This window comes from Stenella coeruleoalba (assembly GCF_951394435.1).
Source record: "Stenella coeruleoalba genome assembly, chromosome: 4".
Classification (NCBI taxonomy): Eukaryota; Metazoa; Chordata; class Mammalia; order Artiodactyla; family Delphinidae; genus Stenella; species Stenella coeruleoalba.
This window is the reverse complement of record NC_137149.1, coordinates 11,620,199-11,692,287: the sequence shown is the minus strand read 5'-3', so window position 1 is coordinate 11,692,287 and position 72,089 is coordinate 11,620,199.

Here is a 72,089-nt window from a genome sequence, read left to right as displayed (position 1 = left end):
AGACACTTTAAAACACTTAGAGGAAAACATAGAAAGAACACTCTTTGACATAAATCACAGCAAGATCTTTTTTGATCCACCTCCTAGACTATTGGAAGTAAGAACAAAAATAAACAAATGGGACCTAATGAAACTTCAAAGCTTTGCACAGCAAAGAAAACCATAAAGAAGACGAAAAGACAACCCTCAGAATGGGAGAAAATATTTGAAAATGAAGCAACGGACAAAGGATTAATCTCCAAACTATATAAACAGCTTATGCAGCTCAACATTAAAAAAACAAACAACCCAATCCAAAAATGGGCTGAAGACCTAAATAGACATTTTTCCAAAGAAGACATGCAGATGGCCAAGAAGCACATGCTAAGCTGCTCAACATCACTAATTATTAAACAAATGCAAATCAAAACTACAATGAGGTACCACCTCACACCAATTAGAATTGGCGTCATCAGAAAATCTACAAACAACAAATGCTGGAGAGGGTGTGGAGAAAAGGGAACCCTCTTGCACTGTTGGTGGGAATGTAAGTTGATACAGCCACTATGGGGAACAGTATGCAGGTTCCTTAAAAAACTAAAAGTAAAATTACCATATGATCCAGCAATCCCACTACTGGGCATATACCCAGAGAAAACCATAATCCAAAAAGACACATGCACCCCAATGTTCATTGCAGCACTGTTTACAATAGCCAGGTCATGGAAGCAACCTAAATGCCCATCGACAGACGAATAGATAAAGAAGTTGTGGTACAATAGAATACAATAGAATATTACTCAGCCATAAAAAGAAACAAAATTGTGTCATTTGTTGAGACGTGCATGGATCTAGAGACTGTCATACAGAATGAAGTAAGTCAGAAAGAGAAAAACAAATATCGTATATTAACACATATATGTGGAACCTAGAAAAATGGTACAGATGAACCGGTTTGCAGGGCAGAAATTGAGACACAGATGTAGAGAACAAACGTATGGACATCAAGGGGGGAAAGCGTCAGGGGGTGGTGGTGGTGTGATGAATTGGGCAATTGGGATTGACATGTATACAATGATGTGTATAAAATTGATGACTAATAAGAACCTGCTGTATAAAAAAATAAAAGAAAATTCAAAAGAAAATTTAAAAAAGTAAAAACGAAATTCAACTGATCCTCTTTTTTCTTATTTATGTGTATATTTAACAAATATGTTTTTACCCATAGACAATGGGCATGACACACCTGTAGAAGTTGAATTGATAAAAATATAATAATTTAAAATCACTTTTACACAAATTTGTTTATCAAAATTTATTTTCTTGTGTTAAGTACATAAAATTTTTAAACCTTGTACACAAATATGTGTACATTATCGATTGTTCACTGAAAATGCCCTTATCAGATAGAGCAAGGGTCAATTTTGGATTACCTAAATTCACATATTATAAATTTCATATAGTTTGTCTCAATTTGTTAATATATTCAATGATTATATCATATTAAGAAAGTACCTATTTATATTTATTCATCATAACCCTTGTAGAGTTACTAATAAGGATTATTGCATTTTACTCAGTGTCTGATTGGGAATGAGCATATCCAATTATTTGTTCAGTCATTCAACAATTTTTCTTTTTTTTAATTTAAAGCATGTTTGAAACCTATTTTGTATCAAGTACTTTGCTCTGGAGATAGTGGTCAATTCAAATAGAAGTGGCCATAGGAACTCTTTCTTAAAGAAGTAAGTATGTGTTAAGTAATCAGGAAACCAAGGTTGAGAAGATGTTTATATTGGCAGTGAAGTTAGGAGCACAAGATAAAGCTTGAAATAGGCAAGGGTGTTCAAACTATATCAAGTATTTTGTTATTATTGGGCATAGAGTGTTATGTGTATAAGAACAATTTTAAAAAAGACTAAAAGATCACGTTGCAAAAGCATGAATCTGTCAGATGATGATGGCTAGAAATGGGCAATATTGCTTAGAGAAATTGGCAATATGTTTGGCATATCTAGCCTTTGGGGGACTCAAAATCATAGAATAGATCTTAAATCATAAATAGTGTAACTCTGACAGTTCCCTTTAGTTGATTGAGTAGAAAGGGACTAGATGAAAACTAGATAAAAACTATGAAGAAGGTATAAACAGACTTTTTTTTAAAGCCAAGGTGAAATAGAATGGCTAGATTCATCTTCTTTAAACAAATAAATACTGCATAAAGAATATAAAACGATTTTTTTCAAATACTGGATAACATCCAACAGAGGACATTGATCACTGATAGAGGGTAAAACAAATGAGGGGACCCTGGAATTGCCCCAGGATGCTATCTATAGAGTTTCCAGGTTCTAGCACTTGGAGGGGGAACACAAATGAAGCCCAGAAGTCAGCTTAAGTTGAGGTGATAAAGTTGAGATCTGGGGGAGGACGAGAACTCTAGTGTTTGCCAGACAGAGAACAGACAAGGGAGACCTATACTGATAAAGAGAAATGAAGATCTACAGACATTGTAAAAGTCAAGAAAATTGATTTTCCCTTGATGCCTCTAGAAAGGAGTACAGCTCTGCTAATGCTTTGATTTTAACCCACTGATACTTCAGACTTGTGACCTCCAGAACTCTAAGATCATAAATTCTTGTTGTTTTAAGTGACTAAATTACAGCAGCAATAGAAACTAATGCAAGAGGCTAACATTATCTGATTTCAAGATATATTATAAAGCTATGGTAATCAACACACAGTGGTATTGGCATCCAAATAGACAAGTTGATCAATGAAAGAGAAGAGATTCATGAAACAGACGTACACTTATATGACTAACTGACTTTTTAAAAATGTTCTAAGACATTTTATTGGTGGACAAAATGTTTTCAACAAATTGTGCTGAAAAATTTGGATATCCAGGTGGAAAGGAAGTGAAATATGTATGTCAAATCTTATCAAATTGTATGCTTTAAATATATGTAGTTAATTTTATCTCATTTATATCTCAATGAAGCTTTTAGATTTTTAAAAAACTCTTGCCCCCAGTAACTCTAATTTTCCCTCATCTCCTATCATGTGTTTACTTTGTTAGTTGGTTGTATTAATTCAAGGTTATACACTTCCTCCTTCCTCTGCCTGGAATGTTTTTCCATGAAAGGTATTTTCATGTCTTGCTCTTCACTCTGTGTAGATGTTCTGGTCAAATGGCATCTGCAAAAAGAGGCGCCAACAGTGCCAACAGGCCACTGTGTCTGGAGCAGATTGTCAAAAGATGTTGCAGGTTCTTGTTACCACTTCAATGGTTTTTATTCTTCCATGTGGTAAAATGAGCCATTGGAGGATTTAACCAATGGCTTCTTACCTTACTCCACTGTGGGGGAAAAAAAGTGTTATTGACATAAACTTTAATAGGATCATTCTAGCCGCCATGTTGAGTAGGATTATAGGTGGGCAGTAACGGAAGCAGGAGACCCGTTAGAGATAATAGTGATCGGAACAGGCTGTTAGCTTTATCTCTATTGCTTTTCTGGTGGCATGAATAATTCACCTCTAGAAGTATTAACTATTTAACATAATAGCATACAGAAGTGTTACTTTGTGCTGACTAAACCCCCCCAAAATCCTCTCTTCAACACAATCTGTTATAGACCCTTATTTGTCAAGAATCTCTATCAAAATCTTTTATTTGAAATAGCTTAAATTAGATAAAAATAAAATCAATTAAAAAATTGTACATTTTGAGTATATAAATATATGTTGCTTTTGTTTTCATTGTTTTCAGAGTATCATGTTTTTGTTTCCTTGCTTGCTTACATTATTTTGGCTGGTAACAGTGATGTCTAATATGTAAACAGATATAGGTAGATGCATTTGCTGGTCTGATGGCATAGGCTTGACAATGAATTGTGGATGGTGTCTATATTTATTCATGATATTACTGTCACTGATTTTTGTTAAACTGAGCTAGTTGGACACATGGTCTTTTCTAAGCTCTAGGGATAACATGTCTAAAATTCAAGACAATTGCATTTTGAAGAACATCTTTTGTGATAACCTGTAAGGGCTAGTTGAAGTTTTTCTTTCTTAAACTGTTGTAGAGAACTGCTCAATATAAACAACTTCCTTAAGTGATTTAAGCTCTTTACAATTTCAGCTTCATAATTTTATATTCATTGCATAAGAGAAAATCAAGTTTGAAAAAGAAATTAAGAAAAATTAAGATAAGAATTTGATACTTTTTTTTTACCCATTTGCTTTTATCTAATGATATACAAATGTTCCTCCTGGTCTTAAATTCACCATTCTACTAGAAACCATTCTTAGGTTACCAAACCATTATGGTAGGCTCCAAGATGGCCCCCATGATTCCTGCCTCTTGGTATCCATGTCCTTGCATGTGGACTGGACCTAGTTACTTATTTCTAACAGATAGAATACTGCAAAACTGATGGAATGCCACTCTAAGATTAGGTTACAAACACAATGTGGCTACCTTCTTGTGCTCCCTTGCCAATTCATTCTGAGGGAAGCCAGCCGACACGGTGTGAACTGGCCTGAGTCTCACATGGCAGGGAAATAAAGGTGGCCTCCAGCCACCAGTAAGCAGGAAACTGAGTTACACAGTTCAACAGCCCACAAGGAACTGAATCCTGTTAACAGCCATGTGAGATACTGGAAGCCCATTCTCCTCTGTGTGAGCCTTGAGATGGCTACAATCCCAGCCAACACATTGACTACAGCCTTGTGACTACACTAAGCGGTAGGACCAGGTGAGCTATGTCCAGATTGCTGATCTACAAGAAATGGTGCAATAGTACAGGGTTTTTTTGTTTGTTTGTTTGTTTGTTTTGCGGTACACGGGCCTCTCACTGTTGTGGCCTCTCCCGTTGCGGAGCACAGGCTCCGGACGTGCAGGCTCAGCGGCCATGGCTCACGGGCCCAGCCGCTTCGCAGCATGTGGGATCCTCCCGGACCGGGGCACGAACCCGTGTCCCCTGCATCGGCAGGCGGACTCTCAACCACTGCGCCACCAGGGAAGCCCCAGGTTTATTTTTTTAAACTGCTAAGTTTTGAGGTAAAATTTTTTGCACAGCATTGTATAACTAATACACTCTCCAATTTGTCATGTGATTTAGCACATTTAAAATGTCTTTTTTCATCTAAGATATACCTGCTTATAGCATGATATGGGGCTATGATGATTGTCTAAACATTTGTTTCTTAAATTATTATTTTAAAAATATAAGTCTTTTGAGCAATCTCCAATTTCACCTATGCATAAAAATTAAATAGGCACAGATGTAGAATTCTCCTGAATATTATTGATTATTATAGTGCCTCTATTAGGCAGGTCAGTCTTCTTATAATAAAAAATACAACACCAGAGAATATAGTAAAATGTAAGGGTCCTCGAGTTCATAGATATGATTATTTTATCATACCTAGAGTGCATGGTAGCAGAAGTTTTTTTTTTTTTTTGTAATTATACCATTATCTGGGTACTAGTACAATATCTTGTCCCCTTTGTGCAAAAACCTTCTCTATATACTCAGTATAATTGTTAATTTAAAACGACACTGATTTCCATACCAAAAGCTCTCTTTTAAAGATGTTCCCCTCTCTATTTGCATGCTTTAATCTGCCAAACACTTTCCTAAAATTTGTGCCCCATGGGACATTAAACCTCCTTCTTAGCTGCCTGGTTGGGCAGTGCCAGCATCTGAATTGGTATTTGGCTAATAGCTCTATTACCTTTCATGCTGAGTCCAAAGCTTTACCTCCTTCAATCTTTACTCTTGCCAACTGGAAAATTTTCTATCATGTCAAGAAAACCCACTGTGCAGTGTGCTTAGGGAATGGGCCCTCTCTTGCTGACTGACAGCTATTCAATAGAGAAAAGAGCTACAGAGAGATGCTGATACGTATTAAGCTCACTGAAGAGAATAAGCTTTGTATTTCAAAATGTCACTTTTCTTAGAGTTCAGTGGGAGTGAGTAGCTATAATAAGGTAATTTCTAGAGGGAACCATACTGTAGTTCATTGTATAAATAATTGATTTGATCAGCTGAAATTATTGTGCCAGTCCTGAATGACCTTTCAGATGAATTGCTAGGTTTTCACTACAAAAGCAACCAGAGCTTATAGTAAGATGTCAAAAAAATCCATATACAGTAGTTTTCTATAAAAAGAAAGGGTATTTACATGGCATCATTTCCTTAGAATAACTAAAATATGATCACTTGTTTCCCTGTGTACAAAGTAGAGACAGCATATCTTGGGTTTTATTCTTATGTTCAAGGTCAAATGCTAACAGTAAATTATTTCAACCACTTCTTATATATGAAAGTTTTAAAGAGTATTTTAAAAAATAAAATAAACAAAAACATAAATGAGATTACACCACAGGGAAATGATTTCCTTTCTCAAGATGAAGACATCATTATAATATCTTAGGAGAATTGTTTCTATTAGAAAATTAACAAACACACTTGAAATTCTACAAAATGATAGACTTTAATATCTCACCATGGCCTCATCCCTTACTTTCTTTATGTCCCAAACCCCATTATAATGTATCACTGATGTCTGTTCAAATAGATGTATTCTCTTTCTGCTCAGAAATTTTACGTAATTAATCACATTATGTCTTTCCTTCATATGCCTATTTAACACATTTCCTTATTTTAAATTATAGAACATTAGTGCTCATTGTTAAACATTATCCAAATAATACAAAGATAGAGATAACTTAGAAATCACCCATTCCCAGTTCCCTTAATCCCTATTTCATTCTTTCACTCTCCATGTGTAACCATGATCCATAATTTGCTCTGCATTTTCCCAGACCTTTTTACTTTTTTAAAATTTGCTTTTATTTTTTGAAACCCAGACCTTTTTAAATGCCCACTTAAGTATATATCTAGTCATATCCATGTTTATATATATATACATGTATATTCAAATATATATTCATGAGTATATTCAATATATATATTCATAGCTACATTTTATATCCTTTTTAACACAAAAGAGATCATTCTGTGCCTATTTTTCCGTTAGCATTTATCACTTAAATACCTCTTAAACATATCTTCTCTTTTCATAATATAGTTTTTAATAATGAAGGTTGTATAATGCACAGAGTAAAGCTTCTTACAGCCTAGCGTAAAAATAGAACTTCTGTGCCATATACCAGAAATTCCTCTTCCACAGTTTTTAAATATTTGTACCTAATTCTTCTTAGTAGTTTCCCAGTATTTCATTGGTGGGTGCATTGACTTCGGTGATTTTTTTCTTTTTCTGTTTTCCTTTTTCCTATCTATGAGTTTTTCATTCATTTCTTTAACAGTATTCTACCCACATGCTGAAGTACTAAGTATTCACAGTTAAAATCAGGCTGTAGAAGGCACATTTACGGAACCAAAATGGCCCGATTCTAGTAGGCAGAACTTGGATTTAGCTGTTGAATGATTAGACCTTCTTCCCACATGATTGCAGTTCAGTGTAAGCCTAATTCCCACCATCGGATCATGTAAAAATTGTGTCTATTTTATTTGGTAATATAGTGTTTGCTTATCCTTTTCAGCTCCAGCAGCTCCAAGAGTTGCTGTGATTGAGGGCATCAGTATTTGGGGGGAAACGTAGGTAGAATCAAGAATCAAATTAGCCAGTGTTAGAATTCCAGGAAGGATCCGTGGACGTATCTTTGGCATTACATGTGGAAAAAAATATATATTTTTTGTCAGTTCTTATATTCCTGGTCCAAGTGTTTAACTTTATCTGAAAATGACTCTACCATTTGAGTTTGAGAAAGGGAATGTATCCAGCATGGTTTACCATGACTTATTATTCCTCACTGCAGGGGAATGCCATTTAGCCACACGCAATCTGAATGTGAGCCCTTTTCTAAAATTTGCTTCTGTTTTAAGTAGCTAGTTCTTTAAATTCTCTGCAAATATGACTTGACCCTACTTAATTCAACAGTCTCATTTTAAGCCACCATGCTGTATCCATATGAATGATCTAGCGTTGACTCCAATGCACAAAGAACCTTACTAGTTGCCGGGCTTCAAGTTGGCTATCTATCTGTTCAGAGGGCTCCCCATTTGGCCAGTGCTCTTTACTTGACTAGATGTGTCATATCTTTAACTTCCAGTTACAAGGTCAAATCTGAGTCCATACTTCAACCCCAGTCCCCCTCACCTCCCTGGCCAGCTAAAGAAAAAACATTGGCACACTATTTGTGTGAACTGTAAGCTCTATGAAATGAGGGTTGTCATTATATAGACACTGCCTGACAGTGTCATTCATATACTAGGTGCTCCATAAATATTTGTTGGTTGAAGAAATGAAAGTTGGAAGGGGGAGAAATTAGAACATGTTAATTACAACAGTGAGAGAATGAATATACAAATAGGCAATGGCAAGATGATCTATGACAATAGAATGCTCACCTAGAAGCCCAGGAAGCCAAGTGACAACTTCTGCAACAGCATGCTCAGAACCATCAGGACTTGGTCAACAGCTGCCACATTCCATATTTTTGCCTTCGTTTTCAACTCAGAAAAAGAACAGAGAAAGCTAATGGTACATTTTCCACTATGCTAACAACCTCTAATCAGAACCTTTGTGAAGGCTTCTCTTTTTTTCACTATAAAGCTTTCCCACTCCCTGCCTGCCTTCGAGTCTCTGCCAAGCTCAAGTGATGGTAGCTGACTCCCTGCTACAGCAATCGATGGAGAAACAGCCTCTGTTTTTTCTCATTTGGTTGGCAGCCTTTTATTCCATAACAGGTATGATTGTAACAAATAATTCTATAGGAATATAAAATAAGGGAACATGATTAACTTTGATATACCAGGGAAGAGTCATGATGTTGTGACCAGGATGATAAGTTAGCAGAAACTTGTTCTTAAATTCCACACTGAAGAATTCATGATGACTGGTAGGTAGTATGCAAATATTTGAGAAATTTTAATTTTTAATATTTAAAAAATATTTTTATCAAACAGTAAAAAAAAACCTATTTCTTTCATTAATACTCTTCTAGATTATTGGTTCAGTTGCAGTAGTCAGGATCTAAATAATAAGAATTGTTTTAAGAGTTCTACTCAAAGATTATTATTACATTATTCACTAGCATGTATCATGAGCTGCTTACTTTATAAATGTTTAGCTTTTATACATGTATTCACACTATAAAGCAAATAAAGTTAATGCATCCACAATATAGCCTGTTCCTAATAATTTTTATAAATTCATTCAGCACATTTTCATACAAGGATGCATTTTAGGAAATTCACACTAATAAGGAAGATACAATCTACATGAGAAATGCAGACATGATAAATTCTATTAATGGAGGTATAAACAATCTGTACAACTTGAGGTCATAAAATATTTTCTGTTAGGACAATTAAATAAGAAATGATAAATAAGATGACATTTAATCCATTATCTTAAAAGTAAGTATTTTGGGGCTTCCCTGGTGGCGCAGTGGTTGCGAGTCCGCTTGCCGATGCAGGGGACACGGGTTCGTGCCCCGGTCCGGGAAGATCCCACATGCCGCAGAGCGGCTGGGCCCGTGCGCCATGGCCACTGAGCCTGCGCGTCCAGAGCTTATGCTCCACGGTGGGAGAGGCCACAACAGTGAGAGGCCCACGTACCGCAAAAAAAAAAAAAAAAAAAAAAAGTAAGTATTTTTAAGTTGGTTAGAATCTGAGTGGAACGAAGTAACAGAAAAGTATCAAACCAAAAAACAAAATCACAAAGATACGAAATAGGCGCTCCAGAAAACTCTTGAGTGTGTGCAGACTAGTTAAAAGGCAGTTTCACTAGAATACAGGTCCCATAAAGGGAAAAGTGCAGATACAAGTCTGGAAACATAGTTAGATTCAGATTGTAGAGTAAGCATTTATTATGAATTATTATAATGGACCGAACAGGCAGACGGTGCAGAGTGGGTCATTCACCTCTATTGTAACTTTGTCCTTCTTCAAGCTAGAGGTTATAAAACTAAAGACTACAGTTCCCAGACTGGTTTTTAGTTCAGTTCCACTTTGACCTAGCTTCCGCTAAGCAGACACAGCTCTATACATTTGGAATGTTGTTGGTTCCCAGGAGTACCAGGGCAGGTGTGGGAGGGATTTAAAGTAGCCCTATACACGGAGGGCAAGGAGAAACCCAAGAAAGAGGAAACCACGCTCCAGATTAATAGGTGGTAGTTTTAATAAGCCAGGGAACTTACATAGGAGGCTCGTCTTGGGTGGCTGCAAGAAAAGATCTTCTCACATGCCCGCCAGAATCTTGTTTATCTAGAGGCCTTAATGGGGTTCAGTCGTGGATTCAGTCCCGATGTAGTCAGTCTCAGCACCGCGTTAATCTCGCAAGGCTGTGACTGCACAGCACGTGGGTCAACCTGCAGTTATGTCCTCTTGATGACCTTTTTCAATCAGGACCTCAGGACCGTGACCAGCTCTTACACTTTGACACAGTTCCTCTTTTTCACAATGTGCCCTGAGCAGGGTCAGTAAGGGGTTTCGGTAGCATGAAGGTGGCGCATTTGGTGGCGCTCTGGCTGCCTTGGAGGTAGATACAACAGTACAGACACATGCAAGAAAAAACACAGCTTAAGGTAATGATTCCTAAAATGAGTAATGGTGTTTTTCCACTAAGAGCCCTGTGGTCTGAACCTCTGATTTATTAAGTTGCCTAGGCTGGGGGTCGGATCACTCAGGGTGTTCACTTGTGTCCTGATGTGACTTAATAAAGATGACACATTAGCAGACTCATCAGGTATGAACACACGGCGTTCTGTTTGGATAATGGCACAGTCGCTTTCTTGTGAGGCAGTAGTAATGTCCAAGGCCATCTTATTTTGGAGGACAGATTTTCTCATTATAGACATTTCAGTGTTCAGGAAGGACAGGCTTTGCTGGCTATCATTCAAGGCTTGCTGGGTGAATTTAGTAAGGGTTTCTCTATGTGCTCTAATGTCCTCCAGGCCAATAGAGGGAACAAAGATTGCGGCCGAATGATTGTATCATAGAAGACAGAACGTGCCTACCTGACCTTGAGGAGAGGGAGGTTGGCAACTTTTGTTACAGTGGGAAACTCAGGGTGCAGAGGCCCAACCATGTAGGTGAAACCACAGCTAAAGATTTGTTCCACGTAGCGATTGTTTTCTCCGTCAAGGATACCCAATAAATACCTCGGCAGCACACAAGTCAGTGCCAAACCAGTTACTATCCTTTTTTTTTTCCTTACTTTTTTTTTTCTTGAATGATTCTTTAAATTCTCTAGTGCTTTACAATTTTCAAAACTTTCACACACATAATTTAATACAACCCCATGATAGCCCTTTTTTTAAAAATTCCCTACCCCTATATTGATGGTCCCTCCCTTCACCAGTTGCTATCTTTTTATGTGATATTCATTTCATATACCTGGTACAAGTGGGTTGGTTCTGTTTAGAGTTCCTTTTCCTTTCCCACCATAGGGGTACACGAGTGCTCAAATGTCCATAACGTGGGGTAAGCCACATGAACCTACCCCAAGTCTGAGCATAGCCATCCATGGCTCTGACAGTGGTATTTTTAGGATGCTTCCAGGCAACAGTTTGATAATCTGCCGGTATAACTCGATTGACAGAAAAAAAAATACCAAGCACAGTGTTATTGAAAGTGTGTGCCGTGGGGCAGCTTTCTGGATCAGTATTGATAATATCAGATGAATCAAGAGTACTAGTCCCAGCTGGTTTCCCTTAATGACTTAGTGGCTTTGGTGACTTCTAATCCCCTCTTTGGAGTGGTGATACCCACCATGGCAATCCTGACAGGGAGTTAGAGAGGGATAGCTGCCCACATACACGATAGTTGGATTGATTTCTTTGTTGGGCATACAAGTGAGCCCACGGTAGACAGGTGTTTCCATCCGTTGCCCATCCTGCGACCAGACACCACAGGAACCGCAGAAAGTCGAAGGTCAAAAAGACAGATATTTAGTAAGAACTTGTATGGGAAGGTTTTCCCCTTCTATTAGAGTTCTGCTAGTGGCCTGATCCTTAGATGTTAGTGTGGCTGCAGCCTTAGGAACTTGACCTGGTGGTGTATTCCGTACATACCAGTTGAAGGAGGCAGCACTCTTGGGCGTGAGGAGATGAACTGGGGACAGGATTTGCCAGACCACGACTTTCATCTTTTCCCCCTAGCTCAATGGTGCCCACTCCATTCCAGGTATAATGCATTTCAACAGGTCTGACTTACATCAGGACAAAGGGGTCCCAGGGGCAATGGAGTAGTCCCCTTTCACCTAGGGGTACAGAGTAACTCAGCCCATCTCAGTGAGATGTCCCATTGCAAATTCCAGTAAATTACGCCTCTTTCAGGTGTTATGGAGCTCGGTGTTCTGTGCCGCATAGCACGTTGGTCCACAGTGAAATTTGGGATAGTGGCTACCTATCATGACCTGCATACCTACACCATATTAGATATCTTGGTAGGGGTTCCCCATCTGGCATATGGGACAACAGGCCCTGCTGGCTGATCAATTCAAATGTATTAAACCCTGGAATAGTACTTTAGTCCACCCGGCCAAGGTAGTTTTACTTGGGAGTAATTTAATCCGCCGCTTTAATATTCCATTCTTCCTTTTTACCAACCCTGCTGCCTGCAGGTTATAGGAGAGATGGAACCTCCACTCAATGTTATGTTTTTGCCCAATCTTGCACATTGCGATCCTTAAAATGTGACCCCCCCCTCCATCACTGTCTCTCCAATGAGAATATCCGTACACGGTACTCAGTTTCTCTACTTCCCTAATGCTAACAGCCTGGTTTGCACAGCAAGAGGGAAAAGCTTGGGTTAGGCCAGATGCAGGGTCTACACAAACCAGGGCGTATTTAGGATCCTCACTCAGAGTGAGGGGAGCAGTATAATCAATTTTCTGATTCTTCACCAGTTGGGAACTCTAGTGGACAGCCCCAGGCTTCTTTGACAGTGCCTTGGGTGTTGTTTAGAATACACATGACATGTGGTTACTGCGTTAACCAAGTAACTGAATTTCAAAGGCAATCTGGCATCTTTGGCAATGCACCATCCTATCTGAGCACTACAGTGGGCATTCTTCCTATGCACCCAATCTACTGTGTCTACTGAAGGGTCAGTTGCTAGGGCTTGTACCTGGGCTAGGCATCAGCTTCCTAATTGCCAGGGGGTATGAGCTGGGTCATGGAAAAGTGAAGGCTGCCTCAGGCTCACACAGGCAAACCCAAATGTCTTTCAGTATATCATGATCTCATAAGGGCTTATGCAAGGGCTGTCAGCTGTCCAAGCCATGGGGCTGATCCCTTAGGACAGCCCAACTATCAGTGCAGAGGGGTGACAGCCAGGACTAATGAGCGCTCAATCACCAGCTAAACTGCTCTGAGCCTAGCCCTCTGGCTCCTGTGGTTCATTCCTGTTTCCATCCAGATGGTGTCAGGGTGGGGCTAAATAGTGACTGCAGTCCATGTGGGCACATTGCCCCGCTAAACCATCTGTATATCAGGCATCTGGGGGAATTTCCCCCCATTTCCTCTCTACAGGCTGCAGGGGCCACTGTTGGGGAATAGGGTGATTTGGGAGGATGTGCATGTGCTGCAGGGCCCAGGAGAGCTCTTATTTCTAGAGAGAGTGGGCTGGCAGACGTGGTATGTCTCTGCTGCAAACGGACAAGCCACTTAGTCAAAGTGGGAATATGAACCGTGGCAGAGGTGGGTCAAAGGAACATATTCTCAATCCACCCACTGATAGGAAGGGAAATTTTTTTCCATGATATGCTGTTTCTTCATGAGCGGTTCTACCTGGAGGAGTGCTGTGTACACTGCTGGGGAGGCCAGAAAAATTCTGAGGGTTACCATGTATTAGAGTACATTCAGCTCTGATGTCAGCCGGAACCATCATCTTTTGCTTATTGCTGGGGGAGCAGTGAATAGTGAGCTCACCTGGGGCCTCTGATTGCCCCAGTGGCTGTCAGCTGGAGACAGTCTTGGACTGCATCCTATTCCTGGGGTGTGAGAGGCACTCCCCTGAATAGGATTGTATCCCTGAGGTCTCTGCTGCAGCAGGTGAGGCACTGGGGTAGTAGGGGCAGGTCTCAACTATTGTTTGGGTTTAAGTCTTAACATAGGCCGACCAACACAGCGTTGGCTGGCCAGCCTAACGGTTCAGGTGGGGTCCTGGAGGCAGTGAGGTCAAATCACTTTTGCTTCCGGGTTACTTTTACTGGACCCATTAACAGTCAATTGGGATAGACTTTTGCCTTCTTGAGTTTCCCCTCTGTCTTGGATCTTTCCTCTAGCTCATACCAGTTCCCAGGATTTGTCAGTTTTCCCCAGATCAGCAATGGACTTTCTTACATCATAAATGTCTTGTCCTACACCTGGGTTCCACATGGATATCAGGCGCTGGAAGTGGACCGGAGTACCTTGTCTCTCATTCTTGCAATGAATGGGGCCTGATCAGGGCCTTCAAAGAAGGAGCACAGATGGCCTGTTTCATTCCCAACTCCCTACTAATTTGTTATGCCTCCTCTTTAGATTTCCGGGGTCCCATGTGCTCAGGGAGATCCTCGTCTTTGGGTCACGGCTCCCTGCGGGATAGAATAACCCAATCTATCTGCGAAGAGTACCTTGAATTCCCCGAGCTCCAAGCAGGCACTGCTGGAGAGCGGGTCGTGATCTTCCTCATTTTCTCTGCCTCATGCCCGCTGAGAAAAATGCCACCACCCCCCGCACTTTCCCCCAATCTTTTAGCTGCCCTAACCATGCCTGAATACTTTCCCTGGTCTTTTATTGGAACTTGGCAGCTATATCAGTAAGCTCAGCAGGCATATACTGTCTCATCGTGAGCCTTTTTTTTTTTTTTTTTTTTTTTTTGCGGTACGCGGCCCTCTCACTGTTGTGGCCTCTCCCGTTGCAGAGCACAGGCTCCGGACGCGCAGGCTCAGCGGCCATGGCACACGGGCCCAGCCGCTCCGCGGCAGTGGGATCTTCCCGGACCGGGGCACGAACCCGTGTCCCCTGCATCGGCCACTGGGCCACCAGGGAAGCCCCGTGAGCCATTTTTGAATTGTGAGCTGCCCGCCTGGCTGGGGTTGTTGCTGTGCTTTTCCTTTCCTTTGTATTAGAGATCAGAAGGCATGCGAGGCTTCACGCATTTCACTGTCGGTCACCACATCCTCCTTAGCTTTCCTCCCTTTCCCAGGGGTTCCACCTCTTAGCGTCCCAGTCAGGCTTTGTCACAAGCACTCAGATCTTTATCCACAGCAGCTAGCACCGTCCTAGCTTTGCAAAATGGCACTCTAAGCTCTCCAATTTATTATCCTGCTCTCCCGTCTTGTCTGGCAGTCCTGAAGCTAGCAGAGTGGTGAACGACCACACGTCTTTCTTTACCTCAGCTTTTCTTCTAATTTTCTAACTCGAGTTTCAGCCTCCGGCCAAACTGCTCACAGCAGAGGCCAATCCCCTGTGGTAGGCATTTATTTCGCTTTTTTGCCCAGAGTGTGCTCTGTGCAGTTCCTGAACAAATGCATTAAACGATTGGCATTTTCGGGGTGTCCCCGCGCTCATGTGGCAGTCCACAAGCTTCTAACTTATGGGCCACCCCTCTTCACATAAAGGTCAACAGCCAACGTGGGATTTTCCCCACAGATGCCTCTTTCCCAAGGCCCATTTCTTTGGTCTCCTGGCTGGCTAGCCGATTGTTGGTTCATAAGCTCAGAAGTTCCCCAGAGGAAAATTTGAAACTGGCCCCTGTTCATGGAGGGCAAGGAGAGACGGAAGAAAGAGACCACTCCAGATGGGTAGGTGATAGTTTTAATAAGCAATAAAACTTATATATGAGGTTTGTCTTAGGTGGCAGCAAGACAGGTAGATTTCCATACATACCCACTAGAATCTTAAGAATTCATATAGAATCTTAAGAGTTTATATAGCCCTAACGGGGTTCAGTCATATATACAGTCTAGATCTCAATAACACATTATTCTCTCAAAGCTGCATCCCTTTTTTAAAAATATTTATTTATTTATTTGGTGGCTCTGGGTCTTAGTTGCAACACATGGGATCTTCGTTGCCGTGTGCGGTATATTTTAGTCGCGGCATGTGGGATCTAGTTCCCTGAGCAGGGTTCAAACCTGGGCCCCCTGCACTGGGAGCTCGGAGTCTTAACTGCTGGACCACCAGGGAAGTCCCCTGAAAGCTGCATCCTTGAAGTATCTCCTAGTAAAGGGACAGCAGGTGGAACATACATTTCAAGGATCAGGGAGAGGGTAAGGTGTCTCTGATTGCCCAGGTCTAGTGCACAGGCCAACGGGAGTCATGTTCTCTTAGTGACATAGAAGAATGAGATAGAGTTAGATATCTTCTCTTTCTGCTGGTTAGGTCACGTGTGGAGACATCTGAAGTATTTTTTTCCTCAGTGATATAAGAAATCCTAATGTATTCTTTTGGTTTTGTGGCTATAAGAGGCACAGCATGGATTATTTACTTTGCTACCATTGATTAAGCCTGAGATAGTATGACCTTGAACTAGCATCTGAGGCAGTGGTTTTGATTTCCCTAATTTTAGGTAATGACAGAGACACCAGATTTCTGGTGTACAAGTTTTGCAGTGCTGTTTCAGTAATATTTCCTAGGAGCCTGGTCCACCTTTCAACAATTGTTAAGTACCTCGCATTAAATACATTTCTGTTTAAATTAGCTAGAGCCAGGACTTCCCTGGTGCTCCAGTGGTTAAGGCTCCACACTCCCAATGTAGGGGGCCCAGGTTCAATCCCTGGTCAGGGAACTAGATCCCACATGCCACAACTAAGACCCAGTGCAGCCAATAAATAAATAAATATTTTTTAAAAATTTGCTAGAGCCATTTCTATTATAGGCAACAGCACAATGTGTGACATGCATAAAAACAAACAAACATTTTTATTTTCTATTCTTTCTATACCAGTGGTTTTCAATTGTGGGTGGTTTTGTCTCCCTGGAAGACATTTGGCAATATATGAAGACATATTTGAGTTGTCACAACTGGGAAATCTGCTAGTGGGTAGAGGTCAGGGATGTGGTAAAATATCGCATGATACACAGGGCTCCCCCCTGCCCCCGTGCCACATGACCACCACTACCATTTGCAAGTGAATTATCTGGCCCAAATGTTAATAGTACCAAGACTGATAAATCCTGACCTACATGAAGTTCTAGGATTTTGACAGTAAGTGTGTAAAGAAGAGTTACATGTAAGAAATATGTTGGAACTAAAATTGATGATGCAATTGACATGAAATACGTATTCCAAGCAGAACGTGTTTGGAAACGATATAATGAACTAAATCAGGATGCACTTAATGCTTTATCTTTATTTCATAAAACAAATGCATATACAGACAGGGCTTTGCATGTGTCACACACTTGTCTAAGTACATTATAATTATTAACTTATTCTCACAACAACTCTATGGGATTGGTAACATTATTTTCCACAAATAAGTTAACTGCTATACCAAACCACCTCCAAATATCAGCTTTTTATACAATTGAGGTTTATTTTTCACTTATGTCAGAGTCTAATGTGAGTTTGATTTGGCTTCTCTATCCCTTTTAGAGAAAAGGTTATCTCCAATGCACCATGTTCTGATTCCTTAGCCAAAGATACACATATTAAAATGGTTATTTTATTACACTAAGTTTGTGTGGTTTGTTTTTCAGTAATGGACCACCAGAACATGTATTCCAGGAATACAAGATTAGTTTAGAATTCAAAATCGATCAACATAATTCATCATATTAATGGACTAGGGAAAAATAGTATATAATCATCTTAATTGATGCAGAAAACATTTTGAAAATATTCAACACACATTCATGGAAAAAACATTCAGAAAACTAGAAATAGAGGTAAATTTCTAAATTACTTCTAAAAAGAAGTAAATTTCATAAACAGTATTTGGGAAAACTCCACAGGCTGAATACCTTTTCACATATAATCAGGAAAAATGCAAGGATGTGTGTTTCCACAATTTCTATCCAGTTGTTTACTGGAGGAGCTAGCTGGTGCAATAAGGCAAGAAAAGTAACAAAGATTGAAAAGAGAGAAATAAAACCTATTTTACTTGCAGATGTTGTGTTGTGGCTGTATGCATATAACTATACACAAGATACAAAAGAGCTACCATGTTTTATAAGTCAGTGTAGGAGGACATAAGATATAAGGTCAATACAAAAAAAAAGTAATTGGGTTTCTATGTTCTTATATTTCTACATATTTTTAAATTTATAAAGCAATTTGAAAATTAAAATATACTGTTTACAAAAGCATAAACCATTCAAGACCTTCACACTGAAAACTACAACATCTTGGGGGAGAAATTAAAAGAGACCTAATAGATGAAAAGCTATGCTCTGTTCATATATCAAAAGATTCAACAGTATTATGTCAATTTTGCCCAAATAAATCTATGTATTCAAAATAATCTGTATAAAATCTCCTTATTATATTAGCTGATTCTAAAATTCATACAGAAATGTAAAAGAAACCCAAAATAGTCAAAATAATTTGGAAAAAAAATAACATATATGAGGACTTACACCACTAGAGTTCAAGATTTAATATGAAGCTACTTTAATCAATGCAATGTGTTATTGGTGCAAGGATAGAAATAAGTTTGTTTGTTTGTTTGTTTTGCGGTACACGGGCCTCTCACTGCTGTGGCCTCTCCCGTTGCGGAGCAAGGCTCCGGACGCGCAGGCTCAGCGGCCACGGCTCACAGGCCCAGCCGCTCCGCGGCACGTGGGATTTTCCCGGACCAGGGCACGAACCCGTGTCCCCTGCATCGGCAGGCGGACTCTCAACCACTGCACCACCAGGGAAGCCCAGAAATAAGTTTTATTGCAACAGAATAGATAGTTCCCAAATAGATGCACACATATATGGTCTCTCCAAAATGTGACAAGTTAATTCAATGGGGAAATAAACATTTTTAAACCCAGAATTCTATAATTCTTAGAAATCATATCTAGAAAATACTCTCTGGCTCTATTTTTGTTTAATTACTGCTTTCGTCTCATTACCCATGAATGAAGCTTTCTGGTCTCCACACTCACCTCCGCATGTCAAATTACAGATCCAATAGAAAAATAATATAATCTAAATTGAATTATTTGGCTCTGCATTTAGTTATTTGAATTCTTGAATTCTAAAGTTCTGAACCTTTGATTTATCCAATGTCTTTTCTCAAATATCTCTGAAGTATCTTTTAAAGAGAACTCAAAAAAATGTCCTTGCATCTCTGTCTAGCTATACATAATTTACCTGTCAGGAAAGCAATATACAGTAAATGATATAAATATTGTATCAATTGGAATTTTTGAAGGAACCAATTTACTCTCTGTAGGTTTTTACCAGTGCCTGAAAACACTATTCTAGATTATATAAAATTTTGAAACGTTTCTTATCTTTGTAATATCATTTTCTCTTTATTTGTGATCCACATATATTGTTATTTTAAGTGTGTGCTCAGTCTACCTGTTCTATAATTTAGTTTATATTAAATCTTAAAGACTAAACTCAATAGGTAATGCCAATCCTACTGGTGAGTAAGTCCTTTAAACATACTCATTAACATTTTTATGTTTTAACTTAGCAGTGGATTCTACTCAGAGCAAAAATTTTACAATCATAATCATTTGTTTGGGAATAAGGTAATTTTTCAGTGAAGAAAAGTTGATAAAACAGTGTTTCTGAGAGATTATATTTTTAATGTTAGGGAATAATAAAGTACAATGACTGAGCTATCTGATTGACCAAGATAGTTGTTTTATTATATAATTAAGACATCATTAATATAATAGAACATTTTCAATAAACAAGTCTCTGCTTGCAAAACTACTGCCAACGTGATGCAAAAGCACTGGTTGAAAATAAGTATCATACTAAAACCAAGATGATTTTTAAAACATGGGATAATATTCTCATGGATAGACTTTATTTTTGTAATAAAAGAATATTATATCACAAGATAATATGATCCTGTATGAAGCAGGTGGTTAAGGAGCAAATAAATTACTGGCAGATTTCTAATTATAATACACTTTTAGTCTTTCATGATAAACAACAGATGTGTGTTTACGAAAATACATTATAGTAGAATCAGGTCAATAGAGTTTAAATGAAAAAGGCTTAATTTATCTGTATTCCCATTTGAATTCAAGGGGCTGGCCTATTTAAAAGAGCCATCATTTAGTAACATGAATTCAAAGGAGATTTATTTAAAGGGACCAATGAGTACCTTTTTCATTAATTTTCCAGATAGAAAGGAAGATAATTTCAGAGTGCAAATAGATATGGGAGAAAATAACAAGTCAAAACAAAACGTATTAGAGCAGATACAAAAAGAGAATATTATAAAATAATGAAAAGTTAAGTCTAACCACACTATTTCTTAAGTACTGATAGTATATTGAAGTCTTTTACTATTTAACTTTCTTTCTAACATTTAGTAATGTTAAATTGTTTGTATCATCAATTATCTGAATTTCGATCTTTTGATAAAGAAGGAAAGTAGCATTTTTTTTTTTTTTTTTTGCCGTATATGGGCCTCTCACTGTTGTGGCCTCTCCCATTGCGGAGCACAGGCTCCGGACGCGCAGGCTCAGTGGCCATGGCTCACGGGCCTAGCCGCTCCACGGCGTGTGGGATCTTCCCGGACTGGGGCACGAACCCACGTCCCCTGCATCGGCAGGCGGACTCTCAAACACTGCGCCACCAGGGAAGCCCAGCATTTATTTTTAAGTGCAAATCAAGTAACCAAAATAACTTGAGCATTGAAATATTTTCTGGATGTGAGTTGGAAAAATTAAAATGATGAATTTGGAGTTCAGAGAGTGGTAACAGATCCATTTTTGCTATTAACTAGCTGTGAAACACAGCAATACTTTAAATAGTTGTGCTTTCAAAAACTAACTGATATATTTTCAAACCCTATATTATTCCTTGAAAAGGAAGCAATATTTAACATCATCTCAGGCCTTATTTCATTATTCTGTATTATTTATATGCTATTAATATGTTTTAAGGAACTGCATTGATGCTATCAAAATATATAGTATTTAAAGCACTGAATTGCTCAATTAATAAAGGCTAGGTTAAGTCATGTTTTTATATACACTTTCTCCATTTTTCCACGTAGTATTTTCTATGCATTATCTAATCCTTTCCTTTTATTTGAATTAACCTATCACACTATTACAATTTAGTATTGGCACAGCTCAACGAAGGAGACTATTTGCTATAGTCTTCCCTCTAATAATATATAATATATAGAGAGAGATTTGCATTTGCACATGTAAAATAGCAACAATAATAAAGACAATAGTTGTTGAAACCACTCACAGATGCTTTAGAAGTTTAAAAGCCATTAAGGGGGGACTTCCCTGGTGGCGCAGTGGTTGAGAGTCCACCTGCCAATTGGGGGGACACGAGTTCCATCCCTGGTCCGGGAAGATCCCACATGCCGCGGAGTAACTAAGCCTGTGCGCCACAGCTACTGAGGCTGTGCTCTAGAGCCCGCGAGCCACAAGTACTGAGCCCGCATGCCACAACTACTGAAGCCCGTGTGCCTAGAGCCTGTGCTCCACAAGAGAAGCCACTGCAATGAGAAGCCCGTGCACTGCAACGAAGAGTAGCCCCCTCTCCATGCGACTAGAGAAAGCCCGCATGCAGCAACGAAGATCCAATGCAACCAAAAATAAATAGAATTGATTCTTAAAAAAAAATAAATAAAATAAAAACCATCAAGAACACATTCGAAGAAATTCTTATGCACAGGTTCACAAAAGAAATAGGATTTAATCTACATTTTTTCCCCAATTTTCTATTGCTGTATAACACACCACCACGTTTTGATGGATTAAAAAAGAACCATTTTATGTTACTCACCGACTCTGAAGCAAGAATTCAGACAAGCACAGTGGAGATGTCTTGTCTCTGTTCCTCACTACATGATTTATGAGGCCACAGCCTGGAACCCTCAAATGCCTGAGAGTAGATCATGTGTGGGCTATGTCACTCATATGTTGGCTGTGTAGACTGAGATGCCTCAAAATCAGGACTCAGTTGGAACTGCCATCCAGGGAGCCTACACATGGCTTCTCCATTTGATCTGAGCTTCTCACAGTGTAGTGACTGGTCTCTGAAAGGGAGATCTAGAGTGGGAGTGTCAGCAAAGCAAAGAGACCAAGGGAGAAAGTGGATGGCCTTTTATAGCCTAGTATCAGAAGCCCCATAGCATCACTTCTGCTGTTGTCTATTGGTCAAAACAGACACAAGTCTATCCAGTTTCAAGTCAAGGGTATATTAAGCTGGAAACTGTAGAAGGTCTGAAATGTTATCCACCTGTTATATAAATGAGCCAAAGATGATCCCTGTATATTGGCTCTATGTTTAATTCACAGCAGGTGGGGGGCCCATTTGCTCAAAAACCTGTCGGTACCAAACTCAAATTTTTACAACCCAGTTGTTTTAAAGCCAGCCCAAGTAAAAGATATTTTAAGCCATTTTGAAACTACCTTGAATATCCCATGAAACTGTGCTTCAAATCTGCTAGCCATAGATAAGACAAACCCTAGGGTTATAAATGACCCCAAGCTACTGCTGCCCTCAGAGTTCTCTGACCCAGAGACCCTCCCCCCATGATGCTGTTAGTTGACAGCATGTAGACGAGTGAACCCCTTCTCTGATTTTGTTCCCTCCCAGAAGTTCCCTTGCCTTTCTTATTTTCTGGATAGTGGGCCCCATGCTATGACCTCTGGAAGGTCTCCTTGAGAACCATCACCCCTACCTCCACATCCATACAAACCTGTCAAAACACCACCCAAATAAAGTTTATTGTATGCTACTGCCACCTCGTGGTCACATATATTTCCTTGATCAGCTCCCAAGTCCCTCAAACTCACTATATTTACATGCAAACAAACAAGCCTAACCACAGTGAGTGTGTGTATTGGCAGGAGACAGAAACCTTTCTGGATCAGAGGAACAGACAGCTGATTACTCATAGCAAAATGCAGCAAGCCAGAGTCCCAGTCCCCACAGAGCAATATGATAACAACCAAACCCAAAACTGAGATTTGGAGGTATAGCTTGCTCGTACACCTACCCATCTCCTCTCCAGAAAGAGAGAGATGTACTTATTAAGTAAATCTTTTTTGTGGTGGGGGGAACAGGCGAGAGGTTCATTACCCTTGGATATAAGCAAATATCTCTAGGAAGGAGAAAGGAAGGGCATTAAGACTAAATCCTCCAGGAGGTTCCTGTTTTTAGAGATTCTCTACAGCTTTCAAGTTTGTCATGCAAACATCCTTTCAGTGCCATTTGCTCACAAGGCCTGGACCACGCTGAAACGTAAGATTATTTAGGGGAAATTATCTCCCAAGACGGTAGAGGCCCACCTCTTGAGAAGGGGGCCAAGCAGGGATAGCTTGTCTCTGTTCCATGTGTCTAAGGCCTTGGCTAGGAAGACACAAAGGGCTTGGGATGAGCCCCTTGCCTTGGGCTGCAATCACCTAGAGACTCCTTTACTCACATGTCTGGTGGATGGAATGTGATGGCTTGAAAGTTCTACTCACCTTGGACTGTTGACTGGAACACATGGCTTCTCCATCTGTATTGGACTTCTCACACATAGGCTTATTGGTCTTAGAGGGAGTTTCTCAATAGATCACTTGCCACAGCAAAGATTTCAAGAGAACCAGATGGAAGCTGCATGACTTTTCATGACCAGCCTTGCAAATCACATAGAATCACTTCTGCCGTACTCAACTGGTTGACACAATCACATGGCTGACTAATATATTATAGGAAGGGACGTAAAGCATACTTGCCAATGGGAAGAGAGCCAAAAAATTAAGGTTACATTTTAAAATGGCCACAATCTTGAAAGATGCTGGGAATATGTCTCAGAGGAATAGTCATCTGACTAAAGAACAGGTATTAGAGTTGGAACACTGGGTAATAAAACAATAAAACTAGGTTGAGCAAGATATTCCTGAATGCCAGGATAAGTAGTTGTGTTTCTCTCTTAGAAAATAAAATTTGATATGTCAAAATTAGTTATTATAGGAAAAATGAGAACTTTGTTAGACTACACTTATTTTATGGTTTACCTTGTTGGGGAGGAAGAAATCTCCCCCTACCCTTCCAAATTCTTCTGGCTGGTCTAAGAATTAAATTGACATGAGAAAGATTAACAGGAGAAAATCAAACTTTAATAACATGTATACATGGGAGAGACCCAGGAAACCTGAGTAACTCACCAAAATGGCCAACGCCCTCATCTTAAATACCATCTTCAGCTAAAGACAAAAGAGGATATTGGGGGCAGTGGTTTGGGACTTCAAAAGGGAAGAAGGCAATTCACGTAAAGATGGGACACAGGGTGAACTCTGATCTTCAGGTCCTGCAGAGTTTTCCCATCACACCCAGTCCATATTCTTGGCAGGTATCACTGATGATAGCTCTGTTCTGGGAACAGGACCTTTAAATTCTTTTAGGTAGTTAAGGAGGAGATAACAAGAAACATTTCCTGAGTCTTTTGCTTCTAAAAATAATCGGCCTAAATTAATCCTCATGCCAAAGAGACACATTTTAGGGTGGCAAATTTTGCTCCCCTATAACCTATTTACTCATTTATTCTTATTATGTTTTGAGATTTAACAATCTTTACACTATCTCTCTTGGTCTTACCATGCATGAACTTTTAATAGTTTCTAAAATAATTAAAATTTATCTTATGGCTAGAAAACTTTTGAAGAAAATATGCTATATAGCTTATATATCTCTTCAGAAAAAAATGTAAGTATTCAATTAAAAGGGATAATATTGTAATTGACCGCTTATGTATAATTTAATTGCCTGATAATTCAAAGACTGAGAAAAGTTGTTCTTATTCCAGAGATTCATAGATAATTTATAATAATCTTCCCAATCAAGAAAGAGATGAACCAACATATTTTGGTGCCGGACACCAAGTCAGGCACTTCACTGAAAAGCATTACTTTAATTTTAAAACCTACCCTGCATATTATTTTCCTCGTTTTAAAAACTGAGAAAGTAATCTTATGCACAGAAATCTTGAGGGACTTATATACGGTCTCATTTGCCAGTAAGTAGTAGAACCAGAATTCGAACGCAGGCCCCTCTAGACACCATTTGCCTATCTGATACCTGTCATTAGGCAGTTTGGTTGCCTCACATGGTTTCTTTTGTATTTTGATGTGTGTTACCATAAATCAAGTCTAAGACTTGAGTTAAATATTAAACTTATCGGTCCAAGGAAATAGAAATTACTATCTTGCTCATTCTTATGCTAAGAAGTTATATTCTTTAGAAAAATTTCACCTTTTAAAAATACAAACTGAACACAAGATGATCTGATTTCCTCAGATTATCTTCTTATACTTTCAACTGTATCTAGATAAGACAGAGAAATATTTTCAGAGAGAGGTATTGGAATATACATTTATGACTCATATTCAGAGATTTTAAAGGGATTTAATAATAAATAATTTCTATTTTGGAACCTTTACTTCAGAGAAGAAAGAAAGGTTAGTTTAGAGAGATATTCACAGAAGCATAAAGTTGCAAACAGAAGTAAAAATCGCCACAACAAACGTTTTTAAATAACAACGTAATAAGATCCGCTCTTACTGACACCTTACCAATCAATAAAGTTTGTTAAGCTAGTTTCCTCGTTGTAATTCTTATAGTCAACTTTCCTCCTCTTTTTTTTTTCTCCCCCATCTCTGTGGTAAAGAAGCTAATGCATATGAGTGCCCAGGGAAGCTGTTTAAAAAATTCACTCCTTTACTTCTTGGCCATAAAATAGAAAGTATAATATATTCATACAAATAAATAGACTCACATCTGATTTCCTTATTCATGAACTTGATGCAGTCCCATAGTAGGATATATTTTGCTTTATTATAAAAGACTCTTTTTCCTGTGATTGCACGATGATCCATTGGGGCAAAATGCTTCACATCCTTGTGCACTCTTCCGTTACCTGGAGCCTATTGGTGTTGCAATGTGACTCAGTATCACTTAGCCTAAGTGAAGACACGTGGAAAGAATGTTGATGATGTTTCAGTGAAAAAAAAAAATGCTGTCTGTAATCCTATGGAAAATACTATAATAGTATTAACACCTATAAAAATAGTAAGAGAAATTAAAATTTTCAGGATATCAGCAAAACCCATGTATTTAGGGAATATACCAGGAAAGAAAATGAATATGAATGTGCAAATGACTTAAAAGAAGAGAAAATTCACTACTTAAATACCCCTACCCACAGGTTCCACTCTGTACTTGAGAGATGAAACCACCTGAGAGAAGAACTATATTTTCTTTTTCACCCCCACTATGGTACCTGTAGAAAGGTTAGATACGTAAGTATATGCACAAAGACTGAAAGAGATGAAAGGACATGCACACTTTAGATATGTTAATAAAACATTTCACAGAAGTCTGATTTGGAAACTGCAGACTTTGATATGGTATGTTGATAAATACAATTCTCGCAGATTTGGGAGACAAAATGACCTATCTTTTTCTTCTCTCTCTTTTAAGAAAAAAAGACATTTTTCAATTTCTTCTTCAGGATGCTAAAATAAAACCACTCAAGAGAGTGAAAGCCACAAAGAAAGAACTATGTGGAGGAAGATGAGACAATATATTAGTTTATGTTTAAGCTGTCGAAGTTTCTCATTTTCCCCTATGACTCATTTTGCTTTAAAATACAAGATCAACGATATAAGCAGTGGCAGTTTTCAGCCCTAATTTTTATCTCAAGCAGAGATTTCACTAACTTCTCTAAGTAAGGCTGAGGAGGCTGTCTTATTTCATAATAAATGCATGTACGTTAACAGTAAATAACAGCTTGTATCATAATTACACTATATTTGTACTTAGGTATGACGTCTAAAAATTTTCAGATTACTCATCTTTTAGTAACTCTGAAGAACTCACTAATTATGATCTCAAATAAAGCTCTTTCAACAGGTAAAAAAAAATCAAAATAATTTTTGATTGGTCCTTATATGAAAACAATAAAATTAAAATATAATTAAAATTATATGGGCACATGTTTCACTTCCTATGAATATTTTAATTAGCTATAAGTAGCATTTGCAGGAGATACTTGCTAAAGAATATTTGAGTATACAAATATCTGAGTATTACAAGTTTAGTCATTATGTGCATTGAGTAGTTCTTCAATAAATATACATCTCTTCGTCCCATTGCTACTTACGTGGTCTAGGTCATCATCATCTTAGACCTGAAATACTGCAATAGTTTCTAGTAATGAGCACTTCTGATCTACTTCCCACACCACAGGGTAAGTTTATTCCAGGTGCAGTGACCTCAATTTTTTGCCACTTGCTTAAAAGCATTTACTGACTTCCTATTGGCTTCTGGATTAAGTGTGTAAACTCCTTTGAGCAGAGGTTGCAAGTTCTTCATGCTCCAATACCTGGTTGTCTCTCCAGGATTCTTCTCCCTTTCCTCTACCCTTGCCACTTGGCAGTCCGGTTTCATGAACATGCCTGCTACCGTTCGTATGTTCGATATACCAGTGGTACCTACTACTTTGGAGTCTTCATCTAGCTAAATTCTCCTCATTCTTGAAGTCTCAGTTTAGATGCTTTTCCTCTATGAAGCCCTCTTATCCACTCTGGGATTCTTCCCCCTGTGCTGCCGTGGCTTTAATGGCTTACCGACTTGTTCATATTTTACTGAATTGTGAGTCGTTGGAAGATTGGAACTGCATCTGTCAGGTATCCGCGTGCATCAGGTGACTGGCATTACATAGTGAAACTGCTCATCATGCTGTAGATGCTCAGTCACTATTTATGGGAAGAGAGACAATTACTGAAGTCGTAAGTACAAAAATACAAACGTTGCTTTCTTTTTTCAATTGAACGAGATTACATTCTGGAATGTTTACTTTTCTACATCTTAAACTGACTTTTTTTTTCTCCTTACAAGTTATATCTTAATTTTCTTGCACAAAAAAAGCCATTTAAGAAATTTCTCTGGTGTCCTAAATAATTCCCATTCTAAACAGGAATCGATACTCAGCTTTTGACCAAACTAAACACAAAAGAATATATATCTGTAAATCATGTCTGTCCTCACCCTGAAAGTACTTACTTTGTTATATTTTACATGGTTTTTATTGTTGACGTCACATCTTCATCTTTTGCAGTTTCCTTCTTTTTTTATATGCCAAAGTACTTTGAATTGTTTTGCTATGTTTAGAAAAACAATTTTACACAGAGCAAAATGGCTCTTCATATACTGTCATTTTAATTAATTCCTTCACATAAGGAATTAATTAGGTATTAATTCCTAATTAATCCAATTCCTTAGGTATATTGGATTAATGATTCTTTGCTAGTGCATGTATTTGTTAAGATACAGGGATAGTTTATGGAGTGTACAGGGTTTTCATAATAATTGTAAATTAATAATAAAATTAACTGCAAGCAATTCTATAGCAATAAAAAAAATGGAGACTGTTTATAAAAATACACAAACTCATAGCATAAGTTTTACTATTGGTATAGTGGGACTCGTGTTTCTGAATAGTGTGATTGGTGAGATGAAGAATATTAAGTTTAAGGACAATTTAACACTTTATTAGGAACTTTCTGATGAGGCTTCTTATCCGTTTTGATTATAAATATCATCAATCTAAATAGTGTTATTTTGCTGTAACGTTTCTACAAATTCATCAAATGACTTTACCAAATGACTTCTGATTTAACCATTTATACAATTATGGTAAAAGGCAATAAATTACATTTTTAAGATTATTCAAATGAAACATTATTTGGCTTGAATAGCTCAAACGTATAAAAGAACCTCAGTCACTTTGCAATGATTCCTGAATTTAAACATAAATGGAATGAATTTCAGAATATTTTACTTGGAGGATTAACTCAAAAGAGCTCAAATGTGTGTCTAACTTATCTAGATAATTACTTAAAGTCCCTGTTTCATTATACTTGAAAGAGGAACTCTAGCAGAGATTAAGGTCTAGATGTTAGCATGTCTTTGCATACTAGGCAATATGTAAACATGTTCTGAGTCTTTCAGACAGTCTTAACTGGAATTTACCAGATGGAAAATAGTCCCAAATGAAAAATAAGTCTAATTTAAATATTGGTAAATATTAGAAAACAACAGTGTATATCTAAGATGTCAGATAGTAAAGCAATCTTCAGAAGGAAACAAACAAAAGAGTAACATGTAGGTGGAAATACAAGTATAAAAATGAAGAATGAAAGTACATGGCTCTTCAGGTGTACTAAAATAAGCCCAATAAGTAAGAATTTTAATTAAAAATAAAGTATACTTATTTATGTCTCAATTTTCTATGCTACTTCTATTTACTGTAGCTGGTAAATCTTTGCTTGGACATTGCTCCGTATGAAAAGTGACTTGGTGAAAAGGTGAATAGCCTTGTGTGCAAATCAAAACATCTTTCCAAAGATGTACATTCTAATTTAGGAGTCATTTGGAGATGTCTCTTAATTCTCAGTTGTCTGATGACACTTAAAAAATTTTAAGTTTCTTTATCACACATCACGCATTGGTAATTGGATTTTAAAAATAGCTTTATTAAATAACTCCTATTAATATAACTCATTAAATAGGAGAGATGAAGATGGATATTTCTATTTTATACATAAGGAAATTTAAGTTCTCTGAGTCCTAATTCCACTCTTTCCATTGCCTAATGCTAATATTGTCTCTCTTAGTCAGATGTTGAATAATTTCATTAATTTAATTCTGTATACATTAGGAATTTTTTTTTTTTGCGATATGCGGGCCTCTCACTGTTGTGGCCTCTCCCTTTGTGGAGTACAGGCTCTGGACGCGCAGGCTCAGCGGCCATGGCTCACAGGCCCAGCCGCTCCACGGCATGTGGGATCTTCCCGGACCGGGGCACGAACCCGTGTCCCCTGCATCGGCAGGCGGACTCTCAACCACTGCGCCACCAGGGAAGCCCAGGAGTTGTTTTTAATTGAACAGGTTCTTGTTATCTATACTGGTGAATTTTTGCCTAGGTGGTTGTCTATAGTAATGAATCTTTTCTCATTCGTTAAGTGTGCATGTTAATATATGTAAATATAAGTATATCAAGTACATAGGTACATATGTATGCATGTGTATATATGTATGTATACATAAATATATTTGCATATATATACATTTATATGCATATAAATTCCAATACACCAAGGTAAAAAAAATAAACAAATATTAGTATTTTTCCTGAAAAAAAATTACATATTGCTATTACCTGCAGTTTTAGAAACAACATGTAGAGGTTATGGAATAATGTTTGCATATTTGTAAACATGAAACATTAAAAATTGGAAGTGTCATATTTGCTTTTCTAAAGAAATTATATATATTTATTTCTTGGAGGAAATTTCCCTCTTTTTACATGGCATAGTTTATTGTAAGCAGTAGTAGTGATACATATAATGATCAATTCTATTTCATTATCTCTCTGTTTATATTCTCATGAAAATTGAAATATGCAATCATGAGAATTGTGTATGTATGGCATATGGTATTCAATAAAGAGAGAATGAATACCTTTTTCAATTACTCACCCATGACTTTTGCAGCTCTGCTTTATGAATACATTTATAAATCAATGGTCCAATTTCTTAAGATGAATAGCAAATGTTTATTTAAACCCTGGGCTATTTACCAACATATACATCAAAAGTTAGGCATTACACAATTATAGAAGATGACTTTCATAACCGCATGTGGCTGTCTGAAGTATCTCCAACTCTACATATGTAGATTTTACCTTCTAAATATTATATTACATAAATTGTAACATGCAGTACTTAGATATGTCTGAATCATCACAACTCTAAAAATTAAACAATAATTTCAATACCAGTGCATTAGATTAGTTCTATATGTTAAAAAATTCAATTTAACAAATTCATTGTGTCTTTTATGTACTGTTACTATTCTAGGACAATAGTAAATAAAAGGGAGTTATTATGCTCCAAAGTTATTGGAGCTTACGTTCTAGTAAAATTGAAATATAGGAAGAAAGTGTAGTGGATTAAATATTCTTACAAATTCTCTGTCACTACTCCCCATGGAGAGACAAAGTCTATTTCTTGCCCTTTGAACCTGGATAGCCCCTGCAACTTGTTTTGCCCCAGAAAATGGGGGAGAATTATCACGTGTAACTTCTGATATTGGACGATAAAATATCAGTAGCATCCATCTTTGCTGTTAGGTATAAGTCTTCTTGGAACCTGCCTAGCTCATTCCAGAGTAGAGGTCAAGGTCAAAAATCACCAAGACATTTCGGTGGAAAGACCTCGTTGAGCTCCCCACTGACAGTCTATAGCAACTGCCAGTTTTGTAGGGGAGTCATCTCAAATGTTCCAGCTAGTTGAGCCTCCAGATAACTGCAGCCCCAGCCAATACGATACAGAACAAAACAATTCCCTTGTCAACACTTAGAATCATCCTAAGAAATAATGTGTGGTTGGTTGGTGCTGTGTTAAATCACAACATTTGGGGGTAAAAAAGAAAAACAAAACAGAAGACGTATTTAAACTTTCAAATGATGTTTGTTAGAAGATAAAAAGTAATGCTAATTAAAAAAATAGTACAGTGTATTTTCTTCCCAACAGAGTTTGAAAAGTAGTTGGAATAAATTACACCCAGACCTTCAATATTGTTCACAAGAAAACTAAAAGCAGCCACTCAAGATAATTTTGAACTAGGAATACATTTAATTAGATTATCGCTAACTTACATAAATGGAGAGATTGGAAAACTAACACTTACTTGAAGTTGCAATAAGCATATAGGTGACAGATGTGCTAGTGAGAGAAAAATTAAAGTGACCAACTATGCTTCTCACCAAAGAAGTAAAGCATATCTAATAGGCATATATATTTTAAGTGAACTTTAATAAATTGATATTTTGGTCAATATATGTTTCTTGTGAGTTTGGCTGGTAAAAAACATTTCTAATAAATTCAGGATATACTGATAAAAATGAATTTATACTCCTGTAGATCTCACCGTGGACCAACAATTCCCAATCCTGCTTTTTAAATAAAGACTTCTGGGAATAATCACCAATAACAGGGAAGTCCCTGGTGGTCCAATGATAGGACTCTGCTTTCACTGACGAGGGCCTGGGTTCAATCCCTACTTGGGGAAATAAGATCCTGCACGGCGCGGCCAAAAAAATTAAATTAAAATTTTAAAAAATGTTAAAAGATCTGCTTTAAAAACAAAAAACAATTCCATCTAAACTCCACTCAGACCAATCAATTTAGAATGTCTGGGTATAGATTTTAAGCATAGTTTTTTTTTTTTTAAGCACCCTAGTTAATTTTTTTTTTACATCTTTATTGGAGTATAATCGCTTTACAATGTTGTGTTAGTTTCTGCTGTATAACAAAGTGAATCAGCTATATGTATACATATACCCCCATATCTCCTCCCTCTTGCATCTCCCTCCCACCCTCCCTATCCCACCCCTCTAGGTGGTCACAAAGCACGGAGCTGAATTACCTGTGCTATGCAGCTTCTTCCCACTAGCTATCTATTTTACATTTGTTAGTGTATATATGTCAAGGCTACTCTCTCACTTTGTCCCACCTTACCCTTCCTCCTCCCCGTGTCCTCAAGTACATTCTCTATGTCTGTGTCTTTATTCCTGTCTTGCCCCTATATTCATCAGACCTTTTTTTTTTTCAGATTCCATGTATATGTGTTAACATACGGTATTTGTTTTTCTCTTTCTGACTTACTTCACTTTGTATGACAAATTCTAAGTCCATCCACCTCAGCACAAATAACTCAAATCGTTTTATGGCTGAGTAATATTCCATTGTATATATGTGCCACATCTTCTTTATACATTCATCTATCGATGGACACTTAGGTTGCTTCCATGTCCTGACTATTGTAAATAATGTTGCAATGAACATTGTTGGTACACGATTCTTTTTTAATTATAGTTTTCTCAGGGTATATGCCCAGTAGTGGGATTCCTGGGTCATATGGTAGTTCTATTTTTAGTTTTTTAAGGAACCTCCATACTGTTCTCCATAGTGGCTGTATCAATTTACATTCCTACCAACAGTGTAAGATGGTTCGATTTTCTCCACACCCTCTCCAGCATTTACTGTTGGTAGATTTTTTGATGAATGGCCATTCTGAGTGGTGTGAGGTGATACCTCATTGTAGTTTTGATTTGCATTTCTCTAATGATTAGTGATGCTGAGCATCCTTTCATGTGTTTGTTGGCAATCTGTATATCTTCTTTGGAGAACTGTCTATTTAGGTCTTCTGCTCATTTTTGGATTGAGTTGTTTGATTTTTTGATAGTGAGCTGCATGAGCTGCTTGTATATTTTGTAGATTAATCCGTTGTCAGCTGCTTCATTTGCAAATAGTTTCTCCCATTCTGAGGGTTGTCTTTTCATCTTGTTTATGGTTTCCTTTGCTGTGCAAAAGCTTTGAAGTTTCATTAGTTTATTTTTGTTTTTATTTCCATTTCTCTAGGAGGTGAGTCAAAAAGGATCCTACTGTGATTTATGTCAAACAGTGTTCTTCCTTTGTCTTCCTCTAAGAGTTTTTTAGTGTCTGGCCTTATATTTAGGTCTTTAATCCATTTTCAGTTTATTTTTGTGCATGGTGTTAGGAAGTGTTCTAATTTCATTCTTTTACATGTAGCTGTCCAGTTTTCCTAGTACCACTTATTGAAGAGGCTGTCTTTTCTCCATTGTATATTCTTGCCTCCTTTATCAAAAATACGGTGACCATATGTGCATGGGTTTATCTCTGGGCTTTCTATCCTGTTCCATTGATCTATATTTCTGTTTATGTGCCAGTTCCATACTGTCTTATTTACTGTAGCTTTGTAGTATAGTATGAATTCCAGGAGCCTGATTCCTCCAGCTCCGTTTTTCTTTCCCAAGATTGCTTTGGCTATATGGGGTCTTTTTTGTTTCCACACAAATTGTGAAATTTTTTGTTCTAGCTCTGTGAAAAATGCCATTGGTAGTTTGATAGGGATTGCACTGAATCTGTAGATTGCTTTGGGTAGTATAATCATTTTCACAATGTTGATTCTCCCAATTCAAGAACATGGTATATCTCTCCAACTGTTTGTATCATCTTTAATTTTTTTCATCAGTGTCATATAGTTTTCTGCATACAGGTGTTTTGTCTCCTTAGATAGGTTTATTCCTAGGTATTTTATTCTTTCTGTTGCAGTAGTAAGTGGGAGTGTTTCCTTAATTTCTCTTTCAGATTTTTCATCATTAGTGTATACGAATGTAAGAGATTCTTGTGCATTAATTTTGTATCCTGCCACTTTACCGAATTCATTGATTAACTCTAGCAGTTTCCTGGTAGCATCTCTAGGATTCTCTATGTATAGTATCATGTCATCTGCAAACAGTGACAGTTTTACTTCTTTTCTGATTTGGATTCCTTTTATTTCTTTTTTGTCTCTGATTGCTGTGGCTAAAACTTCCAAAACTATGTTGAATAATAGTGGTGAGGGTGGGCAACCTTGTCTTGTTCCTGGTTTTAGAGGAAATAGTTTCAGTTTTTCACCATTGAGAATGATGTTGGCTGTGGGTTTGTCATATATGGCCTTTGTTATGTTGAGGTAAGTTCCCTCTATGCCTACTTTCTGGAAGGTTTTTTATAATAAATGGGTGTTGAGTTTTGTCAAAAGATTTTTCTGCATCTACTGAAATTATCATACGGTTTTTCTCCTTCAATTTTTTAATATGGTGTATCACATTGATTGATTTGCATATATTGAAGAATCCTTGCATTCCTGGGATGAACCCCACTTGATCATGGTGTATGATCCTTTTAATGTGCTGTTGGATTCTGTTTGCTAGTATTTTGTTGAGGATTTTTGCATCTATGTTCATCAGTGATATTGGCCTGTAGTTTTCTTTTTTTGTGACATCTCTGTCTGGTTTTGGTATCAGGGTGATGGCAGCCTTGTAGAATGGGTTTGGGAGTGTTCCTCCCTCTGCTATATTTTGGAAGAGTTTGAGAATGATAGGTGTTAGCTCTTCTCTAAATGTTTGGTAGAATTCACCTGTGAAGCCATCTGGTCCTGGGCTCTTCTTTGTTGGAAGATTTTTAATCACTTTCAATTTCAGTGCTTGTGGTTGGTCCGTTTATATTTTCTATTTCCTCCTGGTTCAGTCTCAGAAGGTTGTGCTTTTCTAAGAATTTGTCCATTTCTTCCAGGTTGTCAATTTTATTGGCATATAGTTGCTTGTAGTAATGTCTCATGATCCTTTGTATATCTGCATTGTCAGTTGTTACTTCTCCTTTTTCATTTCTAATTCTGTTGATTTGAGTCTTCTCCCTTTTTTTATTGATGAGTCTGGCTAGTGGTTTATCTATTTTGTTTATCTTCTCAAAGAACCAGCTTTTAGTTTTATTGATCTTTGCTATCATTTCCTTCATTTCTTTTTCATTTATTTCTGATCTGATCTTTATGATTTCTTTCCTTCTGCTAATTTTTTGGGTTTTTTGTTCTTCTTTCGCTAATTGCTTTAGGTGTAAGGTTAGGTTGTTTATTTCAGATGTTTCTTGTTTCTTGAGGCAGGATTGTATTGCTGTAAACTTACCTCTTAGACTGCTGTTGCTGCATCCCATAGATTTTGGGCTATCCTGTTTTCACGTCAGTTGTTTCTAGGTATTTTTTGATTTCCTCTTTGATTTCATCAGTGATCTCTTGGTTGTTTAGTAGTGTATTGTTTAGCCTCCATGTGTTTATTTTTTTTACAGTTTTTTTCCTGTAATTGATATCTAGTCTCATAGTGTTGTGGTCGGAAGAGATACTTGATATGATTTCAATTTTCTTACATTTACCAAGGCTTGACTTGTCACCCAAGATATGATCTATCCTGGAGAATATTCCATGAGCACATGAGAAGAATGTTGTTTTTCGATGGAATGTCCTATAAATATCAATTAAGTCTATGTTGTTTAATGTATCATTTAAAGCTTGTGTTTCCCTATTTATTTTCATTTTGGATGATCTGTCCATTCGTGAAAGTGGGGTGTTAAATTCCCCTACTATGATTGTGATACTGTCGATTTCCCCTTTTATGGCTGTTAGCATTTGCCTTATGTTTTGAGGTGCTCCTCTGTTGGGTGCGTAAATATTTACAACTGTTATATCTTCTTCTTGGATTTATCCCTTGATCATTATGTAGTGTTTTGTCTCTTGTAATAGTCTTTATTTTAAAGTCTATTTTGTCTGATATGAGAATTGCTACTCCTGCTTTCTTTTGATTTCCATTTGCATGGAATATTTTTTTACCACCCCTCACTTTCAGTCTGTATGTGTCTCTAGGTCTGAAGTGGGTCTCTTGTAGACAGCATATATATGGGTCTTGTTTTTGGATCCATTCAGCCAGTCTATGTCTCTTGGTTGGAACATTTAAGGTAATTATCAATATGTATGTTCCTATTACCATTTTCTTAATTCTTTTGGGTTTGATATTGTAGGTCTTTTCCTTCTCTTGTGTTTCCTGCCTAGAGAAGTTCTGTTAGTATTTGTTGTAAAGCTGGTTTGGTGGTGCTGAATTCTCTTAGCTTTTGCCTGTCTGTAAAGGTTTTAATTTCTCCGTTGAATCTGAATGAGATCCTTGCTGGGTACAGTAATCTTTGCTGTAGGTTTTTCCCTTTCATCACTAAATATGTCCTGCCACTCCCTTCTAGCTTGCAGAGTTTCTGCTGAAAGATCAGCTGTTAACCTTATGGGGATTCCCTTGTATGTTGTTACTTTTTCCTTGCTGCTTTTAATATTTTTTCTTTGTATTTAATTTTTGATAGTTTGATGAATATGTGTCTTGGCATGTTTCTCCTTGGATTTATACTGTATGGGACTCTCTGTGCTTCCTGGACTTGACTATTTCCTTTCCCATGTTAGGGAAGTTTTCAACTATAATCTCTTCAAATATTTTCTCAGACCCTTTCTTTTTCTCTTCTTCTTCTGGGACCCCTATAATTCGAATGTTGGTGTGTTTAATGTTGTCCAAGAGGTCTCTGAGACTGTCCTCAATTCTTTTCAAACTTTTTTCTTTATTCAGCTCTGTGGTAGTTATTTCCACTATTTTATCTTCCAGGTCACTTATACATTCTTCAGCCTCAGTTATTCTGCTATTGATTCCTTCTAGAGAATTTTTAATTTCATTTATAGTGTTGTTCATCATTGTTTGTTTGCTCTTTAGTTCTTCTATGTCCTTGTTAAATGTTTCTTGTATTTTCTCCATTCTGTTTGGAAGATTTTGGATCATCTTTAGTATCATTACTCTGAATTCTTTTTCAGGTAGACTGCCTATTTCCTCTTCATTTATTTGGTCTGGTGAGTTTTTACCTTGCTCTTACATCTGCTGTGTGTTTCTCTGTCTTCTCATTTTGCTTAACTTACTGTGTTTGGGGTCTCCTTTTCGCAGCCTGCAGGTTCTTGGCTCCTGTTCTCTTTGGTGTCTGACTCTAGTGAGTAAGGTTGTTTCATTGGCTTGTGTAGGCTTCCTGGTGGAGGGGACTGGTGCATTTGTTCTGGTGGGTGGCGCTGGATCTTGTCTTTCTGGTGGGCAGGGCTGCATCTGGTGGTGTGTTTTGGGGGTTCTGTGACCTTATTATGATTTTAGGCAGTCTCTCTGCTAATGGGTGGGGATGTGTTCCTGTCTTGCTAGTTGTTTGGCATGGGGCATCGAGCATTGGAGGTTGTTGGCTGTTGGGTGGAGCCGGGTCTTAGCATTGAGGAGATCTCTGGGAGAGCTCTCACTGATTGTTATTACATGGGGCCAGGAGGTCTCTGCTGGTCCAATGTCCTGAACTTGGCTCTCCCACCTCAGAAGCTCAGGCCTGACACCAGCCTGGAGCACCAAGACTCTGTCAGCCACTCAGCGCAGAAGAAAAGGGAGAAAATAAAGAAAGAAAAATTATTAATGAATAAATAAATAAATAAAAATAGAATTATTAAAATAAAAAAATTTAATTATTAAAATTAAAAAAGTAATAATAATTTAAAAACTGGAGCGCCACCAAACCAATAAACAAATACAACAATGATAACAAGCGTTAAAAAATATACTAAGATAAACTTAAAAATCAGAAACAAGTCAGTCACAGACAGCAAACCCCCAAGTCTAGAGTTGCTCTCAAAGTCCACCACCTCAGTTTCCGGTTGATTCATTGTCTATTCAGGTATTCCACAGATGCAGGGTACATCAAGTTGATTGTGGAGCTTTAATCCGCTGCTCCTGAGGCTGCTGGGAGAGATTTCCCTTTCTCTTCTTTGTTTGCACAGCTCCCGGGGCTCAGCTTTGGATTTGGCCCTGCCTCTGCACGTAAGTCGCCGGAGGGCATCTGTTCTTCGCTCAGACAGGACGGGGTTAAAGGAGCAGCTGATTCAGGGGCTCTGGCTCACTCAGGCCGGGGGGGGGTGGGGGGGGGGGTGGGGAGGGAGGAGCACGGAGTGCGGGGCGGGCCTGCAGCGGCAGAGGCCGGCGTGACGTTGCACCAGCCTGAGGCGCGCCATGCGTTTTCCCGGCGAAGTTGTCCCTGGATCCCGGGACCCTGGCAGTGGCGGGCTGCATAGGCTCTCCGGAAGGCGGGTGTGGAGAGTGACCTGTGCTCGCACACAGGCTTCTTGGTGGCGGCAGCAGCAGCCTTAGCGTCTCATGCCCGTCTCTGGGGTCTGTGCTGTTAGCCGCGGCTCGCGCCTGTCTCTGGAGCTCGTTTAGGCAGCTCTCTGAATCCCCTCTCCTCGCACCTGAAACAATGCTCTCTTGCCTCTTCGGCAGGTCCAGACTTTTCCCCGGACTCCCTGCCGGCCAGCCGTGGCGCACTAACCCCTTCAGGCTGTGTTCACGCCGCCAGTCCTCTCCCTGCATCCGAAGCCCGAGCCTCAGCTCCCAGCTCCCGCCCGACCCGGTGGGTGAGCAGACAAGCCTCTCGCGCTGGTGAGTGCTGGTCGGCACCGATCCTCTGTGCGGGAATCTCCCCGCTTTGCCCTCCGCACCCCTGTTGCTGTGCTCTCCTCCGCGGCTCTGAAGCTTCCCCCCTCCTCCACCCGTAGTCTCCGCCCGCGAAGGGGCTTCTAGTGTGGGGAGACCTTTCCTCCTTCACGGCTCCCTCCCACTGGTGCAGGTACCGTCCGTATTCTTTTGTCTCTGTTTATTCTTTTTTCTTTTGCCCTACCCAGGTACGTGGGGAGTTTCTTGCCTTTTGGGAAGTCTGAGGTCTTCTGCCAGCGTTTAGTGGGTGTTCTGTAGGAGTTGTTCCACGTGTAGATGTATTTCTGATGTATTTGTGGGAAGGAAGGTGATCTCCGCGTCTTACTCCTCCACCATCTTGAAGGTCCCCTCTCTGGACCTCTTTAAAAATAATGAAAAGAAATTTGTTGGCAGGGCGTGTAAGGGTGGGCTGAAGCTACTCCACCATGCGGCAATCAGAAATTGCACCAAGACCACCCTAGTTAATTTTAATATTTATCATAGCTGTGAACCAGTGCTACTATGATTCCATTAATACAGTATTGCCCAGTGAGCTCCACTAAAATATTCAGCCAGACTCTCTAAGAATTATCTCTCGTCATACTCTCAACTTATAAAATAATACTTGTATGAACAATTTTTTGCAGTGATAATTCTGCATAACTAGCAACCCGCATACATGGGGCTTTCAGCACATGGCTTTTTGCTTTCGTGCTCGGTAGTCTGTGAGTCATCTGTGACTTCAAGGTAGTTTGTAGGGTCAGTTTGGATTGTCTCTAGACTGCAGCCCACAGGTTATGCTTGGGACTTCTCCACACATCCCTTATTTTGTGACCCATGCTGAAGGATCAATGGCTCCTTATGACATAGCCTTCTTGGATGGTAGGAGAAAAAGAGGGCTGGCAGAACTCACGTGTCTTTTAAGACATGCTCAGAAATAGTACTCTGTCATTCTGTCATTTGACTGGACAAACAACTTTCATGTACAGACACAATGGTCTATGAGGCAAGGACTACATCCACATGAAAGGCATGGCAAGGGCAGGAGGCGGAGGAGGGGTTTGGAATAAATACTACTACTTACCACAGTGCTCATGGATGTACCAACAACATGGTGCACTTGCAGCATCTAGAAAAAGCAGTGCAAAAATCATTTTATTTTGCAAGTAGCATTTTACATCTTGATCAAGGCTACTGTTGGCTTTCATGTATTTAATACAGATTTGACTAAAGTTAACTTATTATATAGTATTCACTGAATAGGAGAGTATTTTGATTCATTTTCTTAAATACTTAAATATATGATCCTGAGTAAGCTTTTATTTTATATGCTTTATATTGGCACTTGAATTGCAATTTAAAAATATGTGTTTTATATGCTTCTTGACATGGCATTGAAGACTCAAAAAGGCAAATAGTCTTGTAAAGTGAATGCAATATTAATTCATTGAATATGTTTTGTAAGCATATATTTTGTAGTTTCTGTTGAAAAGATGATCACTTTTTAGCCATATATTGATTATTGTTCTGCATGGTTGTCAAAATTTTGAGCAGTCCCTTTATATCCTAATGTAGAAAAGTATATGTAAAGCAGTCTTGCTGCCATATTTCTACTAGAGTGAGAAATAGCAAGCATATTTCTGTATTAAATATTGAAAACTAGAAAATTAGAATCAAGGTCTTCAAGAACAGGTTTTTTAAAAATTATCTATCAGAAGTTAATTTATTTGTCCAAATGTCTGATGTATCCATTTCCTCTTACAATGTGCTGTGAAGTTAGTGTGCTAAACCCTCTACTGACATTGTCTTAAAGAATCACCACAAAAAGAAATTATTACACCAATTTCACAGAAAAATAAGAGACTGAAAACTTAATTAAGAAATAGGATATAGTAAGAAATTCAAAAAAATCATTCAATTGGATGTTCTCTTTTACTTTTTAAAATAACTATCACTCAAAGAAAAGTTCCATGAATTTTGAACTCTGTTCAGCTTTATCTGTTTAGACCTGCTGAAGAAAGCAAAAAGTTAATTATATTCTAATTCCCAATTCCCATGAAAACTTTAATTCAGATATATCAACAAAAGTCAAAATAATTTGAAGTGGTCAGCAAAGAGCTTATTACTAACTATTATTAATGATCTACAATTAACTTGCAAGAAATCACATAACATAAAGTACCAAAAAGGATTATCTTAGGTGGACAGACTAAAGAAACATTGAAGAATAATAAAGTATTATGTGCATTTCAATGGCCAAATTTTTCAGTCTTGCTGTTGATTTGGCAATTACTGCTTTTAATTTAAATAGGAAATAAATTTAAGTAAACACATATTTGGTAAGGATTGTTAACAGGTAGAAAGAGGTCATTTTTATAAAGCGAAGATTTGGAATAACCAAAAATCCACTGTAACTTATCTTGAAATGTATTAGGGCATAATAAGTTCATGTACATAGTTGAAATGATGGCTTTGTTGTAATAATTTCTTGCATTTATATAGCACATTACAGTGAATAAAGCATAGTCACGTGCATAATTTTGAGGATCATTTGGTAAGACCTCAAAATATCAAGGTGACACAGATTTGGTAGGGTTATTCAGATTTAACCCATCTGGGTTAAAAAAGTTAAATAAATTATTCAAAATTAGGCTGTAGTCAAGTGTGAGAGTCATGAATATAAGCCAGTCATTATAATAAGGTCCTGCACTTTTTGCACTATTTTAAAGATGTTGGACATCTATTACACATCTACAGCACATCACTTTGTGTTCACTATTTTTTTTTAAATGTATTAGTATGCCCTTTTAAAATATTTATTTATTTATTTATTTATTTGGTTGTGCTGGGTGTTAGTTGCAGCAGGCAGGCTCCTTAGTTGCTGCTTGTGGGCTCCTTAGGTGTGGCAGGTGGGCTCCTTAGTTGTGGCATGTGAACTCTTAGTTATGGCATGCATGTGGGATCTAGTTCCCTGACCAGGGATTGAACCCAGGGCCCTGCATTGGGAGCACGGAGTCTTATCCACTGCGCCACCAGGGAAGTCCCTCACTATTGTTTATCATATACCAATCCTATGGGAAATTTATCTTAACAAATTAGAAAGTGAAATTTCAGAACTTGTCAATATTTGATAAAAGTTTCAATTTGAAGATATCTTTGTCCTTTTTACTACATCTTATCTACATGCCCAATAAGATCTAGAGTTTAAAAATTATGATTGGACCACAAAATATGGAAGCAGCAAGGCAAGGTATAATACAAACTTTTCTTTGTTCCTCTTTCCTTTCATATTTCTTCAATTTACTTTTCATTGTTGTTTCCCCTTACTTTCTTTTATTTTCTTTCAATTTCCCTTTTCCTCATTTATTGGTAAAATCATTTAAAAAATTAAATCTCCTATAGAACAAAATTGCTATGTTGAATAGGCATAGTCAGCCAGAGTAGTCAACAGACTTCCCTCTTCTCTGAGGCCTCCCTTGTAAACCACTGTAAATAAAAATGTTAAAAATGTCTGCTGAAGAAACCTGTTACATAATAACTGCTTTGCTATATAGCTTGGCTGGGAAATATAGAAAACAAGCAAAGTTCACAGACATAGTAATTTGCTATACCATGAAGCAGATTTAGGGGAAAAGTGGGAAGAAATTGTTAAGAGAATTGAAACTATAATTCCTAATAATTTAAAAAAGGACTTTAAGATTATATCATCTAATTACAACATTTAACAGATGAGAACAAATGGCCAGGGAAGGTATATGCCTTGGCTAAAATCATATGGTAGAAAGGAGCTTACAAATAACCACCTTGGCATCAACTTTATACATAGATTTCAGACAGATAGCATCTAATATAACTTTCTTAGGGCATATATGACAGTATCAAATGTATTATATGTGGATGTCACTGCAAAATTGAATGTCTATATTTAGATATTTTATTATATTTAGACTAGATGGCTATACCGTTTCCTAGGAATTTGAAGTCACCTCTTTTCTACCTATCCAACAATCTCAGGGAATAATATATGAGATTTTATGAACTGAACTGGAAGTTACAGTCATTACTTTTATCCATGTCTCCTGTATCATAACAAGTGCCATGAATGCATCTGGTTGCAAAGGGACTGGGGAGTTTATGCTTCCTGACTGCTCATACGAAAATGCATTGATTGGTGAACATGTAGAAATAATAAATAAATAAAATTGAGTACCTAGTCTTTAGGCACCAATAAATGACTTTTGAATAGAGAAACAAAAGGGGTGACAAAATTTGTACCATGAAAACACTAATAAAAAGAAAACTAGAATAGCTATATTGATTTAAGAAAAGGCATACTTCAGAAAAATGAAGATTATCAGGGATAACGAAAGGCAAAACCTAATGATAAAGTGGTCAGTTCTCCATTTCTATAAATGGAGAATTCTAACATTTCTAGAAGAAAACATAGGAGAAATTTTGGATTTGGTGGTGAGTTTTCAGCTGCAACGCCAAAAGCATATTCCATGAATAAAAAATAAGTTGGATTTTATTAAAATTAAATTATTTAAAATTAAATTATCTGTTAGAATTAAATTTTTTAAAATTAAAAACTTTTGCCCTGAAAAGGATACTGTTAAGAGAATGAAAAGGCAAGTCATTCCCTGGGAGAAAATAATTGCATAAAACAATCTATATCACAAATGTATGAAATAACTCACTGAAAGAAGTGGGGGAACAGACGCTGACCTGTGTAAGTTTGGAAATGTGAGGAACTATAAGGCTAACGGCAGAATAATCTGTCCATAAGCACTGTCCTCTAGTTGTAAAGTTGTTTTGCATAGGGTGCAGCTTAACAATTCTGGTACCATTATATACGTATTCTTACATTTAACAGTTAAGTCTGTGGATGCTGGATGGTGAGGCCTGTGTTTCTCACTGTTGTAGTTAGAGGTTTAGAAAAGCCAGAGAAGAAGGTGAGAATGATGTGTATGGAGCTGGAATAGAATTTGAGATGGGAGGAACTCATGAAGTGCTTAATAAAGTTGAAGATGGATACATACAGAAATATTTATAGATAGGTGTACATACACCAGTTAGTAATTTCCACATCTATTTCCTTGCTCAGGTTGCTAAGAAGCCCAAGACAACATCCCAGTAGTAACCATCAGTTCCCAGATACTTGTTTCTAATACCAATTCCAATATGATTCTTCAACAAATGAATCAGATTTCCTAAAGAAATGGCTGATTTTAGGTCAGGGAAGGAAATATACAAGATGAGTCTCTGGTATCCTATAGTGCTATAAAGTAAGGAAGTGATACACACACACACACACACACACACACACAATTCAAAAGGACACAGGAGCCAACGAAAAGAGCCTCCAAAGGCCATAGCTAGACCAATTTGAGCAATAAGATAATACAGTAGCATTAAATTATAACTTAATGTATAAATAAATACCCATGAGTCCATATTATTCAAATAAATGATTGAATATATTCATGAATGGGGGAGAATAGACAAATCCCCCATGCAGAAGAATTGCAAATACTTTATATAAACACTCCTCAAAAAGATTGCATAACTCCCAATTCCTTAATGTGAACTTCATACAGTTGTTTCTTTAAAAGAGTAGTGTGGGGGCTTCCCTGGTGGCACAGTGGTTGAGAGTCCGCCTGCCGATGCAGGGGACACGGGTTCGTGCCCCAGTCCGGGAAGATCCCACGTACCGCGCAGCGGCTGGGCCCGTGAGCCAGGGCCGCAGAGCCTGCGTGTCCGGAGCCTGTGCTCTGCAATGGGAGAGGCCACAGCAGTGAGAGGCCCGCGTCCCCAAAAAAAAAAAAAAAAGACTAGAGTGTACTAAGAAGCGGAAGAATATACCTAAGAAAGCTTAGAAGAAAAAAGGTTTTTGGAGGCAGCAGAGATTATGGGTGTACATATTTAATTTATTTTTTGTCATCCTGGGATACTTCTAATTTCACTGTATGTAGGTTTTTCCTCGGAATTAATGAATTATTTGCTCTGGACATGTGGAAAGATCTTTATTAATAAAATTGATTTTACTTACAAAAAAAAAAAAGAGTAGAGCGTGACAAAGGATAAAAAGATCAACTGTACAGTGGAAAAAAAGCCTGACAGACCCTACCTTTGCCAGGGCATCATGGTTAACATCAACAGTAATAACATCAGTAGTTTGTATGTATTTCTGTGATGGTGTGGTGTGAATGGCACTTTATCTGTGTGGTCTTCCTCCCCCAAACACATAACTCCAGTCTAATCATGAGAAAAATTATCAGACAAATTATCAGCTGAGGGAAATCTATAAAATACCTGACTAGTATTCTTCTGAATTGTCAAGATCATCAAAAATAACAAATGTCTGGGAAACTGTTACAATCTAGAAGAATCTAAGGAGACGTGATGGCTAACTGTAATGTGATATCCCAGTTGGCGGTTTGGAACACATAAGGGAAATTAAGTCAAAACTAAGGCAATCTGAATAAAGTATAGAGTTTAGTTAATAGTTCTGGATCAATTATGGATTAAGAATGATGCATTTGTTCTGATAAATTTCCCATACTCATGTAGGTTGTTAACCGCAAGGGATACTGTGTTGGGTATGTGGGAATGCTCTGTACAATCTTTGCAATATTTCTGTAAATCTAAAACTACTTTAAAATATATCTATATCTATTTTAAAAGCATTAAATAGATCAGCCAAATGATTCTCCCTAAACTTATGATATTTTGTATTCTCCCAGGTCTTAGAATATCCACTTCTTCACAACCTTTGAGACTTCAGATATTACATCTTTAAAAAATTTTGCCAGAATGAAAAATGTATTAAATAATGAATCTATATGTGCCTATTTTTTAACCTACATCCAAAATTGCATTTCAGTTTTTTACTAGCATAGTAGCCATTCCAAGAATTGCAACCTGTTTAGTTAACTACTTTCTTTCCAAGGAACTGTACTGTGTCCTTATCCCAAAGCCACTGGCTGTGTTCTCATTTGATTCTGACAAACTACTCTAGAATTGTGATTTTTACCTATTAAAAGACTAACCTATTGCCACTGTCCCTGAGAAGTTCTACCGTATTCACCCATGATACTGAACTTTTTGTTTAATGACATGTATGAATGGGATCTAAATTCGTTACATTCCCTTGGATAATGGTCATGATTGCAGGTACCAGCCCAGTGAATTTCTGGGTAATTCCCCATTCTCATGCACTTCCTTCTCATGTTCTGGCTGGTTTTTCAGTAAAAATAACACAGATTATACTTCTATCTCTATACCTATACATATATACATCCATTTATAATTTTATTTCCTTAATTTCAAAGATTTTTTAGATTCCACTTCATGTAATACATTAGATTTATTAATGTAATGTTACTCTGTCACTTTCCACATTATATTCATTGAAAGGTACTCTTTGAGTTAAATTTTTTTTTTTTGTTAACTTGCTTAAGTCATTCATATCTCCTTACCTAAACAGCTTGTAAAGGGGTTTGACAGATAAAGTTCTTCTTTATTGGCTGCCTACTATCTCTCTACACCATCACTCAACAGACTTCCACATCTAAAGATACAAAAAACAAAGTTGTGATTGCCATGAAAGTCTGCCAAAGAGAACTTTGTTAAATAAGAGAAAATGATGCTGCAATGTCATTCTCAAGTCGAAGACTGCCTTTTGCTTGTGGTCTTGAAAATCATCTTGCAGTTGAAACAAAGCATCTGTCACTTTTCCAGGATAGGGATAGAATAAGGAAGAGTAAAATAGGTGTATAAGCATCACTTTCAAACTCTCACTATACAAAAGACTAGGAAACCTAGACAGGTTTCTTAGTCCTATAGTTAAGAAACACTTGCTAGGGGCTTCCCTGGTGGCGCAGTGGTTGAGAGTCTGCCTGCCGATGCAGGGGACACGGGTTCGTTTCCGGTCCGGGAAGATCCCACATGCCGCGGAGCGGCTGGGCCCGTGAGCTATGGCCGCTGAGCCTGCGCGTCCGGAGCCTGTGCTCCGCAACGCGAGAGGCTGCACCAGTGAGAGGCCTGCGTACAGGAAAAAAAAAGAAAGAAAAAAGTAACACTTGCTAATCTCACATACAGAATCTTGATCAGAATAATAAGTGTATGTCAATTAAATTCCAATATAGTTTCTTTCAGAGAAAAATATTTAGTTATGCACTAATGGTAATATAAGAGAAACAATTTTCTTTCAGATGGATAACAACTGTATTTCAGCTGAATTGGCTGAAAAGGGATGTATGAAAGCTACTTCTATAAAAATGGATATGTCTCCTACACCATCAAAATTTAATGAATGAGAAAGATATGGTCCATGTAATGATTTTAGATGTTTTGGAGTTTGAATAAATATTTATAGTGTTAACTTTAGTGCTTATTATTCTATATTTAATTTGCATTTAACCCTGTTTATTCATCAATCATTCCCCTTGAGATTATTCTATAAGCCAGTATCTATGTGTGTGTTTGCATTTAGTATAAAAAATAGAGACTACTATTCACACAGATTCATGTGTGTATGAAGTCATCGTAGACTCTCAGTACAGTAGGAAAAATTTAATTAAAGAATTCACTTGAAAAAAATTATTGTTGGGAAGAAATGAGAACCATCTCTAATACATTATGGATACACAATTTACAAAGAAAGAAAATAGTAATCAGTGCCAGCATCTAAAAATTGAACATAATGCTTTACTCAAAAAAAGAAAAAATTAGTATGAGAAATAAATTCAGGTATAAAAAGAAAAAAAGCAGTAATTACTGTGTGCTGTATGCGATGAAGCTGTTATTATACATGAAAAATATTCATATGTAATCAAAATGGAGATGAAGAAACAATCTTGATCAGTAGGTTTGTGTGGATAGTAAAATGAGCTGCCTTTTGAAACATATAATGACAACATACATTTCTTTATTTCAAACCCTTTTCGGGTTTTCTCTCTTAAATGGAGTAGAGAAAAGAGCGAACAGAGAATAATTATATTAGTTGATGTTTACATAGTATTCTTCAAATAAATTGTAGATAGTACAATGAACTGAAAACTGAAACATATTTAAGTTATCAGAGTTAAAGAAAGAAAGGATTATCATAGAGAAAGAGAAAGGAAATTATCTATGGGGTGAGAATAATCCTATAATAATGGGTCTTAAGGGAAAATTGGTGAGTGACTATCTAATATGTGATGCATTTTGGGTGGCCAAAAATGCATAGTAGTAACTAGTGATTTTGTTTTTGTAGTTATTTACAAAGAGGGGTCCCTTCTACTGATTTGAGTATTTTCTCCATTTATTTACAATGTTAGAACTTCTTTTTAACATTTGTTACACTGTGTTCATTTAGCTTATCTTTGTTGTACTCATTCATTCATCAAATATTACTGATTGCTTATTATGTGTCAGATACTTTACTAGGCTGTATGGACTTCTACAATGAACGGGATAGAAATGGCCTCCACCCTTTAGTATACCACATCGCATGCATTCACATGCAGTAAGTATATTAAGACTAAGAAAGCAGGGACTTCCCTGGTGGTCCAGTGGTTAAGACTCTGGGCTCCCAAAGCAAGGGGCATGGGTTCGATCCCTGGTCAGGGAACTAAGGTCCCCTATGCCCCACAATGCGACCAAAAGAAAACAAAAAAAGGCTAAGAAAGCAAGCAAAGAAAATCTATACATGAGATAGAATGTTGAGATAGAGAAAATTGGGATGAACAGCTTTTTTATTTAGGAGATTAGAGAATGTCTCTCCATTCTACATGAAAAGTAAAAAAGATGAGAATGAAAATAATCATAAAAAATAATTCTAGACTTCCTAGCATGATTGAAGGTCTTAGGACATTTTTGGACATTTTTAGGACATTTTTGTTCATCCTGTTTACATAGCTTCTAGATGACCAAGCTTGAGGCAATTAGGGTTCTTGGATCTCTTCTACTGGAATAAATTCATCCTATCTATTTTTCTGGAGTATACTGGTCAAAATTATGGCAGACTTTGAAGTTATCTCAAATATATTTGTTTTAATTAAAATTTTCTGTATAGTCTGTTCATCCTATCAAAAACACAACAGTAGAAGGGACTGATTTCTAACAACTCCTCAAATACTAGGATACTTATCACAAATATCTGAAATTACATTGGTAATTTTGCTGCCATTTCTCACAAGAAAATGCCTTAGGTAAAGTAACCTATTGTCAGCTATCAATTAAACTTTGGTTGTTTGATCATTGTATTTTATATATTTTAATTTTACTTATTTATTGGTTTTACATCTATTTTCTTTTTGATGGGATAAATTTAATTCTTTCAGTCCAAAAATAGAGCCACAGTGTCAACTGGAGAAACATCTTCCTGTATTTTGTCTTCCTGTATTTTGATTTTTGTGAGTTAACCCCACAAATAATCTAGGGCTGTAGAAAATCTTGTTCACAATAAGAGTTATTAGGCTACTTGTCTCTGAAGAAAAAAATAACAATGATTACCTGTGCTGTGTGGCGTCTCTCTTCCGATGATGATTAAAGTATAGGAAACGAGCATTCAGTATCTGGCAGTAGGATCACAATTGACTGAAAAACACATCAAGGATTTTATCAGAATAAATTACAAGAAGCTTCAACAATCTAAATTGATTTGGACAGTTGAGTGATAAAGTTATAACTGAGTAGTGGTCTTTCATGGTTACATCACATGTGGCCCAATATTATTTTAATATTTTTAACCAGTGTCAAGTTCCTTTTTTTGCTTGTTTTTAAACTTGAGAAAAATGTACTGTAAGGTTTTGAAGACTGTTAGAGTTTGTCATTGTGAGTTTTTAAAGAACTTCTTCAATTTTAATAAGAACTGTTGAATTCTTTGTATATATATATATAGCTGTTTCTTAGCTTTAAGCCTATCTTGTTTCCTGTATAATTATTCATTTGAATTTTGACTCCTAACTTCGAGGAAAAACAAGTTATTAAAATATGACAAATGTGCAATCTAAAACATCACTAATACCATACGCACTAAATTCTGACATTTTTACTAAATCTTATCCATTTTCAAGAGCCTGGACTATTAATACTTTGTTTCCATTGACGTGATAGAAATCAAGTGCATTCATATCTTTATTTTCTTTCTGAAGTACACTTTTTGATGGTTTAAAGCTTATATCCGTATAAATTTTAACAGTTTAGGCAACTCTGTTCTTTTGTTGTATAGCTGTTGGAACAGCAAAATTTCCAATTTTGTGGGGTGTGTGTGTGTGTGTGTGTCCGTGTGCATGTGCAAGGGAGAGAGAGAGAGAGAGAGAGAGAGAGAGAGAGAGGGAGAGAGGGAGAGAGGGAGGGAGAGAGAGGGAAAGAGAGAGAGAGAAATGTCCTCACGTTCTGCACCTAGTTTGTAAAATTCTCCACAGTGGGTTAAAGTCCAAACGTTTTTCACCTAACAAATCTGATGGGTTTGTGGATTAATCGGACAAAGTTATTCTAAGTGCTCCAGAGGGATGTGGTTTTCAGATACCACAATGTTTAAGCCAGACTACAATACTCATGTTTCCATCTAGGTCATCTGAAGTGGATAAAGTCCCAGTTGAAAATGTTTTGGGAAATTATAATTATATTTAATTATAACTATATTTAATATAGTTATAATTTCCTGTACTTGACAATGGAGATTTCAAAGGCTTCAACTCACTGCTTCCTCCTGGACTCTGCATCATAGACCTGTCACTGCTTTGATTGATAAACCACCATTATCTTGATATTGGGTTATCCAGAATTCTACACAATTACATCATTGCTAGTCTAATGATGGTTAGTAGAAAATATTATTTTCAAGAAAGTCATTCAGGAACCCATGCTCCTTCCCTTATGAGCTCTGCCATCTTCTATGACATGACCCTCTCCTACATTTAAGCAAACATGGAGAAAAATAGAGTAGTACATGAGTCTGGGGTAGGTTTCTATCAGCTAAGCCTGGAAGGGGTATATGTCACTTCTGCTGAAATTTTGTTGCAGAATTTGGTAATATGACTTCACCAAACTGCAAGAATAATTGGGAAGTGCACATTATCTGTATGTCCAAGTAGAAAAGGAAACCAATTATAGTAAATACATAGTAATCTCTGGCTCAGAGCTGACTTAAAAGCTCATAAACTTCACCATCTCAGAGTTTAAGTCCTAATAAATTCTGCGCAAAATTAGATTCAGTCACAGAGAGATTGACTAATAGAAGACATACGTCTTTCACATGCTGTATCAGGAAGAGATTAATTATAACTGCTTTTAAAGAAAGACTACACTAAAAATAATATCCCATAGTTGTGATAAATTTTATTTTTGGCATTTTCTAGAATTTTCATCTTTCTTCAACATTTGTCATATAAAGCTCATAGTGTTCATTTGCTTCTTGCACTTTCTGTAAAGTCTTTTCTTCTAGGTTTCATGTCATCTCTGTGTGTAACATAGTCTGTCCCTCCTTTAACCCTAACTTATGTTTAGGTGCCTCTTTTCAGCAGGAAATGGGGGAAGTTTTGCATTTTTCTACTCACCTTGACATTGTATGCACAATTTTGTCTTTTTAAGAGCAGTCTTTGTCTCTTCTGTTTCTTCTGCCAATAAACATTGATTTCTTAAATTTGAGTATCCATTTTTCATTAGTTGAGAGCTACAAGTTTTGTTATTAAAAAAAAACTGACTACCCTCATATTGTGCAGGGCTCATGCACACACACGCACACGCGCAGGCACAACTGAATGACTTAAAAATTGGGGGGTCCAATATTTGATTTATTGTATCTGAAGTTTTTGCAGTACCTTCAGAACACTAATATCACATTTAGATCTTTCTCAATCTTGAAACTTTTGGTTTATTTTGCTTTATTTTGACCATATTTTAGCATATAAAGTGTCAATGAAAGCATTCTTTAAGAATACATTGATTATTTCTTTAGGAAAAAGATATGCTCAAGCTTCATCATTCTTAAGTGATAAACCTGATAATTTCTAAAAAATATTTTCAAATGACTATGTATTCTAAGATACATGGAGAATCACTGCCAAATATTCCAAAAGATACTTGGGTCAATATTGCAAAGTATATTTATTTACAGATGTTTTGAGGAGAGAAATGACTTCTCCAGGAAGATCTTTGATGTCTACAGCATTCACTTTCACAGTAATTAATCCTGGAGGATTGAACAAGCCAAGTGATATTTAGGTATCACAGACTTTAAAACACATCAAATTACCCCTAGAGATATATGGACATCATTTAGTCTCCTGCTTCTGAAATAGCCTCTTCTTTCAAAAATAGCAAAATGTGTGAACCTCCTGACATCATCCTCAACTGCTTGAGGTATTCTAATAAACAACGTGATTGTCCTAATTAGAGTGTGAAAGTTTTACTGTCCAAATAGTTGCTCTTGGAAATGCTCCCTTCTTCAGAGTTTCCAGTAGTTGAAACATTGAAGGAAAAGACTTATTCATTTCTCTTCTTGAAAAAATTGTCCTAGCTGATATAGTACAGTCTACATCACTTTCCACTTAATGATCAATTGATAACAGGATATTGAAATCACATGCACTTGTGTGGATACATAAAGACATACATACTCTATACCTTTAACCTGAAGTATATCTTTATAACATACGACACTGAATACCTGGCAGAAACAAATAACTCTTAGAACCCCAAGAGGCCTTTCCAGGTAGAATCCAAGTTGTGTTCATAACCAGAAGTCCTTTGTGGGAAGAAGGAAAGAAGATCCTTGGTAAAAGGGAGCGGGGCAGTGAAGGGAAGACACACTGACCTCAAGCCAGGGCCCTGACTGTTTCCATACTGTATCAGTGACTGGTATGAATATAGAAAATCATCGCTATGAAGTTTACTGATACCGAGAGCTGGAAAACTAGGTAACACTAATGATAAATGAGGTTCAAAGAGGTTAAACCATTTTTCCCAAAGTCTTACTCTTAATCATTTGTAGAGAAGGAATAGAATTCAGGTCTCCTTATTTCTAGTTCATTGTTCTTTCCATGACATCATACTACAAGTGTTACGAAGTTTAATTGTTCATGAGATAACATACTTCAATAAATGATATTTAGAGTCCATTTCAATTCTAAGACTTTTATAATGACATCTGACAATCATGTTTTAATACTGTCATTGTCAAATGATTTCATATAGTACAAAATATATAATTCTACATAAGCTATAAGGAATGGTTATAATATTAATAAAGCATATAATAAATTATAAATGCTTTTCCGCCATAACAAAAAACATAGCAGGAGAAAAATTCATAAGCCCAACTTCCAGGAACCCTTTACATATTGACTTGAATGATAAGCAGCATACTGTCAACAGAACCGAGTTATATGATATAGAAACTGTGACATCCTGTAAACACACCCTGTCATAAAACTCTGTTTGAATTTCTGAAGCATTTGAAGCATTTTGACTGACAATATTTATTCACCATGGTGGAAAATTATCAGAATGCAATCTGGCACCATTACTGTCAGGAGATAATCCAAGAATTGAAACTTTAGTATTTCATTTAATGTGAAAATATAGTGTTAAGAATTGTATTGATCATTTTAATTCCATGTCACACTAGAAATATTGTTAAAACTCTGTGATTCCTCTTTGACTGCCATTTGCCTCACAGCAGAGGAAAAACTACAGTGATCTATTAATATATGAATAGACTTAGAAATACATTGTACTATAGAATTTAATAAATGGAGTAATGATTTAAAAAAACATTGGTGATCATATTTCATAATATCATTACCATAGCAATGGTTTAGTTACATGCCAAGTTAGACTGTGTTTATATTTTCACACTAAAAAGTAATTAGTCATGAAATCAGCAGAGCATTAACTTATATTTTGTCATTTGAAAAAAATATGCAAACTCATTTAAACTGTGCCAGCTGCACTATGAAAAACATTGTTCATAATATTGTTATAGGTCAATAGCTACACCTAGGTGGCTGAAATGTATATACTCAAACAGTAACAACAACGATACAACAGAACATCCATAACAAAAACCACATTTGAAATCCTTACAAGCCACCCCTTGGGAAAATAAAGCTAACTGAATATTGTTCTAGATTAAATTGTATTCCTCCAAAATTCATAGGTTGAACTCCTAACCCCCAATGTGACTGTAGAAACATGTGACAAAGTAAATTATATCCATATATCCTTCCAAAAATACTTATTTATAAGTTACATAAATATGTAAATGTTGGATCTTATGAGAAGACAAGATAACTTTTTTCACTATTAAAGACCAGTTATAGTTCAAAGACCATCTATGACAAATATGATTACATGATAATTTTATTAATTATTTAGTTTTGGCATCCATCTAGACTGTAAATCTTTCCCAAGTACTACATTTTAAGCTTTATCAAATATGATGAAATAAAAGAGTTGCCTTAAAATCTTTTCTTGTTCTGTGTTATCAAAATGTATTTTGAAGTTTTATAAGAGACAATTATGTTTTATATAAGAGACAATTATAAAGCAAAATCTCATTCAGGTACCAAAAAAAAGTACTGTTGTAGATTACTACTAGTTAGTATTACAGAAAGGATGATAAAAACAGAAAATCAAGATTTCAAACCATATTTGAAATTAGAAAAATTAGAATGGAATTAGGAAATTAAGTGAAATTAGGAAAATTTGGGCCAGAAGTGTCAAGATTGATTGATCTATCTTTATATCTATTTATCTATCTTCAAATTATATACCATCCACCTATCTTTAAACATAACAATGAGCATAAAATTGTCTGTAATATTTTCATTAAACTCATATTGTCTTTTGATATGTTTTACATTTGTTTCTATTGGACCAGTTTCTGGTCGTACACAAGTCATTTAATGAGGGTCAGGTAGTTTTTCAGATTATATTACCCATTTATTTTTAATTTATTCATCAAATATATTAAACTAATTCCACGTGACAGGCAGAGTGTAATTTTGAGGGTAAATAGAGAACAAAACAGACGTGTTCTTATCTCTCATGTAGCTTTCTTCCTAATGAGAAGACTGAAATTAATCAAGTTATTGATCAGTAAATGTATTATTTAAAATTGAAATAAATGTTATAAAGGAAAATTAAAACACTGAAATTTAGCCATGCAAAGCATAATTTAGAGTCAATTTATTTTCTCTGAAAAATTATAAAATATTATATTTTGACCTATTTCAAATGCACTTGTCTTAATGATCGATAAATATTTACTCTCTACTAACTTTATTATTTAAAACACTACTTGAAGACATTTTACTTTTTGGTAAATTACTCCTTAGGAGCATTATCAGCCTGAAAATATGCATGCAATTTCCAATTATGCCAAAATTACCATTAAGGGATAGTTATAATTGATTTTAAATAAATATCTTAAATTAAAATAATGGAGTTGCAAGCATATATATGAATCCATACAATATTGGTCTTTAACATTTGTCTACTATAGAAATACATACAAACTTTAATGAAAACTTTAAATCCAATTTTAATCTGTTTAAAATGTTCATGTGGCTTTATTTTTTTGTCAGTAAAGAAAATATATCAGATTAATGCACCAGAAAATTGATCTTCTGTTGTCACTCCAGCTAATGATAATCCAATTACACAGTAAAGAAAGCATAAATTGTACTACATAATTATTTTAAAAGCAGAAATTAAAGATACTATTTGTGTTTAAAAAACTCACATATAGGGACTTCCCTGGTGGTCCAGTGGTAAAGAATCCGCCTTACGATGCAGGGGACGTGGGTTCAATCCCTGCTCAGGGAACTAAGATCCCACATGTTGCAGGGCAACTAAACCTGCACGCCACAACTACTGAGCTCGGGTGCCTAAACTACAGAGCCCACTTGCCCTGGAGCCCACGCACCACAACTAGAGAAGAGAAAACCCGCAGGCCACAACTAGAGAGAAGCCTGTGTGCTGCAGCGAAAGATCCTGCATGCCTCAACGAAGATCCCACATGCCACAACTAAGACCCGATGCAGCCAAAGGAAACCAACCAACCAAAAAAAACACATATAAGCTCAACTATATAACTATCTTTTAGATAAATGGATCTAAGGAACATTTTGTTGATTAATCAGTATAATTTAAATACAAGTAAACTTACCTCTATTCTCAGTTTTTAATACTAAGAACAATTTACAGATCTAGTTAAAATAGAACAATAATAGTCCTTGCAATCTTAATGAAAATTTCATGTCATTTTCAAAAAGCTTTGATAAGTGTTTTCACTGTTGGCTGAATTTTTCTGGTTAATGAGAATGTGAATTAACTACAACTGCTCATTGCAACCCAGATTTCACACTAGAAATAAGAAAAGACATTTGCCTCCTAGGTACTTACCAATTTCATTAGAAGTGATGGATATTTTTTGCAGTATAGAGATTCTTAGGCGATGAAAAATACTGATTGCTTCTCCTTTCTTAATATAGCAATAGTTCATGTCTTGGAACTAGTTCTATTGTCAAAGTGAATAATATTTTAATATGTTTAGGTATGGCCTTATTCTTCCTGATAGAAAAATGGAATGACTCTTGACATTAGGGAGTTTGTTATCAGTCACTTGAGTAGTTTTGATGCCAAATATTTCTGATGATGCTTTTGAGCTTCAGGTAAGATTCTGGGAAAGAAAATGAGAGGTTAAATTGTGTGCACTATATCTCTCTCTTTGGGTGGTTTGTATAAGCCAAGAGTCATATATTCCAGCAAAGGAGGAGGGCTTGTTGGAAAATGGACCTTATCAGAAACTAGATTTGAAATTATATTGTTTTTGCAGAGCTGTTTTTTAAGCATTTGTGTTAGAGGTCTAAAAATTCTTTTGACGTTAAGAACCAAGCTTTTGGTTCCTAAGCTTTCAGAGACTGTAATCTCTAGGCAGCATCGAAACTACCAGATAGATTCTCGGCAAATCAAAAGCACCGTTCTAAGTACAATTGTGCGCATAAAGAAGTTACGATATATTCAAATAATGCTTTAATGTTTATGAAGCCTATAATATCTGTCCCTATAATCATTTGGTAAAGATTTTGAGACCCTGCTTGGTGTCCTGTACATGGATAGATTTAGGGGATTATTGAAAGACAAGGTCCTTCTTGTCAGGTTGGTCACACTGCAATTGGGGAGGTGAAAATAAACACAGAGTTAACATATAGGAAACGTCTAAACACTAAATGATCCAATCAAATTTCCCGTTCTAGGAAAAATAAACACCAAGACAAGAGGATTAGAGATAAGAAATGAAGGGCCACCAAGTTTCATGCGTACTCATGCTAATGATAGAAAGAAAGGAAAAGCCATGGACACTAGGCAACTTTAGAGCACCAGGAGAGTTTGCCAGCTGCCACCATACAGAACACCTCATGCAGAATTAACTCAGTGAGAACAGCATTGGTAACACCATGGTTCAGATGAGGAACATCATACTAACTAATCAATGTGCTTATATGTCCCTTGCTATTAAGCAAGTCTAGAAATATAAATAGAGAAAAAATAAACACCCTCCAATAATTACATGATAAGCAAGTAAGATGTGTCTGGATGTATAGAAAACATTAATGGAACTTGATAAAAACGTACAAAACATTGGAATCAGTAAAATCGGTAGTTTTAAAATATGCAATGGAAAATTAACTTTCTTAGGATACTAATAGAATGAAGATTGTACAAGGCATTCTCACAGTTTACAGTTTTCAAATGTTAAAACATGCACATGGCAACAAAATAAAGCTGGGGAGTACATCTATAAATATTCAATATAACAATACATTTTAAATGTTATTATCGTAGTAAAAAGACTGTTGGGTCAAAGCTGTTGACAATGTAAAATTAAGAAAGTGAATGTAATCTGGTAAATAAAACTTCTATTTGAGTAATTACCTTGACATTCTTAATTAATATGAAATAAGTGTTGGCAGGATAAGTGTGTATCTACTTTATGTTGCTGACAAGAAACAATATATATTATAATCCTATTCTCATTATTGGTGTCTGGCAAAATCCTCTCTCTAAGCTTTTCTAATGTAGAGCTCTTAACATTCTGACCTTCAATTTTGTTTTTGGTCAGTCATGATGGTTTATGCAATCCTACAGAATTTTAGTTATTCATACCTTCCCAAGGGTGATCACACAGGATGAGATGGAGGTTATGATCATTCAGTCCTCTTCAGGAGTATATAGTTCATGACCAAACAAGGGGCTAGGCCAGGTCATGTCAGTAGCCTTCCTGTTCGCCTCAGGAACACTGTACCTTTTAGTTCAGGCAGTTACTTATTCATTTATTCATTACTTCATTCAAAATTTATCCAATGCCTACTGTCGGGAGTACAGAGTAATATAAACTGCTTATTCCATAGAGTTCAGACTGACTTGACTAAAATCCTGCCTCTGCTGCCAACCAGCTATCTAATTTTGTAAAAGCCACACAAATGCTCCTACCTTAGTTTCCCATTCTGTGAAAATGAGAATACAATGACCTAGACCCACCTCATTTATTTTTCTCTAGGATAGAACTTATATGAATATACATAAAATATTTGGACCAATGCATAACAATGATATGGTCACTTTTAAAATGTTGGAGCAGTAACTTGTTGCCTTACAGTTTTTTCCTTGCCATCTTTACTTATTGACTTTTATTTGTTGACTGCTTCATGACTTTCTCTTAGAGAAACACATCTTCCTCACACTCAGGCCATGTACTTTGGGTTAGATCTCAACTCTAGTGTAGAACATATGTCCCTAAGGCTGGCCAGTCAGCACTCCGGATTTCCACTATTGTGATGGACTAAGTCCAGGATGGACATGTGACCCACTGTTCTCTAAACAGTGCATTCCAGGCCTTAACGAAGAAATTTTCAGGACCTGCAGCTGTCTTCTTCATCCATGAGGAGGACCCCTGTCCAAATATGCCCTGTCTGTCCATGGAGTGGAGGTGAAGTGGAGAAGCCCAAAGAAATAAAATAACCAGGCCCTTATGTCCATGTCATTGCCACCTTTTTATGAAATGGCCCCAGTAGAAGATATATTCATATTTTTCTTTAAACTATTATCAATTGAGATTTTTTTTTACCATTGTTATCAAAGGAATCCTAAATGATAATAGAAAGAACCTGCAGTTCCAGAATATTTAGATTTCTCCACAATTTTTTTAGGCCTTATTTTTTTAGAGCAGTTTCAGGTTCATAGCAAAATTTGAGAGGAAGGTACAGAGATTTTTCACAATATTGTATTTTAAATGTATATATTACTACACTTTAATAAATAAACATTTTTACATTGCTGGATACAATGCATACCATATTTACATATACATACTAGAAACTACCTTAGATGTTGAAATCTAATGATCTAACGGGATTTCCTTATATTTGTAAGCATATATATATATATATATATGTATATATATATATGTATTTGTGTGTGTGTGTGTGTGTGTGTGTGTGTGTGTGTGTGTGTGTGGTACGCGGGCCTCTTACTGCTGTGGCTTTCTCCTGTTGCGGAGCACAGGGTCCAGATGCGCAGGCTCAGCGACCATGGCTCACGGGCCCAGCCGCTCCGCGGCATGTGGGATCTTCCCAGACCGGGGCACGAACCCGTGTCCCCTGCATCGGCAGGCGGACTCTCAACCACTGCGCCACCAGGCAAGCCCTATATTTATATTTTTTGCCTTGTACTCATACATAGCACAATTTTTTAGCAATTCCTTCAATGATATTTTTGAAATTTGATACATTCTTCCACTAGGCTGTCAAGTGCCTCTTTTCCATCAATAATTTCCAATAATAAAGTTAGCTGTCACTCTATAGTTTCATATTTAGAACTCTGAATTTTACAGTTGTCCTATTCAGTAGGATATACAGTTGACTGTCTCCTATGGAAAGCAGAGAGAACTCAGCTTTTTGTTCTATTGATGAATTATCAGTAGTCAAGACCAATAAAAAATGGGGAACTCTATCTCCATATGCCTAGCTCACTCTAAAGAAAAAAAGAGAAAGAAAAAAAAGTCGCTTGTATCTATCACAATCAAACAATCATGTTTCCCTCCTTAACGGGATATAATAGCTTCTGTTATATCCCTGATTATAGGCGACAGCGTGACAACAGTGGGACATTTCTGTGGAAACTTTATCTTTACTTCTGAGTACTAAAACCAAATTACCTTGCTGACAGACTTCCTGAGTCATGTGCATGCAGCAATACCACTATTTTTTGCCAGGTTCATAGGACATAATTCTTCACAGGGCTATATATTGTGGTATGTTGTTTGCTGTTAATATTATTTTCAAATTATTTGGGTGTTGGTGAATAAGATATAAACTGTACTAACACTTTCACTAAATTTTTCTCACCGTACTCAAATGTTTATATATTTTTGCATTTTATTTCAAAAATGATTTTTCCTATGTAGGATTATAGTTTGAATAGAATTGCTTGAACTATAAGATTCATGACTTGTATTAAGTTATATTTAGTAACAATGGTTTTTATGAATTATTTAAAGCACAAATGTAGTAAAATATTTTTTATTTGCTTGAAATTTCTGTTTATAATCCATTCAGATTATTCTATTATAAAATATAATATTTTTAAAGGATTTTATAGGTATTTAATTTGTCTCTGTTAATGTTGTCAGGCTTTTTTCTTCCTGTCGCCAGATCTTGGGGCTTGTCACCCCATTTGTCACCATTTATGGATATAAAACAAGATCAAAACAATTGTTACCTGCCCAAGGTCATACAACTTGTGTAACTGGAGTTCTTAACAAGAAATGACTTGTGAGCTCTAATCTCAGTGGAACTGCCTACTCAGTAGACCATTCTGCCTTTAAAGCTACTCAGTGGATTAGCCGGCCTTGGCAATGAAAACTTGGCTGTTTCCACGGTATTTCTGGTCACTCTTAGGCACTGAAATATCAACTTAGTGACTACAAAGCCTAGTCATATGCATGATTCAAAATTTAGAACTTGGCTTAAAATTGAGACTTCCCTCCCATCCCAGGCATAGATCTGCTATAAACTGATTCAGCTTTCATTTTATACTCAGTGTTTCAGCTTCTCCCCCAGCTTGTAGATTCAGAGTTCTTTTCACAGTTGGAGCAAGAAGAAAAAAATGATGTGTAACAATGTTCTTTCTTGCTTGGTAATGTCCAGAGCTGGCATCTCACCATCTGTATTAAGCAGGAGTTTAAGCTTACTCCTTCATTCAAGAATCACTCCTGTAGAGATTTGAGGACACCCTCTCGTCCCCCTCCCTGCATTAGCTGGAAATTCTCATCTGCTGAACTCTTGAAGTGAATGTCACAGTAACTTTTGTTTGTGTCTTACTCCTCATTACTCAGCACTGAGAAACATGCCTCTTCCACATGGCATATGCATGACTTACACCCAATCCACCAAGAACATTTATGCACTCATTTTCCCACAAGAATCTGGGAGTGTAGCTACTACACCTTATATATCAGACTTCTATTCTGAAGTCCCCTTGCTGATTCTCTCAACTACTCTCCTCATTAGCTACCACAGGTGTGACTCAAAACGTAACCCCTTTAGCTCCTCCAAATTTCAAGGGACACATTAAGCTCTTAGAGTTATTTTCAAACCACCTCTCTGATTAGAAATAAAAAACAACAATCTCACCTTTCTCCTTGGGATAGGTGACGTATTACAGTCAAGAAGGTCCCTGCTAGGATCATTCTTTCTCTAAATAAAAGATTCTTCTAATCTCAAATGCCTCACTCTTTTGTCCCCTCAATTTATGTGAAGTTTTTCAGAATCTGAAAATGGGTTTCATTTTTTGTGTAAGTCCTACTAAGTGGTCTCATTTTTGGTAAACAGTACCCTAAGTGTTAAATTTTAATAGCCTGGTACACACAGCAAGTAAATGGCAAATGACATATAAACTGATTATCGTACTGAGGTCTCCCATTATATATTTGTAGTAACCATTTAGTCCAAAAGCATTATGAACATATCAAAATTACACTAAAGTAGGGGCTTCCCTGGTGGTGCAGCGGTTGAGAGTCCACCTGCCGATGCAGGGGACACGGACTCGTGCCCCGGTCCGGGAAGATCCCACATGCTGTAGAGCGGCTGGGCCCGTGAGCCATGGCCACTGAGCCTGCGCGTCCGGAGGCTGTGCTCCGCAACGGGAGAGGCCACAACAGTGAGAGGCCCGTGTACCGCAAAAAAAAAAAAAAATTACATTAAAGTAATGTTAGAATAATTTGTGGAATCTTATATGGCTCTCAGCCTACCAAACAATCTAAAGGAAGAAGGAATATTCTGGAGGTATCACTTTGCCATCTTTTCCTTCCTTATACATCCTCATGCACAGAAACAAAAGGAATCTCCACATTTCTTATTTATGGAAGATTAATTTTAGGAAACTATATTTCTTGTTATTATTTCAAAAGATATGTAATGATTGTTGTAAACATTCACGTTGTGTTAGGCGTTATTGAGATGAAGCTATTGTTTATTTTTAGGTGCTGATCTAGAGGGAGTTACAATCTAGCTGAACACCTGTATTTTTGTTGGACTACACACAGAATAAAACAGATTTTGACATACTATTGATGAGAATAATGTCAAAGCAACAAAATAATATTCAATATATACTAAATGCTTTTGACTTTTCTGCTTATAAAACGATGGAGATGTGATTTAAAGTCCTTGAACTTTTTGTCTGTCTTTAAGAAAAGCTAGGCTTTGATGACTTGATAAAAACAACTTCCATATACCGTATATATCTAACATCTTAGCAATTAGAACTGTCACCACCTAATCGGACTCCCTTTTTCTTTGTGCTCATTCTATAACTATATTTAGTCAGAGGGAAGGGATAAAAAACTATGATAAATATGTACTATTAAAGGGATAGACACCACAGGACAGAAAGACATATGGCAATATGAATGAGGAAGGAGAGTGTGACAAAAGAAATAAATGACACATGTAGCTTAGACACCTGAGTAGGGACAGTTTCGATGAAGATGAAAGACAGGAAAATTAAAACTAGAGGAGAAAGAAAAAAAGAAAAGATTACTGGAAAATGATATAGACCTCCCAGGCATGGTTTCAAAAGCTCACTGAGATAAGAAAAGCCTTTAAAAGGATAGATCATTAATCACTGGTATTTCAATTAGCTGATATTGACTGGGATGGCAATTATGGCATTGATAAGAAAGGGCTTCTTTTCCTGGAGGTAACACCGTCTGTTTCCTGACATATTCTTTCAACAATCCACAGGAGCCTAGGCTATTATATACTTAGCCCTAATGTGGCTGGGAAATGAGACAAGGATGAAAAATAAGATAGTGGTATAGAGTCAACTCAAGTCTAGTGATCACAATGTCATCAGAATGTCAATGCCCTTGAGGTTTTATGTGAAGGTAACGGAACAAAGACACTGGGCTTGAGTAAATAAATGAGATAGGCCATTAGGAAATGTGGAATAAGCTTTTAAGAGTTGGTTAAGATCAATTTCAGTAAATTTATGAGAATACAAAATTTTTAATAGCAAAAGGTAGACTAGCTTTCTTACCATAGAAAACCTTTTTCTTTCTCTGAAAGCAAATGTAGTTGTTCTACTTTCTAAATATTTTCCCCTGGCTTTGGGAGAGGTTTCTCTTGAGGGGTCAGCCTTTCAGAATAAGTATATTCACACCTCCTGCTTGATGTTAGGTGTGCATAGCTTTAAAGGTAGCTCTTTAAGTTATTGCCTAAAAGTACCAGGCTATCATCATAGCATATGTGATTAATACAAACACGAAAGTATACTGAGAAAAGAGATAAATCATAGCACACTAATACTTTATAGTTTTCAAAAGCAAAAAACTTTCCAACTTATGCTAATTTTAGCTTTTTTCCTGGTACTTTTTTTTTTCTTAATTGAAGTATAGTTGATTTATAATACTGTGTTAGTTTCAGGTGTACAGCACAGTGATTCAGTTATAAGTTAGTGATTTCCTTATAGGTTATTACAAAATATTGAGTATAGTTCTCTCTGCTATAGTTAGTCCTTGTTGGTTATCTGTTTTACATATAGTGTGTATATGTTAATCCCAAAGTCCTAATTTATCCCTCCCCCCTCCTTTCCCCTTTGGTAAACATAAATTTGTTTTCTATGTCTGTGGGTCTATTTCTGTTTTGTATATAAGTTCATTTGTATCTTTTTTTTTTTTTAGATTCCACATATAAGTGATATCATATGATATTTGTCTTTGTCTGACCTCCTTCACTTAGTATGATAATCTTTAGGTCCATTCATGTTGCTGCAAATGGCATTATTTCATTTTTTTTATGGCAGAAAAAATATTCCAGTGTATATATGTACCACATCTTCTTTATCCATTCAACTGTCGATGGACACTTAGGTTGCTTCCATGTCTTGGCTATTGTAAATAGTGCTGCAGTGAACATTGGGATACATGTATCTTTTCGAATAATGGTTTTCTCCAAATATATATATGCCCAGGAGTGGGATTGCTGTATCACATGGTAGCTCTATTTTCAGTTTTTTAAGGAACCTCCATACTGTTCTCCATAGTGGTTGTACCAATTTACATTCCCACCAACATTGTAGGAGAGTAACTTATGCTAAATTTAAAAGAAAAAAGAAAAATACCAAAAAGAAACAGAGAAGTTAAGCTGTGACATAAGTTTTCCAGCCATATCTTCTGAGAAATGGACCACAAAAACAGAAATTCAAAATTAATATTTTCCTGTCTGAGACTGGAGAAAATAAAAAGAATACTTGCCAAATAACTTCATTCTAAGTTCAACAAACAATATATGTTGCAAATGTATCCACTTAAAATCAATATTTAACCTATAATATACTTGCATACTTTAGGCTGTATGGTGGGATAATGCTTCATTATGCACCTAACATATAATTAATCCATTTTGCATGACCTTTAAATAATTGATTCATTAAATTTATATATTTATAAGTCAGGGCCCCATAGGAAAGAAATGGTGCACTCACATTGTTAATTTTTTTTTTTAATAAAGAGATGCATTCTAAAGTGTGTTGGTGTGAGGAAACCACAAGGACCCAGGGGCTAGCAGCACCCAAGGGCTAGTGGAGTGATCACCAGCCCTGGACTCTAAGGACCCAAGACAAGGAAAGGTTACAGGGCTCTGGAAGGAGAGTCACATGGAGGCCACTGTCTGGGAGACGGAAGTGACCTTTTGTGGAGACACTCAGCCAGCCTGTGGTTACACTTCAAGGAGGAAACTGGGAAAATAAATACCTAACTCTCTTTCCTCATTCAGATCACCTGCTTGGTTCCCATTAGTATAACTTAGCAGGAAGCTAGAGGGCACAGGACCCCATTGCTGTCATTTCTCCAGGTCATGCTCCTATGACATAGAGCAGGATGGACCAGCGTAGATAGAACCCTGGAGAAGCACATGAAAGGCATCCAGCCCAATGTACAAGATATTAATAGTACATGTAAAGGCATATGTAGGCATAAATTTCTAAGCTTTATCTTTATTGAGAGAACTGTGAGGTTTAAATACTGATTGTTTTATAACTTTTTGGCTCCAAATTTTGCCCATTTTACACACATACTTACATACACATAGCGAATGACAAATTGTATTTTCAGAAAAGAGAGGAGAATGGAGAAAATAGTATCAAATTCCTATTTTCTGTCAGACACTAGCAAGATGTAGAGCCTAGGAATGAAAGAAAATAGTGCAAAACCAAACTGGATTTAAATCTCTGTCAGTTACCAACTGTGAATTTTGTGCAAATTAACCTTAAATCAAGATATGAATTTTACCTCAAAGATTTGTTAGGAGGAGCTAATGAGAGGATATATTTATTTCTCATTTCTTCATTACTGATCTTAGGGCCATTCATACTACCTTAGAGAGGGGAAGCCTTCCATCTCCTGTGTAGGAATTATGAGTGAAAATTATCCCTTTCTGGGAACACTGCATGCCTCCCTGCTACTTCCAGTCTTTGTCTTCAATCCTTCTTTTATCTTTTACCTACTTGGGTCACCATTTCAACAAGCTCCGAAGAAAGATATTTGACACCAAAGTTGGTCGGTCTCTGAACCTAGGATGGGCAGTACATAGAAATCAGGTTCCTCAGTTTGGGTCTTGGTTGCAGTTCTTAATAGAACGTGAAACCTCTCACTGGGATTGTATGATTATGCTGTAGATTAGCTACCATAGCAACCATATGGGCAAATGTACATTATCCCCAGATACTCGTGAAATGGCTAGAAAAGCTCCCAGGGTCACACAGCTGGGAAGTCAAGTTTGCCTGATCAGAAAACCTGGGCCCTCTCTATTTTATCCTGTTATCAGATTAAAAAATAATAGCATAAATAAAAACTAAAAAGAAAACTACTGCTGAATGAAATATTCTTTCTAACACAAACTTGAATTTTTAATATAATTATTTTATTTAAAAAATACCCAACTCAATAGCATAGGGTATAAAATATTATGTACAGTATTAAAGGAAATGTGTGACTGACAACTTTTTTTTCAATTTTAATTAAAAGGAACAAATAACCAAACTAATACATTCTACTCTAATGCTTGCAAGATTAATGCTCATAACATCAATTGTCAAGTCTTTGACTGGGTTATTTATTTATTGACTTATTTTACTACTAATGAGATCATTTGATAGAGGATGATTTTCTGTTTGGGTCTAGGCCTATGACAAGTGGTGTATGGTCAACTTTCCTTTAACACACGGTAACAATGAAGGTTAGATGTCATGCTTCTCATTGCGCAGACCTGAAAACTGAATCATGGAGAGACTCAGTACGTGCTCCAGGTAACCAGCTGAGGAGGCAAAGTCGACATTTAAATATAGGTTTTCAGACTTTCAAGCCCTTGCACACTCCCATCATGGTGGCTCACCCTTTCTCCTTTTGATTCTGCCATTGCGCTTTACTGTTCTGTATGTTGTTGTTGTGCGTGTGTGTGTGTGTGTGTGTGTGTGTGTGTGTGTGTGTGTGTGTGTGAGGTTTTTTGGGCAATTTCCCTCAGACTGTCTCCCTTACCTTAGGCAATTCTGCCAAGGGATGTCTCCCTTATTGCCCCATATTCCTCTGAAGTTGGCCTTTAAAAGACCACCGAACCTTCTGAATATTTTTGCAGAATAGGCACAGGTGGTGACCGTGGGCACCTTTCTGACACTCTCCTCCCCTGACTTTCACCACTCCCCTGTTGTTTTTTGTTTTTCTTGGCTGTGCCTCATGGCTTGTGAGATCTTAGTTCCCCAACCAGGGATTGAACCTGGACCCTTGGCAGTGAAAGTGCAGATTCCTAACCCCTGGACCACCAGGGAATTCCCTCCCCCATTGGTTTTTAATAGAACTGGTTACAATTAATTTTCTGATTCATTTTCTTTTGTGTTACATTACTTTTGTTACACTTAAATGTCTTGGTCTTCTTTTTTTAATCTACTCTGTCGGAGAGGAAGAAATTTTCCTCTCCCCTTCTAGGTTCTTCTGGTTGGTCTAAGAATCAAATTGTCATGAGACAGATTAACAAGAAAAACTCAAACAAAGGTTTAATAACATACGTACAAAGGAGAGACCCAGGAAAACTGAGTTAACTCTCCAAAATGGCTGAACCCCTCACATTAAATGCTATCTTCATCTAAAGACAAAAGAGGATGTTGGGGGTAGTAGTTTGAGACTTTAAAATGTAGGAAGACGATTCACATGGAGATAAAATAGCAAATGTTTGTTGAACAGATGTTTGCTGGGCCATGCAGAGACAATGGGACACTGAGTAGACTTGGAGATCTAGGCCCAGCCTAGTCTGTATCCTTCGCAAATATCTTTGGTGATAGCTGTATTCCGGGAACAGGGTCTCTATCTACATTATTTTAGGCAATTAAGGCGGAGGTAACAAGAACTTCCTGAGTCTTCTGTTTCTTCAAATAATCTGTGTAAATTGCTCCTCGTGTCAAAGAGACACACTTTGGGGTGGCAAATTTTCTCCCCTGCACTAAGAGCCATCACACTTTTTTACTTTTTCTCTTCAAATCTTTGCAATAAATGTTTCATTTTCATCTATTCTGTTAAAATGACATTAAGATTTTTTTTATATTTTCAGACAGTTGTATGGTTAATACCAATAAACATACTGAGGACTGATTAATTCATAAAATGTGATACTATAATTCTCATTATTTTAGGAGGGATACGGAGGAAATGTAATTTTGAATGACAGAAAATAGAAGGTTTTAATAGCTTGTACCTTTTTTTAATGTCAGCATATTTTTATTTTCACAAGTTCAAAGTGATTTTGTGGTTCTTTTTGACTGTTTAGTTCCTCAGAACTAAATATGACTGGAAAACTAACTGGGAAGATGAGTAAAGCATTTGCCACAAGTCCTTGGACAGACTCTTTTATTATTAAATTTAGATAAGTTCCTAGGAAGTTTATTTTCCTCCTTTTTATAAACATTTTTAAGTGACAATGTTGGAATTGACTTTCAGGTTCAGAGATATCTACATGATAAGAAACATACAAACAAAAAAAAAAACCCTTTTCTCTTTTGTTCACAAAACCTCACCTTGTGGCTTTTTCATTTTCTCAAAGCATTTTGTCAGCCAAACAGTTTTTATTATTAATCTCAAGTCTGTCTTTTTCTGGCGGTTATTAATCAGTTGCTTTCTGAGTAAACATTTCCTCAGATAAATTCACTCAGTTCTATTTAAGAACTTCAGGAAATTTACTTTATACATTAAAAATCCAAATAAATATAACTCTGTAGTTGACAAATCTTAAACAAAATAAAAGTTCTCAAATTGAAATATACTTGAGAAACTGATCAAGAAAAGGACTAAGAATAATTGGGGAAAAAATACTGATGCCTTGTGTCTGCTGTAAAAGTGTAGAAAGTAAACAAATCATTAGGTTGCTTTGGTAGAGGAATGAAGCGTAAATCCAGGGAGATAGGATTTTTGTTACTACAAAGAGACATTGTTTGGATTTCACCTGGAGTTCTTTCTGCAAAACTGTTCACAGTGGACCAGTAATTACCCTTGAGGGCCTTTGGTGAGAATTGAATTTTCATTCAATAAAGGCTGACACTGGGCCTGGAGGGTAAGGGAGTCAAGCTAGCTGTTTGCAAATTAAATTTTAAGGAAAAGATAAAGATGCTGGGCTTGTCCCTCTGTCAGTTGGATAGGATATTATTGAAGCATGTAGATAGGTGATGACAATAACAGCTGTTTAGCTCTTCCCCTTTTGACCTGTTGGATTTGCTGAATGGGCATGAAGATGTAAGAAGATTTTTAATTTGTGTTTAGATTTCTTTGGCTAGAAAGAAAACAATTTGGGTGTATTCAGCAAAAGGTATAATCAGTAATACACACACACGCACACATATATATCTATATGTTTTGTGAAAGTGTCACTTAATACATAATCCAAACAATTCTTGAAAATATTCAATCTGTTTATAAGTATTATATAACCTAAGAGGGAGAAAATAGCTTATCATTTCAATGGCCATATTAATTATGTACAGTTTATTTAATACAATTAGTAACTCCATTTATATAAGTGCATGTATATGTATTTTATATATGTATATCAATTTTATATATTATCTATACATATTCTTGAAAAAAAGACAGAAGCAGTAGAACTGAAAAACTGGATTTTATTCTGCTTGCAGTTGACATTAAAACTGATGTCAGTTATTTGTCCAGAGGGTACGTTACCAAATATAATGTTTATTATATAAGCAGATACCTAATAGCAGACTACAGCAGATGCTCATTGAAGTGACAACTTATAGGCTGAGTCAGAAAAGTCATAGTTGGTGTTCTTATTCTTTGGTGTGAGTTAAGTAGCAGATACAGAGCGTCTAAACTCTGTTGTATCACATGGCCCTTCCAGTTAAGTCTTTTTATGGGCTGCTCGAAGAGGTGACCACTTAGATACATAAACCTAACACAGCGGGTTAAGATTTCAATGTGATATATTTCAAAGCATGTGTTAGGGTAATTAGACTATAAAATTAACGTTTGCCGTCTAAATGTCTTGTGTGAAAGAATGAAATAAATATGAGCCATATGTGTTCAAAATGTAACGTCTCTTGAAAAAATAATGCATGCAATCAGAAGAGATCTGCCACCACCCTTATCTACCTACCTGCCTGCAGGTGCCCACGCACTGTGAGTGCTAAGTCCAGCGACTCCTGTGGATTCCAAAACCATCACTAGCTCCGTAGATCCCATCTCCTCCTTACAGAGCAAAGCAGTCACTCTGTTCATCTTCCTCTCCTCTTCTGTGCTATCAGATTGCTCTCCTCTTGACTGAAGTATTTGATTGGCTTACCTATGGCTTTTATTTTTTCTTTATGATAAACCGAAACAAACACACCAGACAGCACCACCACCACAAAACACACGTCTCAACCACCATACATTTCCTTCCAGTTTCTGTCCCCCCTCCTTTTTTGTTTTTGCTTCTTTTGCTTCTTTTTAGAGCGAAACCTCTTGAGGCTATTATTTTTATCCAATGCCTGTTCTTCCAATCCTTGAAACTCACTCACTTGAAACTCACACTGATTTTCACTCAGCGTGAGATGCTGGTAAATGTTAAGCAACCAGCTTTCTGGAGAACAAAACCCTGATTTGAAACATTTTCAGATTTTCACGGTATAAACATGTACTCCTGCCAGGGCTGATTTCACGCGATGAGGACTGATTTCAAACTATCCAATGTGGTGTTTGGAAGAGATGTGCTCAGTTGGCGCCCTCGAGGTTTGGGGGGTTTTGTTTGCGTGTCCGTTTGGTTTCTTTGAGAGCCAGCTCCCGCGTGCCAGTCTTTACCACTGATCACCTGGCTGAAAAATGCTCTCTTACATCCCCTCCAGCGGAGCTTTAAACTCCCCCCACCCCGGGACCCCGCGCCAAAACGACTGTGCTAAGATTACTGAAATTTCAAGTTGCTAAATCCAGTATCTCACTTTCGTGACCTTTTGCTCCAAGAGCAGCATTTTAAACAACTGAAGCAAACACATCTTAGGGGTTTTTTTTTTTAACATCTTTATTGGAGTATAATTGCTTTACAATGGTGTGTTAGTTTCTGTTGTATAACAAAGTGAATCAGCCGTACGCATATCCCCATATACACCTTAGTTTTTTAAATACTTTTTTCAATTTGCCTCCAGGCCTCTACACTTCCCTCTTCATCTCCCTACCCCTCATGGGCTGTCCTTTCTCTGTTTTCCTTTCCGGACTTTTTTTCTCTTTTTGTGCAACTTTTTAACCATGGAGTGGCCCACTGCCAGGATTTGACGTCTTCTCAAGGCTGTTTACATTCACTCCTTTAGTGATCTCAGCCTATCTCTGGGTTTTGTATACCATTTACAGAATGACAATACTTCAATAAGTATTTCCAGCCTGGAACACTTCCCTGACTGCAAACTCATTGCTGGACAACTATCGGGAAAATATAATTAAAAGCAAATTCCTCTCCCATCCCCACAAAAGAGATTGCTCTCTTTTCATAGAAGATTAAAAAAAAACCAAACAAAAACACAGTTTTATCATTGAATAATCATTAAGCCAGAATGTGATGTACCTCACAGGCAATCTGCTAAGAGATTGCAGTGACAGAAAGAAATATCACCCTTTTATGTAGCCAAGCCAAGATATGAACCATTACGTACATATTCTCAAGATAAACAATAACTAGTCCTCAAGTAAGAGATCTTGACAGCACAGTTTGGTGCCAAAGTTCATCTTAAATTGGGATGACCACCTGTGTAAGCTGGTAGGTTTTATCTAGAGGAAAAAGAAAATTCTCATATCTTTATGACAAGAGGTGGTTTTGCAACTTGGAGGAGTAGCCCTTTGAAGGTAGGCTTCTACCCTCCCAAAGGAACTGGGAGACAGGGCGCATCTTCCTTGACGA